Genomic DNA, 72089 nt, shown 5'->3' with positions numbered 1-72089 from the left:
AATTTCACAAATTATCATGGTTAAAAGTGAGATTTTTGTGGACCTGGTTTTCTTGCCATGTATTAAGGAAGTAGCATACAAACAGTTATTCTCTCTCACTTTGTGTGAAAGAAGGACAATCATTGTGCTGCTCTGTGGTTTAATGGGATTAAACATAACCTCAAGTCCTTAGAAAGATCACACTTTTGGTTTACAACTATGATTGTGTAGTTAGCAAAGCCATGATTATGGAAAGAATGAGAGTGATTTTATAAAGCTGATGTCTTACCATTTTGGATACATATAGCTTTGTATCCTCTTTTTCTCCTTATATTTTAAAATAATCTTCAAAAACATGAATCACTTGACTATAAAAAGAAAATATAAAGAGTCTTTAAGTTTGTTTTGTTGTTGTTGTTGTTTTGTGGTACGCGGGCCTCTCACTGTTGTGGCCTCTCCCGTTGCGGAGCACAGGCTCCGGACGCGCAGGCTCAGCAGCCATGGCTCACGGGTCCAGCCGCTCCGTGGCATGTGGGATCTTCCCAGACCGGGGCATGAACCCGTGTCCCCTGCATCGGCAGGTGGACTCTCAACCACTGCGCCACCAGGGAAGCCCAAGAGTCTTTAAGTTTTAAATTTCAAGATTTGCTATCTTATACTTAGCAACTATGGTTTATGACTTCCTTACAAAATCATGTAAAATTTGCAACACTAAGCAAACCTATCAAGAAACAATTATCTGTAGTTCCCCATTGGTTTTTCTTTGTCTGAGTTGCCTACCAATTTTTATTTTTGTATTTTTCACAAAGTGCTAATTCTAATATGAATACATTTTCATATTCTACTTTTTCAATTAGCTTTATTATGTGAAGAGTTTTTAGTCTATAATTTTTTTAATCTTATGGTTATATAGTATTCCAATAAATTGATATTCCATAATTTACTTGACTGTTACTCTAATCATAATACTATTTGTTTCATTATTTTTCAGCTTTAACATTTTGCTTCTATAGATATCTCTGAAAAAAGCAATGTTAAAAATGTACTTAAATTCCAAATAGTAGTATTACAAGTTTCCAATATTCTATTAATCTCACTAATTTCCTTCTAGATGACCACAATTTTTTCTCCTCAGAATATACTTTGAAAATTTTCCCATTTGTCTTTTTTCACCAATATTTGTGTATTTTTCTTACTAATTCTTTGCATTTCTCTCAGTCCCTTTAGGCTATAGGTGTTTCTAGAGACCTATCATCACTTCCTTCTGTCCACAACTGATTTCTGTCACTGATTTCTCTTTTACTTTGAGGTCATATGAAGTTCGATTTATCCTAATGCTCACAAGAATAAGGTTACAAAAATTGTAACAACTTACATAAATTTTTCAAAACATTGCTTGCAAACACCTATCAATCTTCAAATGAATTGCTCTAGAAGATTTTTATTTTGGTTCAAAAATCCCACCATTATGTGAAGCATTTTTCTTATTTTAGAATTTCCCTGAAAAGCACTTATTTTTCTTATAATCACAATGATTATTCTGAATTATTACCCTTTTTGTTTTCTAATAATTATCAGTGTAACCCTTTTTAATGGCTACCATCATATCATTAAATATGGCAGTTTAAAGATTGCCACAAATTCATTGATATTCCTTCCATCAGAAGTTAGGGTGTGTGCTCCTCTCCATAAATATGGGTGGACTCTCCAACCTGCTTTGACCAAGAGAGTATGGTGGAAGTGACAGACAGATAAGAAACTGGCAGCGTCCATTTCTTCTGTCTTGTAAAACTCATTGTTGAACTCCTCAGTTGCCATGTGAAATATCCAACTATACTGAGCTCACCATGCTGTGAAGAAATCCAAACTAGCCACATGTAGAAGCCATAGAGAGAAAGAGAAATGCCCAGTCAACCCCCAGCTGTACTACCCAACCTGTAACTTTTGAGTTACCCATCCGAGGCTTCAGACATTATGGAACAGAGATTGTCCATTCTTACTATGCTCCTCACACACAGAATCATGATATAATAAACTATTTTTTTTAATTTTCTTTTAAAGTTGATTGGAGTATAGTTGTTTTACAATGTTGTGTTAGTTTCTACTGTACAGCAAAGTGAATCAGCTATATGTATACATATATCCCCTCTTTCTTGGATTTCCTTCTCATTTAGGTCACCTCAGAACCTTGAGTAGAGTTCCCTGTGTAGGTTCTCATTACTTATCTATTTTATACATGGTATCAATAGTGTATATATGTCAAACCCCATCTCCCAATTCATCCCACCTCCCCTCCTTACCTTTGTTCTCTACGTCTGTGTCTCTATTTTACTTTGCAAATAAGATCATCTATAACATATTTTAGATTCCACATATATGCATTAATAGTGCTGCAGTGAACATTGGGGTGCATGTGTGCTTTGGAAATATGATTTTCTCTGAGTATATGCCCAGTAGTGGGATTGCTGGGTTATATGGTAGTTCTATTTTTACTTTTTTAAGGAAACTCCGTACTGTTCTCCATAGAGACTGTATCAATTTACATTCCCACCAACAGTGCAAAGCGTTCCCTTTTCTCCACACCCTCTCCAGCATTTATTATTTGTAGATTTTTTGATGATGGCCACTCTGACCTGTGTGAAGTGGTATCTCATTGTAGTTTTGATTTGTATTTCTCTAATAATTACTGATGTTGAGCAGCTTTTCATGTGCTTCATGGCCAACTGTATGTCTTCTTTGGAGAAATGTCTATTTAGGTCTCCTGCCCAATTTTTGATTGGGTTGTTTGTTTTTTTGATATTGAGCTACATGTGCTGTTTGTATATTTTGGAGATTAAGACTGTCATTTGCAAATATTTTCTTCCATTCTGAGGGTTGTCTTTTCGTCTTGTTTATGGTTTCTTTGCTGTGCAAAAGCTTTTAAGTTTCATTTTAAGAGTATTTTCATTACTCTAGGAGGTGGATCCAAAAAGATCTTGTGGCGATTTATGTCAAAGAGTGTTCCTCCTATATTTTCCTCTAAGAGTTTTATAGTGTCTGGCCTTACACTTAGGTCTTTAATCTATTTTGAATTCATTTTTGTGTATAGAGTTAGGGAGTGTTCTAATTTCATGCTTTTACATGTAGCTGTCCAGTTTCCCCAGCACTACTTATTGAATAAATTGTCTTTTCTCCATTGTATATTCTTGCCTTCTTTGTCATGTATTAGGTGACCATCAGTGCATGGGTTTATCTCTGGGCTTCCTATCCTGTTCCATTGATCTATATTTCTGGTTTTGTACCAATAACATATAGTCTTGATTACTGTAGCTTGGTAGTATAGTCTGAAGTCAGGGAGCCTGATTCCTCCAGCTCCATTTTTCTTTCTCAAGATTGCTTTGGCTATTTGGGCTCTTTTGTGTTTCCATACAAATTTTAAGATTTTTTGTTCTAGTTCTGTGAAAAATGCCAGTGGTAATTTGATAGGGATTTACATTGAATCTGTAGATTGCTTTGGGTAGTAGTCATTTTGACAATATTGATTCTTCCAATCCAAGAACATGGTATGTCTCTCTATCTGTTTGTGTTGTCTTTGATTTCTTTCATCAGTGTCTTACAGTTTTCTGTGTACAGGTCTTTTGCCTCCTGAGGTAAGTTTATTCCTAGGTATTTTATTCTTTTTGTTGCAATGGTGAATGGGATTGTTTCCTTAATTTCTCTTTCTGATCTTTTGTTGTTAGTGTATAGGAATGCAAGATATTTCTTTGTATTAAGTTTGTATCCTGCAACTTTACTAAATTCACTGGTTAGCTCTAGTAGTTTTCTGGTGGCATCTTTAGGATTTTCTCTGTATAGGGCCATGTCACATGGTGTGTTTTGGGGTGTCTGTGAGCTTAGTATGACTTTAGGCAGCCTGTCTGCTAATGGGTGGGTTTGTCTTCCTTCTTGCTAGTTTTTTGGCATGAGGCATCCAACACTGGAGCCTGCAGGGAGTTGGGTGGAGCAAGTTCTTGGATTTGAGATGGAGACCTCCAGGAGAGCTCTTGCAGATTAATATTTCCTGGGGCCAGGAATTCTCTGGCAGTCCTGGACTCAGTGATCCTACCCCAGAGGTTCAGGCCCATCCCCCAAGACCCTGCAAGCCACATGTCATGGATGGCATGCCATGCCATGTCAGGGAAAAGAAAGAAAAAAAGGAGAGGAAGAAAACAAATGAAAACAAACAGATAAAAAAAATCTCAAGACAAATAGCAAAGACAGAAACAAACAAACAGCAACAACAGCCAAAAAAAAAAAAAGACAAAGCCCCAGACAAATGGTGAAAGCAAGACCAAGCAAAAACAAAGAAACACACACAAAAAAAAGAAACAAAAAACAAGAGAACAACCAGGCAAACAAAAGAACCCAAAAATGAAATCAAAGAATTAAAAACAAAATTAACATAAACACAAAACAAAAAACAAAACCAAAGTGAATGCAAACTGAATAATAAAGCAAACAAACACCCACAAAAAAATTTTTAAGGTAAAAACAAAATGGAACAAAGAAAAGAAAAACACAGAACAATGAAAAAGCATAGTAAAAATTGAAATATAAAACATAAAAAATATATTAAAAATTTTAAAAGGAAAAACAAACCAAAAAAACAAAATAAAAATATTTTTTTAAAAAAACCAACAACAGAATGAATCAAAACATAATAAAAATAATAGTGATAATAATATTTACCTGGGTTCTCAGCTGTCAGTGTCCTTGCCCCACCTCCACCTCCCCAGGAGGCCCTCCAGTGCCTCTAGGTTGGTCTCTGGACCCAGTGTGGGCACTGGGTTGATAGCTCAGACTCTAATCTGGCCCAACTCCCTCATGTGTTTGCCCCCAAAGTCCACAGCTGCCAGAGCTAGGCTGGTTTCATTTGTGGGAACAGCTAGACCAGTTTCATTTGTGGGGACACTTCTTGTCCATTCAAACATTTCATAGACGCAGGGTCTACCAAGCCAACTGCAGGGATTTAATCTGTGTCTTGTGCAGTTGAGGAGTTTTTCCTCTTCTTTAGTCGCCCTGCCCGTGGGGCTCAGCTGTGGTTTTAGCCCCACTTCTGAGTGTGGGTCACCCACAGGATTCTGCTCCTGAGGCTGCCCTAGAGCACCCGGCCCTGTCCTGGTGAGGACAGAGTGCAGAGGTGGCACAGCTGCCTGGGTTTCAGGACCCCTAGTGGCTATAGGTGCATGGGGAAGCCACTGGCTACAGGAGTGAGAGATTCGGCCCTAGTGGGAGCATTTTCTAGTGCCCGGCAGCAAGCATGTGAGGGCTAGCCCTGGCAGGGCCCTTTCCTATTGCCTGGGGGGACAGGGACCAGCACATGGGGAGAGAGAGGCTGCAATGGCAGCTCCACCCCCTGTGAATCACTCAACAGTGGCACCTTCCTTCCATGGCAGTCTGGCTTTTCTCCACAGGCATTCCCGGTTGCAGATTTCCTGCCACCCGTCCCCTCAGGCTGTCTCCTTGCAGCCAACAGCAGTCCTCCCCACCCAGGTTTGCTCTCCAGTCCCCACATTCCAGCTCTCAGTCCCCGTGTGCACCAGTGGACACGCATCCCAGTCTGGGGCATGCAGGGCTGTGGCACGGACTGCCTGTGTAGTTCTCAGTTTGCCCTGTCTGCCACTGACCGGCCATTTCACCCTCCTCTGACAGCCTCAGATGCCTCCCTTCCATCCCAACTGATTTCCCATCAGTGAGATGTTTTCCCCAGATACAGGAATCTCTCCTGTGCTTCAGCTCCCCTCTAGGGATGCAGGTTCCTCTCTTCTTCTCTCTCCTTTCTTTCTTTTGTCCCACCTGGTTATACAGGGATCTTTATTGTCCTTTCTGGTGTCCAAGGTCTTCTACTAGTGTTCAGCCAGTGTTCTGTGAGAATTGTTCCATCTGTAGATGTATTCTTGATACATTTGTGGAGAGAGATGAACTCCATGTCCTCCTACTCCTCCACGGTCTTGAAAAACCCCTCCACAGTAGCTCTTGGGTTCTCCATTTTCAACAACGTCCCTGCATTTTTATTTTAAGCCACCAAGTTTGAGGGTAGATTGCTACATAGTAATAGATAGATGGAACCTGAAGTGGTCATTTATTTATACTATTTTTAGAAAATTAGGTTATTTCCAATATTACTATTGCTAATACTTTTGTATTAAATACATTTGTATATAAATCTATATGACTATCTGCTTATTTTCTCAGTATAAATTCCTATAAATAGATTTCGAGGACAAAGGGCATAAATGAATATTTTAAATGTTCCTGATACACACTGCTAAATTTCATTCTGGAAAGATTATGGTGAATTACACTCTTAGAAGCAATGTAAAAGGGTGTCTATATATTCACATTGTCTCCAACACAGGCAATTAATATTTTAAAAATTAGTTGTCAATATGGTGGTCAGAAATGGAAACATGTATTTCTTGTGCTATGAGTCAGAATTAAACTTTTACTTTCATATGATCCTTTCTTTTTCCTCTTGTGAGTTGCCCAATGACATCAGAAAAGACTACTTATAAATCAACTTAGAATTCTTATTTAATGCCTTATTCTTTAATTCCAGAAATTTAATCATCAAAATTAAAAGCAATCTCAAATGTAAAATCAGATTTAATGTTATTTTTAATAGGAATATAGGAATAGAAAGCTCAGCTTCAATATATTTCAAAATTAGACTGAGATTTCAATATGTAATATTTACATACATATGTATATAAATATAAATATCTAAATAAATAACATTATTTTACTTCAAAATATTAGGAAACTATTTCTTTACTGAGACAATTCTAATTTATATTGTCAAGCTGGGGAGTCAAGCTAATCTTGCAATTGACATTAAAACATTTTTTCACTTTTTAATTTTAATCATATTTATTTTTATTGAAAAATGTATCAAGCATCCAAAAGAATGAATATGTATATAACAGTCACACAATAATAATAAAATGTACACCTTCTATAGTGGGTTTAACAATGGGCCTCCAAAGAAGTATGTCTACCTGGAACCTGTGAATGTGACCTCATTTGGGAAAAGGGTCTTTGCAAATGTAAGTAAGTCAAAAATATTGAGATTAGATAATCCTGATTAGAGTGAGCCCTAAATTCAATGACACATGTCTTTATAAGAGACAGAAGAGGGGAACATAGGCAGACATGCAGAGGGGAAGACCATGTGAAGAAGAGAGAGAAACTAAATTCAGGTGTATACCAGCTAGGGATTCCAAACATTACCACAGGAACTAGGAGACAGGCATGAAATGGATTCTCCCTTAGATCCTCCAGAAGGAAACAATGATGCTGTCTTCTAGATTTCAGATTTCTGGCCTCCGAAACTATAATAGAATAAATTTCTATTGCCTAAAACCATCCAGTTTGTGGTAATTTGTTACAGCAATCCTAGAAAACTAATATGCCTACATGTTACCCTTTACCTTAAAAAAGAAATTAAACTGACAACACCAAATGCTAGTGAGGATGTAGAGCAAAAGGAACTCTCATTCATTGCTAGTGGGAATGCAAAATGGTACAACCACTTTCGAAAACAGTTTGGTAGTTTCTTATAAAACTAATCATACTTTACAATACAGCTATCATAGTCCCTGGCATTTACCCAAAGAAGTTAAAAATTTGTGTTCACAGAAAAACCTGCACACAGATGTTCATAGCAGCTTTAAACTTGAAAGCAACCAAGATGGCCTTCAATAGGTGAATGAATAAATTGTGGTACACCCAGACAATGGAATTTTATTCAGCACTAACAAGAAATGAGCTGTGAAACCATGGAAAAACATGGAGGAACCTTGAATGTATATTAATAACTGAAAGAAACCAATCTAAAAAGGCTGCATACTATATGATTTCAACTATACGACAACCTGGAAAAGGGAAAACTATGGAGACAGTAAAATAATCAGTGTTTGTGGGATATGGAGCAGAGAGGGATAAATAGGAAGAGCACAGAGGATTTTTAGGTCGTGAAAATACTCTGTATAATACTATAATAGTGGATACATGAAATTATACATTTGTCCAAACCCGTAGAATGTGCAGCACCAAGAGTGAACTGTAATGTAAGCTATGGACTTTGGGTGATTATGATTTGTCAATAGATTTATCAGTTGTAACAAATGTACCACGCTGGTAGGAGATGTTTATAATGGGGGAGGTTATGCATGTGTGGGAGCAGGGAGTATATGGGACATTTCTGTACCTTCCTTTCAATTTTTCTGTAAACCTATAACTGCTCTAAAAAAATGCTTTTTTAAAAAATGAAGAGGGCTTCTCTAGTGGCACAGTGGTTGAGAGTCCGCCTGCCGATGCAGGGAACATGGGTTTGTGCCCTGGTCTGGGAGGATCCCACATGCCGGGGAGCGGCTGGGCCCATGATCCATGGCCACTAGCCTGCATGTCCGGAGCCTGTGCTCCGCAATGGGAGGGGCCACAACAGTGAGAGGCCCACATACCGCAAAAAAATAAAAATAAAATGAAGATAAAATAGAGCTATTTCTAGGTTTTTTCAAAAAAGATTAAAACCACTTTTTTTTAAAGTTACTTTTGTGTCCCTCCTCAATAGCATCACCTTCATTACCTACCAAAAGTCACTACTATCCTAAATTTTATATTAATCATTTCCTTGTTTTCCTTTATGATTTTATCATAGACAAATAGATAAACAAATTATAGATGATTAGATAGGTGTATAGATAGATAGATAGATATTCTAAACTATGATTTTTTTTGTTCTGCCTGTTTTTGCTCTTTATATAAAATGGAACACTGCACAATTTGTATTTTTCTAACTTGCCTTTTTTTCTCAATATAACATTTATGAGATTCTTTAATTGTTGATTTAAACAAAAGTAGTCCACTTTTATTGTTTACCCATTCTATTGTTTATCAGTTCTGGGTGATTTCTAGTTTTCTTTCTGTTATAAACAATGCAGCTAAAAATCATGCTTGAGATTATGTCTTCAGCTGCATATAGCAAGGTTTTCTCTAGTTGAGGAAGTATAACTAGAATCAGAACTTCTGGATTATAGGGTATGTTCTTCCACATTCTTTAGGTAATGCCAAAATGTTCCCAAAGTGATTGAATCAATTTTCACTCTCATCAGCACTGAATGAGTGTTCCTGTTGCTCCATAGCCTGCCAATAGTTGTTATTGTCAAATTCAACATCCATATATGATAAACTATCCAAAAAGTGGACATAGAAGGAACCTACCTCAACATAATAAAGGTCATATATGACAAACCCTCAGCTAACATCATACTCGATGAAAATCTGAAAACATTTCCTCTAAGATCAGGAAGAAGATAACTCTGTCCACTCTCACCACTTTTATTCAACAAAGATTTGGAAGTCCTAGCCATAACAATCAAAGAAGAAAATAAATAAATAAATAAAAGGGATCCAAATTGGAAAAGAAGTAGTAAAACTGTCACTGTTTGCAGATGACGTGGTACTATACAAAGAAAATCCTAAAGATGCTACCAGAAAACTACTAGAACTCATCAATAAATTCAATAAAGTTGCAGGATACAAAATAAGTACATAGAAATCTGTTGCATTTCTATACACTAACAACAAAAGATCAGAAAGACAAATTAAAGAAACAATCCCATTTATCATCACTTCAAAAAGAATAAAATACCTAGGAATAAATCTAAGGAGGCAAAAGACCTGTACTCCAAAAACTGTAAGACGCTGGTGAAAAATCGAAAATGACACAAACAGATGGAGAGAGACATACCACGTTCTTGGATTGGAAGAATCAATATTGTCAAAATGACTATACTACCCAAGGCAATCTACAGATTCAATGCAATCCCTATCAAATTACCACTGGCATTTTTCACAGTACTAAAACAAAACATTTTTAAATTTCTGTGGAAACACAAAAGACTCTGAGTAGCCAAAGAAATCTTGAGAAAGAAAAATGGAGCCAGAGGAATTAGGGTCCCTGACTTCAGGCTATACTACAAAAAATCAAAACAGTATGGTACTAGCACAGAAACAGAAATATAGATCAGTAGAACAGGATAGAAAGCCCAGAAGTAAACCCACATACCTATGGTCAATTAATCTATGACAAAAGAAACAAGAATATACAATGGAGAAAAGACAGTCTCTTCAATAAGCGGTGCTGGGAAAACTGGACAGCTACATGTAAAAGAATGAAATTAGAACATTCTCTAACACAATGCACAAAAATAAACTCAAAATGGATTAAAGACCTAAGTGTAAGACCAGATAGTATAAAACTCCTACAGGAAAACATAAGCAGGACACTTTTGGACATAAATTGCAAGATCTTTTTTGACCCACTTCCTAGAGTAATGGAAATAAGAACAAAAATAAACAAATGGGACTAAATTAAACTTAAAATCTTTTGCACAGCAGAGGAAACCATAAACAAAATGAAAAGACAACCTACAGAATGAGAGAAAATATTAGCATACAAAGTGACTGACAAGGGCTTAATCTCCAAAATATGCAAACAGCTCATACAGCTTAATATTTAAAAAAATAAAAATAAAAAAATGGGCAGATATAAATAGACATTTCTTCAAAGAAGTCATACAGATGGACAAAAGGCACATGAAAAGATGCTCAACATCACTAATTATTAGAGAAATGCAAACCAAAACTACAAAGAGATATCACCTCACTCCAGTCAGAATGGCCATAATCAAAATGTCTAGGGACTTCCCTGGTGGTACAGTGGTTAAGAGAGGCAATGCAGGTGACAGGGGTTTGAGCCCTGGTCTGGGAAGACCCCATGTGCCATGGAGCAACTAAGCCCATGTGCCACAGCTACTGAAGCATGCATGCCTAGAGCCTGTGCTCCACAGCAAGAGAAGCCACAGCAAGTAGAAGCCCGCACACATAATGAAGAGTAGCCCCCACTCACCACAACCAGAGGAAGCCCGCATGCAGCAATGAAGACCCAATGCAGATAAAAAATAATTAATTATTATTATTTTTTTAAGTCTACAAATAATAAATGCTGGAAGGACTTCCCTGGTGGTCCAATGGCTAAGAGTCCGCACTCCCAATGCAGGGGCCTGGGTTCGATCCCTGGTCAGGGAACTAAATCCCACATGCCGCAACTAAGAGTTCACATGCCACAGCTAAAGATCCCACATTCTGCAACTAGAGATCCCGCATGCAGCAATGAAGATCCTCCATCCCACGTGCCACAACTAAGACCCGGCACAGCCAAATAAATAAATAAATATTTTTAAAAATTAAAGAAATAGAAAAAAATTAATAAAAAATTAGAAAACAATAAATGCTGGAGAGAGTGTGGAGAAAAAGGAAACCTCCTACACTGTTGGTGGGAATGTAAATTGGTACAGCCAATACAGACAACAGTATGGAGATTCCTTAAAAAACTGAAAATAGAGCTACCATATGATCCTGCAATCCTACTCTTGGGCATATATACAGAGAAAACCATAATTCAAAAAGATACATGCACCTCAATGCTCATTGCAGCACTATTTATAGTAACCAAGACAAGGAAGCAACCTAAAAGTCTATCAACAGGTGAATGGATAAACAAGATGTGGTATATATATACAATGGGGTATCAACCATAACAAAGAGTGAAATAATGCCATTTACAGCAACATGGATAATCATATTAAGTGAAGTAAGTCAGGCAGAGAGAGACAAACATCATATGATATCACTTATATGTGGAATCTTAAAAAAATGATACAAATGAACTTATTTACAAAACAGAAATAGACTCACAGACATAGAAAACAAACTTACGGTTACCAAAAGGGAAAGGGGGATGGGGGCAGGGATGAAGTAGGAGGTTGGGATTAACATATACACACTACTATATATAAAATAGGTAACCAATAAAAACCTACTGTATAGCAAAGGGAACTATACTCAATATTTTGTAATAATTTATATGGGGAAAGACTCTGAAAAGGAATATATACATATGTATATGTATAAATGAATCAGGGTCCTCTACACCGGAAACTAACACAATATTGTAAGTCAACTATACTTCAATTAATAAAATAAATATTTTTTAAATTGTCTGATTTATTTAGATAATTTTCAACTAGGAGAATTTCAACTGAACATCAGAGAATCATTTTTTTTTATTTTAAATGCATTACTATCTAGTGTAAGAAAACACACATTTTTGAGGACCTACTATGTTTTATACCTATGTCATTCTATCTAATGACAACACCATGAAGAAGATATTTTAATTTCAAATTTACATTTGAGAAAACTGAGCCTTAGAGGAATTACTAGCTAAGTAATTTACACAATATTTAATAAAAAGAACTTTAACCCAAAGATTTGGCTACTCTTTTTCTTTCTGTTATGCCCATCTAATTTTTTAAATAGAAAATTTGTAGTCATAGCCAATGTCACAAACCAAGTTCATGTACTAACTTACTCAAAAAAAAAATTCTAAGAATCAAATTAGAGTAGAAAACTGCCAATCATCTTAGATATATGTGATGTACTGTTGACAAAGAAGAAATCCATTTTTAATGCTTCAGCATATCATTAAGGAGACAAGCTGACTGAATGAACCAAGCCTGGCATTTATCTCTGAACCCAGATAAAGAATCACTGAGTCGTGCTATTCCACAACCTTCTTCCTGACAGCCACTGACAATGTTTGTAATTACTTCAGCAGTCTTTTCAGTGTCATTTAAGCCGGTCTGTCTTTGCCTGTTCTGCTTTAATCTGGGTGGGGGGGTGTGTGTGGGAGGGGGCACAGGGGGGAGTTGGATGCTCCAATAGAAACATCTTAGATGTAGGGTCCTTATTTCTTTAAATTCCATGATCTCTGGGTGTACCTGTACTTGATGGTCCATTTTTTAGCATCTGATCATGAAAAAAGGTAAGAATTAACAATCCATTTTTAATATATGATCAAAAAATAATAAGTGATACCTTCTTCACAGTTCTTGCCCCTTAAGATTTCAAGGCAGGTAATAAAAATAAGACAGCTTGTAGAAGATAATACCTATCTCCTAAACTGGATCTCTACCCCAGATCTCTACCCCTGGATCTCTACTAACTTAAAGACGTAATACTGAAGACAACTTAAAGCACTGACAATATGAGAGAGGATTTGCTCTCTGCTGCTTAGGAGATCCTAAAGTATCCACTGACAATTGACAGCTCCCTGTGAACAGATTTGATCTGGTCCCTGTACATTACTAGACATGTACAATGGCTGGGTTCAGAACCTGCATCCACTAATTCTGTTGTCCTCAAAAAACCATCACTAGGCAATATGACAAGAGAATTGCCTTTGCTGAGTAAATGTTGTTTCAAAGAAACATTTTATTGAGTAGATGCAACTTTGCTGTTAAGACAATCCTACCCACAGTATATGCCAACATAATTCTCTCTGAATATCCTGATATCATAGAGATGACTTTTGTCTTCAGTGAGAATAAAAAGAGCTGACCACAAAATTCTATACAGGAAAAAGGTCTTTGTTGTCCATCATCTCATCTTATTAAAATCTATTGATTAGCACTTCTATAAATTGACCACTGCTATTCTCACTAGTGGCCCTAAGGTTCTGTATTTCTGAAACATTTAAGATTCAGCAGTGTTGATGCTATGTGCATTATTTTGGTTGTTTGTTTTTTTATACTATTAAGCCTTAATGTAACTAACAGAAGAAACTTTGCTTTGGGGTAATGGTAACTGGGGCAGGAGGTGGTCGGTGGGTGGGTGCTAAAGGTCGTGGTGAAGAGTAGAAAATAGAATAGCTGTTTTTCATTGTAAGTTTTTCGATTCCGTTTGATTATTAATCATGCTGCATATATTACTTTTATTTTAATTTATAACAATTACAAATGTAATACTATGCCCCAAAACTTCACAGTGTAAAATATCTTATTTGATCTTCCCAATAGCCTTGTGGGCAGACACACATGTCCTTTCTTCCTTGTTCAATAACTAAGTATTTGATGTGGGAAAGTCGTTTAAATTCCAAGTATTAGCTCACCTAAGACAGGAGGCTAATTTTACTTCTCCTATTGATATATAAAGCACAAAATTTTATACATCAAACTAGGTAATGTGGAACAATTTGAACATATGCGATGGATCTTTTTATAGCTATAGTAATAAGCATTTATTTTAATACTTATTCATAATTTGTTATAAAAACAGTATTTAAGCATGGCTGTTCTGTCTTGTTATGTGGAAACCCATTGAAAATGATATAAGATTGTTTGTGGTTTTATTGACCTCATCTCAAACTTTGATCCTATACAAGAAACTGCTATTGTCATTGGTAGTCATGACATTTATTATACCCTGAATTTAGAAGGCAATCACTACATTCTACATATGCACAAAAATAATTACTTTATTATTATATATATATATATATATTTTGTGTGTGGTACGCGGGCCTTTCACTGTTGTGGCCTCTCCCGTTGCGGAGCACAGGCTCCGGACGCGCAGGCTCAGCGGCCATGGCTCACGGGCCTAGCTGCTCCGCGGCATGTGGGATTTTCCCAGACTGGGGCACGAACCTGTGTCCCCTGCATCGGCAGGTGGACTCTTAACCACTGCGCCACCAGGGAAGCCCTATTATATATTTTAATAATCATTTTTATATACACTTTCATGGCTTTTTTAATTATTTAACATTGTGATAATAAACTTATAATAATTTTGTTAGCAATTTGAAATTAGAAACAAGATAAAAATTGAAGGCCAAATTATATATAATGACACATGTCATTAAAAACATGCACATGTTTTTTAAAGTGTCTTTAAAAATACAAACTAAGCAGAAATAAGTAGAACAAGAATTTGAAGTAGCTCTTTATGTGCTTATCCCATCACCTTGCCAGAAGTTCTTGATGTTGCCAATTTATTCCAGACTTTTTCTATCCATGTACAAATGTAGGAATTGTATTATGTCTGACTGTTTATTAAAGGTATATCTCTCTGGAAAGGAAGATAATAAAAGAAAATGAATTAATGTTAAATGAACATCTACTCTGTGTTACTGCCAATATAGTTCATCATTCTATAATGTCATTTTTACTTGAATTTTTTTTGGAAAAACTGTATATTAAAACAAAAATTATGTGTTATGAAATAGAATACAAAATATACATGTTTTAAATAGAGGAAGTAATGAGAATTTAGAAAAATTTCTTGAGTATAGGATATTTTGGTGATAAGGTTTATTCAACTTATCACCCAGACCCCCTTATCACCTTCATTGTCTATCTGTAGGTTCTATTCATTAAGAAAAAAAGCCATGTTTATGCTAAATAAAATACATATTTTTATATCTAATCCACACAATAATAGCGAGGTAAATAGATATTATCATCCCTATAAAAATGGAGTTTTCATCAGAAGGAATGCACATCTACTGAAAAAGAAAGTAATGTTAGTATTAATATTATCTAACAGCAAATATTTATTATCTTAGTGCCAGTCACTGTTCTAGGTGAAGGAAATAGAGCAATGAACAAGACAAGAAAAGTTACTATTCTAATGGAACTTACATTCGAGTGAGGGGAGGTAAGTAGTAAAAATAAATGAAGGAAAGCAATATGTACAATGAAGAGAATTTCAGTAAGCTGATGTGACACAGTTTGAATTTTGAATTAGCCAGCCATGAAAGGTCTCTTAGATGAGGTGACAGGAAGTGGCATGGGGTTGAGCATTCTAGGGGGACAGCAGAGCTGTCACAATTGTCTTCAGATGGAGTGAGCTTGGAATGCCAGGGTGAGAAGTGTAGCATGAGGTACCAGGGACTGAAGAGGCTGGACACACAAGGATTTGTAAAAAAAAAAAAGTGAGAAGTATGGGATTTAAATGTGTTGGCAAGTCATGAAACGATTTTAAGCAGAGGTATAGTATGACGTGACTACTCCTGATTTAGATTACTCTCCTCTGTGGAAAATGAATCACGGGAGATCAAGATAGGTAAGGGGATGGGTTAGGAGTCTATTGTAGTAAACCTATCAAATATAATGGTGGCTGAATTTGGGTGCCCGGAACAGGGTCCAGTGATTCTCCAATCTCAAGATGAGGGTCAAGCATAGGAGAAAAAGGACCAAAACAGGAGATCTGCAAGTGAAAGAATTAAAATAGGACAGATTGGAAGTTGAGCTGATTATTATTATTATTACTGTTATAAATTCTTTGGAAACATTCATTGAGGGGAGCCAAGAAATGTTCTGAGTAGTGTCTCATACATTCTTTATACCATCCCCATGAGGAAGGCACTGTCATTACCCCCTTATACAGCAAGCATACAGAGGCTCAAAGTGGTTAAGTAAATTGTTCGACCTCCCACTAGTAGTACAGGGCAGAGACAGAATTCAAACCTGAGCAGTCTGACACCAGACCTACATTCTAAAACTCTCCCTTAACTACCTCCAAATGGTGATGGAGATAGACCATGGGGCAGATGGAGCTCTATGTTCCAGAAGGCATATAAAGATCAGAAGGAAGGGTGTTCCTAGGCACAGATATGGCAGAGCACATATGCCCTGAAAACTTTGGATATAGTGGCTATGCACATATGTAAAGAGATCTATTTGACCAAGAACACATGCTGCCGTGGCAAATGAATCTATGAGAATTGAAAGATACTGAGGAAGGAAGACTTCCTCTTCTATTCTGGACCCAGGAAAGCTCTGCCAGACAGTACCACTGAAAGACTCTTAGGTCAATCAAACTCTTTCCTTCATACTATGTCATCAGTTTTAAATAGTGATGAGTGCCTTGACCACTGCAGATCAGTGGACAGACCAGGAGATTAAGACTGAGGTGACCAGGCTCCTGCATTTTAACAGTGAAACTTCATGGTTGAAAGCACTGAGCATGATTCTTCAAATGAGAAGATTATCCAGTTTTCCTCTACTTGTAGGGAATAGCCATAGCTAAATATTTTCTCCACCAGTAAGTTTAAAACATAGTTTTTAGCTAAATTAGTCTAGTTAGATCCCTCACAACAGTATACTACCTCTTCAAAGGACATGGAATTGTGCCATGATTTGAAGTTATTAAGATAATTTACTATCTCTTAAGTCACATTACAAAGAGAAGTTCCCCAAAATATAGTGAACAAAGGCAGCAGTATTGGAACAAAAATTTGGTTTCCTGTTTTTTAATGAGACAATACAGATTTGAATTTATAATTGTCAGCATTCATCTTAATATCTGGCATTTTATTTTAATCATACCATAATTACCTAATCCCCAAAAGATCATCAGAAACAAACACAAATGGAAGTTTCATTTATTGACAGTAATCTACCACATTGCAGAATGAATTGTTTCCCCCCAAAAAAAACATATATCCTAACCCCTGGTACCTGTGAATGTGACCTTATTTGGAAATATGGTATTTGCAGATGTACTTAAGATGTATATTAAGATGAAATCATCCTGGAGTAGAATGGACCCTTAATCCAGTGTAACTGGTGTCCTTCTAAGAAGAGACAAGACACAGAGAGAAAAGAACATCTAGTGAAGACACAGGTACACAAAAGGAGGAAGGCCCATATCACGATGGAGGCAGAGATTGAAGGTACATTGCTGCAAGCCAAAGATTGCCAAGGATTACCAGCAATAACCAGAAGTTAGAAGACAGATAACATGTCATGCTGACTCCTCGATATCAGAATTTTGACCTCCTGTGAGAGAATACATTGCTATTGTTCTAAGCTACTCAAGTTTGTGGTAATTTGTTATGGCATTCTCAGAAGACTAATGCATACTGGTAAAGAAATCATGAGAGATTTCACAAAATTTCAAACCACATTATGACCCATGTCAGGATAGAAATCACTTCCATTTTCACTGATCTTTAAAGATAAAAATGAAATCAATTTTACTCCTTTTTTCAGGATATTAGAAATGAATCTTTTCTCATAGTTATTTCAACTCACACAAACCCCTAAGAAATATTACTTAATTTATAGTTTATTCAGTTTAATATCTTGTATCCTGCTTATACTTGCTCAGGAGCATGGTTTCCTCCCTAGATCCAGTGAGGTGTTAGCCTTAATGTTCTCAAGAAATAAATCATCTTCTAGGTCTTTCAAAGTGTTCAAATAAACAAAGTCAATAGGAAAGAATGAAAGCAATTTGGCATCTCACTTCTCCATATGTCCACACCTCTTTCCCATCCTCCTGCCTTGAACATTATAATCAGACAACAGTAACTTAGCACCTAGAGTCCTGTTTACAAAGTAGTGTTCAGAAAAATGAACAGTCCAGATACCTTCAAAAACGTGTATGATGAAAGAGTGGTTGTCTTCAGTGGGAAGTGGAGGGGGAGTTTCAGAAACCTACTCATTGAAAAGGGTTCTAAGGAAAACTTGTGAAGCTGGACACTGAATAGGGGAACGAGTATTGAAAATTCAGGCCACCAACAAAAGAAGTGAATTTTTTGCCATCTCAGAGACCCTTGGTCAACTTCCTGCTTTGCCCAAGCAGTTCAGGTTCTTTGAAGCATATCCACGGAGAGGAAGTGTTTAAGGAATAAGGAGAGGTGTTCTGTGAGAGGACCACCATACTTTTGCATTGCTCAAGCACACAGCGCTCAAAGGAAATCTAATCAAGGGCCAGCATCAGTGGCTTCATGGAGCTGGCACTGAATATTAATCTTACAGCTGTTGCACTGATTTCTGCAAGGGCTTTCCCAAACCAGACACAAACCCAATCGAACAGGAAAATGTCAGAAGGAGAAAAGACAGGAGGTTCCTCTTTCTCTAGTATCTGTGAAGGTCTTTATACACCATCTTCAGTATGTACCTAATAGTGTGAATTGTGTGACAAACTTTGTAGGTAGTAGCACTCAACATTTTTTTTCCTACTACAAAACACTCATACTACATTGTCATTGTCATCATTCCCAATTTAATAGCCATTATTCCACCCTTTTCTTCCTCACTTAAGATGGTATCTAAAGGTATCTTACCGAATGTGAGAGTAACACTATTATAAATCTACTCTGATTTAAAAATGTTACCTGAAAACTTTAGGGATTTTACTGTTATTTTATGCAAATTTCGAATGAGATAGCTCACTATTAACTTTGACACAACAGTCCGCTATGATGCCAAGCAGTTATTAACTAGTCTGAGAGTGCTGCTCAGCTGGTTAACTAACCTCTTTGTTAAAATCTTTAAACACATGAGAACATATTTTTTTAACCCAGAAATTCACATGAAGACATTCATTTATAATTAAAAGAGAAAAGTGTTCATTGATAATGACTAAAACTCTAATATGAAATGAATTATTTATAGTCAAATTAAGTGGTTAATATAAGCATAGGTATATGCAATAAATTACAAATAATTCTTAGAGAATATAAAATGTGAAGCAAGGCTTAGAAGATGAGCAGCTGCCCACTAGATGGACCAGTAGGGGAAAACATTGCTCATAAATGTATTAGTATCCACAGAGATGTGCTATCATTCAGAGGACTACATGTTCTCAATGACTGGAGCATGGGGGCTTTTTATTGTGGGTGGAGTCTTGAACTTAGAGAATTAGGAAGATAGTGGAGAGTCTTAGAGTCCACGCTAAGGAGCTGTACTTTCATCCTGTAGAGAATGGAGGTTGAGTGGGGAGAGTTAGATTAGGGAGACTAGTTAGGAAACCATTGAAATTATTTAGGTGGAAGATGTTCCAGCAAAGACTGCAGCACTGGGGCTGAGAAGATGAATGAATTGTAAAAGTGTTAAGTTGTAATAGACAGGAATGGGTCACCATTTGAAGACAGAAAAAGAAAGGGGGAAAGGGGAAATTGAGGATAAATCCAGGTTACTGGATTGGGTAACTGAAAAAATGGTGGTGCCTTTCAAAAATAATCATTTATTTAATCAATGGATATTTATTGAAAACTTAATATGTACCTGTACATATTAACATGTGCAGCCCAAACATTTGATAAAACATGAGAAGAGGGGTAATATTACATAACAAGTCAAAATATGGTCTCTAGATTCAGAAGGACTGAGTTCAAATCTAAGGTTTATGTGTGATATTTGACTAGCATTTTACTTTTCTAAGTCTCACTTTGCTTATCTGTAAAATGGAGTATGACAGTCATGGACCTGCCAGCTGCAAGGAATGTAGTTCTTTAACAGCCTTAGCTGTGGGCATATTAGGATCTGCTTCAACTTTTGAGTAAGTGCATGCGCTCCCTGGCCAGCTCCCTATAAGACTGTGATACTAGCATATACGTATAGACATATAGTTCAGGGGAATGGAACTGAGTCCAAAAATAAATCCTTACATTTATGGTCAATTGATTTTTTTTTTTTTTTTGCGGTACGCGGGCCTCTCACTGCTGTGGCCTCTCCCGTTGCGGAGCACAGGCTCCGGACGCACAGGCTCAGCGGCCATAGCTCATGGGCCCAGCCGCTCCGCGGCATGTGGGATCCTCCCGGACCGGTCAATTGATTTTTGACAAGGATGACAGAACAATTCAATGAAGGAAAGAATAATATCTTCAACTAAGACAACTGGATATCCACATGCAAAAGGATGAAATTGAACCCCTACATCCCACCATACATAAAAATTAACTCAAAATAGATCAGAGAACTGAATGTAATAACTAAAATTATACAACTCGTAAGAAAATAAGCATGCGGTATGTGACCTTGGGTTAGGGAATGGTTTCTTAGTTAAAACACCAAAGTGCAAGTAACAAAAGAAAAATATATATAAATTGTACTCATCAAATTTAAAAACTTGTGTTGTAAAGGATACCAAGCAAAAAGTGAAAAGACTTCCCACAGAATGAGAAAAAAATATTTGCAAATCATGCATCTGACAAGGGACTTCTATCCAGGATATGTAAAAACTCTTACAACTTGACAATAGAAAGACAACTCAGTTTCAAAATACAAATCATGCATCTGACAAGGGACGTCTATCCAGGATATGTAAAAAATCTTACAACTCAACAATAGAAAAACAACTCAGTTTCCATTTGGGCAAAGGACTTGAATAGACATTTCTCAAAAAAAGACAAGCAAATGGCCAGTAAGCACAAGATTTTCAACATTAGTCATTAGGGAAAGGTAAATCAAAACCACACCCACTAGGGTAGTTATAATTTTTTAGAAACCAGATGATAAGAAGTATTGGTGAAGATGTGGAGACATTGGACACCCCATACTTTACTGAAGGGAATGTAAAATTACACTTTGGAAAACAGTTTGCACTTCTTCAAGATGTTGAACAAAGAATTACCATATAATCCAGCAATTCCATTCCTAGGTATATACCCAAGAGAAAAGAAAAAATGTTCACGTAAAAACTTGTACAAATGTTCATACCAGCATTATTCACAATAGATCAAAGGTGGAAAGGCCTAAATGTCCATTAATTGATGAATGAATAAACAAAAGTGGTATGTCCATACAATAGAATATTATTTAGCAATAAAAAAATGAAGCACTGATACATGCTACAACATGGATAAATCTTGAAAACATTATAATAATTGGAAGAAGCCAGTCATGAAAGACCACATATTATATGATTCCACTGAAATAAAATTTCCAGAATAGTTAAATCCATAGGGACAGAAAGTAGATTTGGGTTTTCCAGGATCTGGAAAAGAGGGAACTCAGAAGCCAGTGGGATGCTGAAAATGTTCTAAAATTATATTGTGGTGATAGTTGCACAATTCTGTCAATATACTAAAATCTGCTTAACTATACACTTTTTTAAGGTGTACTGCATGATGTTTTAATATACACATACATTGTGAAATGATTACCACAATCAAGTTAATTAACATATCCATCACTTCACACAGCTAACCTGTTTTTTTGTTTGTTTGTTTTATTTTTTGTGAGAACAGTTAAGATCTACTCTCAGCAGGAACTTATGGTTACCATGGGGGGAAGGGTGGAGGGGAGGGATAGTTAGGGAGTTTGGGATTGACATGTACACACTGCTATATTTAAAATGGATAACCAACAAGGACGTACTGTATAGCACAGGAAACTCCGCTTAATATTATGTAGCAACCTAATTGGGAAAAGAATTTGAAAAAGAACAGATACCTGTATATGTATAACTGAATCACTTTGTTGTACAACTGAAACCAACACAACATTGCTAATCAAATATACTCCAATATAAAATTAAAAGTTAAAAAAAAAAGATCTACTCTCAGCAAATTTCAAGTATACAGTATAGTATCATTAAGTATAGTCATTATGCTGTACATTAGATCTCCAGAATTTATTCATCTTACATAACTGAAATTTTATATTCCTTGATCAACTTTTCTCCATTTCCCACCTTCTGACCCCTGGCAAACACCATTCTATTCTCTGCTTCTATGAATTCAACTGTTTTAGATTTCACATATAAGTGAAACCATGCAGTATTTCTCCTTCTTTGCCTGGATTATTTCACTTAGCATAATATTCTCTAGGGTCATCCATATTGTTGCAAATGGCAAGATTTCCTTCTTTTTTAAGGCTGCATGATATTCCATTGTGTGTACATACTTTATTTTCTTTATCTTTTGTATGTCGACAGACACTTAGGTTGACTCCACATCTTGTGTATTATGCATAACACTGCAGTGAACATGGGAGTGCAGGTTTCTCTTCCAGTTACTGATTTCATTAATCTTTGGGTATATACAGAGAAGTGGGGTTGTTGGATCATATGGTAATTCTATTCTTAATTTTTTTGAGAAACTTCCATGTGATTTTCCAAAATGACTGTACCAATTTATATTCCTACCAAAAATGTACAAGTGTTCTCCTCCACATTCTCACTAGCACCTGTTATATTTTATTCTTTTTTTTTTTTTGGCAATTTTGTTTTTTGGGTTTTTTATTTTTTTTGTCTTTTTTTAAAATTAATTAATTTATTTATTAGCTTGTTGGGTCTTTGTTGCTGAGCACAGGCTTTCTATATTTGCAGCGAGTGTTGGCTACTCTTCACTGCGGTGTGCAGGCTTCTTGTTGTGGTGGCTTCCCTTGCTGCGGAGCACAGGCTCTAGGCACGTGGGCTTCAGTAGTTGTGGCACACAGGCTCAGTATCATGGGCTCTAGAGCACAGGCTCAGTAGTTGTGGTGCACAGGCTTAGTTGCTCCACAGCATGTGGGAACTTCCCGGACCAGGGATTGAACCCCTGTCCCCTGCATTGGCAGGCAGATTCTTAACCACTGTGCCACCAGGGAAGTCCCTGTTTTATTCTTTTGATAAAAGCCATTTTAACAGGCATGAGCTGATACCTCATTGTGATTTTGATTTGCCTTTCCCTGATGATTAGTGATGTTGAGCACCTTCCTATACATCTGTTGACCTTTTATATATCTTCTTTTGAGAAATGCCTATTCAGTTCCTTTGCCCATTTTTTAATTGGATTATTTTTCTTCCTATTGAGTTGTTTTAGTTCCTTATATATTTTGGATATTAACTCCTTATCAGATATACAGTTTGAAAATATTTTCTCCCATTCCTTAGATTGTCTCTTCACTCTCTTGATTGTTTCTTTTTCTGTGAAAAAGCTTTTCAGTTTGATGCAATTCCATTTCTCTATTTTTACTTTTGTTGCCTGTGCTTTTTTGATCATATCCAAAAAATCGTCACTCAGACCGATGTCAAGAAATTTTTCCCTGTGTTTTCTTCTAGGAGTCTTACAATTTCCAGTCTAATGTTTACTAACTGTGCACTTTAAATGAGTAGATTATCAGGTATGTGAATTATATGCTAATAAGGATGGTTTTTTAAAATCCATTTTAAAAAAAGAATGAGTTGATGACTTATAAAAGATCATACTGTATTTTAATGTACAAAGTGAGAAAAAATAATTTAATCATTATGTATTCCTAAGGCTGCCATAACAAAATATCACAGACTCAGTGGCTTAAAACAACAGAAATTTATTGTCTCACAGTCTGGAGGCTAGAAATTTGAAATCAAAGTGTCAGCAGACTTGGTTCTTTCTGAAAGCTCTAAGAACCTTTTCCACGTCAATCTCATTGTTCCTGCCAGTTGCCGATAATCTTCAGCATTCTGTGGCTTGTAGATGCATCACTCCACCCTCTATCTTGATCTTCATATGGCCTTCTTCCTCTCTGTCTTCACATGGCCATCTCCCTCCTCATCTCTCTGTCTTCTATTCTTATAAAGACACCAATTATATTGGATTGGGGCCCATCCTAATGATCTCCTCTTAACCTAATTAGATCTGCAAAGGCCTTGTTTCTAAATAAGGTCACATTCATAGGTACTGAGGATTAGAATTTCAGTATATCTTTTGGGGGGACAAAATTCAACCTCATAACAGACTGTAAGTTATTTCAGTTGATTCTCTTATCTAGTCCCTTGTTTTGAATAGTTTAGTGTTAGGAACAAAGTAGGTACTAAATAAATATTCATTGACTGATTAAACCATTCAATCTATATAGCTGTCTACTTTAATTTGAAAGACCTTTAGGGATAGAGTCTATAATCTTACTTGAATTTATACCCTAATGTTTAATTAAAGGAGTACTTCCTTCTAATCAAAGGCTTTGCATTTTCATTCTTTGCCAAAATAACTGGCTAATGGATTGTTTGTTGAATTGATCCAATCAGTCATTTAAGTGGAACCCTCTTAACTGGTCAACTCAGTCAAAATGATCTTGAATTTAGTCATGTTGACTCAGCCTCTTTTAAAACAATTTAAGCTAATTTCCTCTTGCTTTGTCCTCAGGTAAAAATGAAGAATGTTCTCATAATAACCCTTTATCCTTCTAATATCCAGACCAAACAATCCCAAATTCTGTAATCCCTCATTCAAGTTCAGATATGGATTTTTAAGGCATTCCAAATACATAAGAAACGTGCATTTGATAATTTTTATTTTAAGAGCAACTAAAGCTCCTTATTATTGCACAGTCTTATGTACCTATGTCACTACCTTAAAAAGAAAAATACACAAAAATGTCGATTAGACTTCTTCAAATATCTGATGCTTGCTGAAAGGATTTTTACTATGGATCTTATGCTATTCTTTAATCTATATTACATACACAATTTTCTTGAAATTTCTTCTGTGGTTAAAAGGTATAATCATCTTCTATAGTTAAAAAGCATACCTTGGAACTACAAAAAGTGAAATATTTGCCTTCAGGTTTTTCCTGCTTATTATTATAAACATATACCTTCGTTGAAAATGCCAGAGGTAATTGAATAAAACATACTTTAAAATTCACTTTAATTATTAATTATTTTTCAAAAGGAAATTACATCTAACTTCTCTGTTCACATATACTGAATTTTGATGCAACACAAGAAAATACATCATGGATGATCCTTCTACTCTTTGTGTATTTATATTACTTCCTGGGTTTTCACTGCACCTTTACGTTTCATTTTGAGTAGATTAGACACAAAATAAATTTGAGTATTAGGCATGAGGTGTATGTTGTTTGAGGGAAACTGTTTTACTAAATACATTCAGAACCATAAAACTCTTTATTGATTCAGGTTCATTTACAGAACAGGAAGTGTAAATGGAGCCAATAATTTTAAGGGCTGTAAATGGCTTTGAAGAGTTTTATAAATGTATAGAAAAATATCTAAATGTATTTCATGTTGTTTCTGAGAAACATTTTATAATTTGGAGAAATTAACCATGAGAAAGAATTTTGTTTCCCTAAATAAAAAGATTTTATTTTTTTTGCAAGTGACATGAAGAAAAGATTTAGAACAATTTTTGTCTTTATTTTTACTTCCAGTCCTGTGGATTGGGAGTCTCTTCCAGGTCTGGATATCCTTTGATTCTGTCCCTATCTCTGCCTTCTGGATTCTGTTCCTAGCTCCGTATCTATCCTACCTTCTTCCATGGTTCTCAACTTAATTCTCTTACGGTAACAAGCCAATTATACGCTGATTTCACTAGTGCAACTTATTGTGCTGAATACTGGAGCCATTTGCCTAGATTAAAAGAGGGGGTGGGGAAGATTAATATAATCTATTAATCTAGTGATTGATGGTCTCATAAAGCACAATATACAACCTACTACATTTTACTAGGAAATAGACTTAAGATTTACATTTTTTCTCCTAATATAAGCAATAAGCTCATGTTGTATGTGCAGTTGTTACTAACAATGTCCATATGAATTATCCAGTTCTCTTAACAGTAATAATAATAGCCAACACGTATGAAGCATTTAGTAGAATTACTGTTGTGGCAATTCACATGAGAACCAATAAGGGCCTTATAAAATTTATGTTAGATACAATTATGTCCCATCTCCTGAAATGAGAGTATTTTGAAAGCAGAGATCATGACTCACTCATCCCAATATTTTCAGTGCCTAGAAAATGTCTTCCAAAGGTAAAATTCAATAAATGTGTATTGTTGTTTTGCTTCTGATTTTAATTGTATATATTACAAATAAAGTTGAAACCCTCCCAAGAGAGTACTCTCCCCTCCCAAGAGGTAGAGAGTACCCTCCCAAGAGGTAATCACTATTATAAATTTAGTGTTTAACTTTCCTGAAGATATTCTTATATTTTTCAATATAATAGATTTTATATCCATATACAACATGATATTGCTTTGGCAAGTAGTTAAACTTTATACAAATTATATCATATAATAGATGTTATTTTATAACATTTTTGTCCAACATTACATTTTCAAAATATATCTATGTTGGGTTGTTTTCAACTCTAGTTAATTGATTTTAACTGTGGCATAGCAACATTATTTGACTATACCTAAATGTTGAATTTTGTCAAATGCTTATGTATCTATTGATATAATTAAGCATTTTTTTCCTTAATCTATAAATTTGATGTGTTGTGTTATGATATATTTTTCTAGTGGTGAATCATCCTTTCATTCCAGGAATACATTCTAACTTCTATCTTGGGGACTTCCCTGGTGGTGCAGTGGTTAAGACTTCACCTGCCAATGCAGGGGACATGGGTTCGACCCCTGGTCCGGGAAGATCCCACATGTCTCAGAGCAACTAAGCCCGTATGCCACAACTACTGAGGCTGTGCTCTAGAACCTGTGAGCCACAGCTACTGAGCCTGTGTGCCACAACTACTGAAGCCCGTGCACCTAGAACCCGTGCTCTGCAACTAAGGAAGCCACCACAATGAGAAACCCGTGCATCACAACGAAGAGTAGCTCCTGCTCACCACAGCTAGAGAAAGCCTGCATGCAGCAACGAGGACCCAACACAGCCAAAAAAATTAATTAATTAAAATATAAAAGTTAAATAAATAAATAAATGAATTCTATTTTGTCTGATATTAACATAGCTAAAATAACTTTCTATTTATTATCTTCAGAGTACTTACTCAACTATTTATTTTTTCATTTCTTAATTATCAACTCTTCTGTATGTTCTGTTAATAGTAACACATTTTAGTCTAGTTTGATACTAGAGGTATTTTAATAGGAGAGTTTAATATGCTTACACTTGTTGTGATTGATATATTTGTCCGTATCTCTGTTTTCTATCTTTCACTTTCCAATTACCATGTTGTGTTTGCATTTTTAATATTCTTCATTTATAGATTTTTAATGCTTTCTAATGCTTTTTTAATTTCTATACAAATTCGGAAGCTATTGATTTCTTTTCATAGTAGTTACTTTAAATTATTGACATTAAAAACTTAGTTTAAAATTTTCTTAGGTGAAAAGGCAAGCCAAAACTTGGAGAAAATATTTGTAAAACACATATCCAAAGAAGAACTTGTATTCAAAACATGCAGAAAACTTTCTAAACTCAAAAATAAGGAAACAAACAACCGAACTTTTAGAATGTGGAAAAGATCTAAACAGAAACTTCACCCAAGAAGATATACAGATGGCAAATAAGCAAATGAAAAGATGCTCAACATCATAAGTCATTAGGGAATTGCAAACTAAAACAATACTACACACCCATTAGAATGGCTAAAACTTAAAAAAAAAAAAAAACAAAAGACTGATAATCCCAAATGCTGGTGAGGATGTGGAGCAACAAGAACTCTCATCCATTGCTGGTGGGACTGCAAAATGGGTACAATCATTTTGGAAGACAATTTCTTACTAAGCTGAGCATAATCTTACCTTACAATCCAGCAACTGTGCTCCTAGTTACCCAATTGAGTTAAAAATGTATGTCTGCACAAAAATCTGTGCATGAATGTTTATATCAGCTTTATTTATAACCACCAAAACCTGGAAGCAACCAATATGTCTTCAATAAGTGAATGGATAAACAAACTATGGTACATCTATACAATGTAATATTATTCAGTCATAAAAAGAAATGAGCATGCTCGCTTCAACAGCACATATACTAAAATTGGAACGATACAGAGAAGATTAGCATGGCCCCTGAGCAAGGATGACACGCAAATTCGTGGAGCATTCCATACTTTTTATTATCAAAAAATCTGGGAACAATAGATGTTGGAAAGGGTGTGGTAAAAAAGGAACCCTCCTGCATTGTTGGTGGGAATGTAAATTGATACAACCACTATGGAAAACAGAATGGAGATTCCTCAAAACATTCAAAATAGAACTACCATATGACCCACCAGTCCCACTACTGGGCACATACCCTAAGAAAACCATAATTCAAAAAGAGACATGTACCACAAAGTTCATTGCAGTACTATTTACAATAGCCAGGACATAGAACCAACCTAAATGTCCATTGACAGATGAATGGATAAAGAAGATGTGGCACAAATATACAATGGAAGATTACTCAGCCATAAAAAGAAACAAAATTGAGTTATTTGTAGTGAGGTGGATGGACCTAGAGTCTGTCATACAGAGTGAAGTAAGTCAGAAAATAAAAATGGTACTGATGAACCTAGTTGCAGGGCAGGAATAAAGATGTAGACATAGAGAATGGACTTGAGGACACGGGGTGGGAGGGGGAAGCTGGGGCAAAGTGAGAGTAGCATTGACATATATACACTACTGAATGTAAAATAGTTAGCTAGTGGAAAGCAGCAGCATAGTACAGAGAGATCATCTTGGTGCTTTGCAATGACTTATAGGGGTGGGATAGAGAGGATGGGAGGGAGGCTCAAGAGGGAGGAGATATGGAGACATATGTATGCCTATGACTGATTCACTTTGGTGTACACCAGAAACTAACAGTATGGTGAAGCAATTAAGCTCCAATAAAGATCTATTAAAAAAAGAAAGAAAGAAATGAGCTATCAAGCCATGAAAAGATATGGAGGAACCTTAAATACATATTGATAAATTAAAGAAGCCAGTCTGAAAAGGCTATATACTGTCTGATTTCAACTATATGACATTTTGGAACAGACAAAACTATAGAGACAATAAAGATATCATTGGCTGCCAAGGATTCCAAGGGAGGGAGGTAAAAAATGAATAGCTAGAACACAGATTTTTCAGGGTGGTGATGCTATTCTGTGTAAAACTAATGGTGGATACATGTTATCACGCATTTTTCAAAACCGCTAGAACTGTACAACACAAAGAATGAAACAATGTAGTTATTGACTATAGTTAATAATAATGCTTCAATATTGGCTCATTTACTGTAACAAATGTACTGCACTAATACAGGATATTAATAATAGACCAAACTCTGTGTGGGGATAAGGGTTAAGGGGTAAGAGTGGAGTAGGTATATGGAATTCTATGTGCTATCAGTTCAATTATTCTATAAATCTGAAACTATTAAAAAAACAAAGTTTATTAATTATTTCTTAATTATCTTTGGTCATCTACATATATATGGCCTACTTTTGACAAAGGTACCAAGTTAATTGAATGGAGAGATAATATTGTTTTCAACAAATGGTGCTAGAACATATATAAACAAAAAGGGGGGGGGGGGGAAGACCTCAACCCTTACCTAATAAGATATAAAATATTAACTTGAAAAGGGTCACAGACCTAAATGTATAACATAAAATTATAAAATTCTGGAAGGAAACATAGGAGAAAAATCTTCGTGATGTTAGGTTAGGCAATAATTTCTTAGTATGCAAAAAAAGTGAAAATCATAAAGCAAAAACTGCCAAATTGGACTTCATCAAAATACAAAATAGATTACCAGATGAACCACCTAAAGCTCTTTCCACTGGGAGGATTTTCCCTCACAACTCTCTTTTAGGGCCACTCCTGAGCAATCCGCTTTCAACTTTAACCCACATAGGAAGTCAACTCATCCATAAATTGTGTTAGACCTTTTTCCTTTCTCTTCTGATAACAAGAAACCTCCTATGTAGCCATAGGTGATGGATGACAGGGAAGCCTGGGCCACTTGCTTTTGAAGCTTTCCTGCAGCTTCTGGCCCCAATCTCACTTCCACGTTATTAATGAATTGCATTGGGCTTTCCCAACATTATAACATGATAGTTCTGACAGAACACATTCCATGGGAGTCTGTTCTGATCACATGGTTATTTGAGTTTCCATCCTCAGAGGCTTCCTCTCAACCAGGGCTCAGTAGCATGCCAGAGGTTGTTTTTAAAATGGAGCATAATTTTCTGCAGTGGATGACATGGACTTACTCCAAAATTCTGGGAGTCTAGGTTATGATTTTCCTACTGGGGCTTACCTTAAATTCCATAGCATTTTTCTACCACATATACCATTAATATCATTGGACATGCAAGGTTATGTGGTCCAAGTAGCAAAACTGCTTGCCCTGTATCTAGACCTGCTGCCGAACTCTGTTCTGCTCTGGGCTCAGCTTACTAAATGGATCAGAGTAATATTCTCAGGAGTGAAATATCCCTCCTCCAGAATGCAAAGAAGCCTACTAAGCATTGTGTTTCTTTCTCACTGATGGCAAAAGCCATCCAATTCCATGGTCCATATAGTTACTACTTCCTATAAATCTCTCAAAGCCTGAGATCTTTTCCTTGCTAGTGCATTCTGTTCCACTGGTGTCCAATCCCAAGTCATTATTGATAAAAATTTAACTCTTTCACTGCTACATCATTCTAGGGGTTATCAGTACTCCACCTACCAGCAGTGATGGAGTTCTGTCATCTGGGCAATGAGTGACCCAGCTCTAATATCCCATTTTAGAGTCTGCTTCCTGGGACTATTTCTGGTTCCAAATTTTTCTAGGTCAGTATCCCTGGAAACAGACTCTGAGACAGAGATTTGCATGCTAAAGATTTTTGAGAAATGTTGTAAGAAAAAAGGAAAGCAAGCACTGGGCTGAAGGAGAAGTTGAACTGAGAGACAGTTACAAGAGAGAACTCAACAGATCCCATGAGATGTTATGGAGTTGGGATGACCCTTCAGAGTTGTCCAACTCTGAGGCAAAAAAAGCCAGACTTTTGTATTCCTACATCAACCAGTTGTTGGATATGGGCTGCCCCCAGAAAGGGGCCTAACCTTGGGTGAAGGAACAATTCAAATGATAGAGACTCAGCTTTGAGCCATGAACACCCAATACTCTGAACAGCTGTGGAAATTTTTCTAAAAAGTCTAAAGTCACCCAATAGTTCTATTTTTCTCAGATCACAAAGCTCATAGCCTATGCTAGCTACACACTTACTGCCCCTACTTTTGTTCTGAACACACACACACAAAAATGTATTTTATTTTCCAGTTAGTATATTACTGAATTTACTAGTTTGCTCAAAGTTTTTGCATGTGTTCCATCCCTTCCTGTTTAATAGTTCTTTTAGTATCTGACTGTTGCAATCTCCCTTAGTCTCTGTATGCCTGAAATGTCTTCATTTTGACCTCTGCATTAAATGGTAATTCAATTAGGTATAAAATTTTAAACTGGCAGCTATTTTCCTTTAGCTGATTATATGGATACACATCTGACACATACTCTTACTGGGAAGAAGTTTGCTGTCAGTCTCATCATTCTTCCTTTGCATTTGCTGCAAGGTACTCTTTTCCTTTTGGTACTGTTACTAGATGTATACAGGAGCCTGTCGGTGTATTCTCCAGGTATCTAAAATGCTCCTTCATAATCATATTTTTCATCTCTAACTCTGCTGCTTTCTGAGTGAATTATTCATTACTGTCTTCCAATTTACTAATTCCTCTTTGCCTGTGTCTAATGTAGAGTGTATTTCATCAATAGAGTTTTTAATTTCACTGGCTATATTATTCATTTTCAGGATTTTTAATTACTCTTTTTCACATCCAGGCCTTTTTTGCTTCATTTCATCCTGGGTTTTATTTCATTATTTCTTTGTTCTTTATGGATGTTATTCATTCATCTCCCTGAACTTCCTAAATATATTTATTTTAAAATATATATCAGTTGTTCTACTACATTAACTTTTATGAAATAAATTAATATAGAAAATTTTTATTTTCTTGATTACTTTCTCAGTATTAGGGTTTTTCCTCCCCTGGCTTTAGGAATTATCAGTTATCTCCAGAATTTCTTTCTCAGTTTTTTCTTCCATGTCCAGTTTTGTAGTGCTTCTACCTGGTCCCCCAAGTGTCCCATAGCAAAGCCATATCCTATATTGAAGATTAAATGTTATGTAACAGAGACATCAAGAATTTTACAGTTTCTGTCACAAAGTCATCTTAAGGCTTGGTTCCATTTCTGGTCACAAGGCTGTGTTTGCTTCTTCTGTCCCCCATGGCTTCATATAAGCCATATTTCTATGCCTTTTACTACAGGGCGCCTCCTTCCCCAGCCCCTGGTTTCAATTAGTGAGCTTGGCTCTTCTCTCCCACCTCACAGGGAGGAATTCACCTCACAAGCATGAACTACCAGGTTTTATACACAGCAACTGGCAGCCCTAGTCCTTCATCCACACCTCCACTGACCACCAAACATTTCTATTTTGTATCTATTCCACAAAGATGTTTACTTTGCTTCATTTTATTGTTTTTAGCACAGCTAAATCTTTTTAAATGTTTGTGTTTAAAATTTTATCTATTGTCTTATATTTGGAACAGAAGGGTGCTTCAAAGTGTAAATTTACAAGGCAATCTTGTATAAAACTCGATAAACATTTATTTTCAAATATTTGTTGAATGAATAAATGAAATGCTCTTTGCATTCTCAAGAGTCCCTCTGAGCCTTTGTTTGTGCTGTTCTCTCAACCTAGAATGAACTTTGCCTCTTTTCAATCCTACTCATTGTTTAAATATTATCTCCCTTACAAAGATTTCCCCAATGACAACATGCCCTACACAAAATTAATTATGCTCACTCTGTTTTCTCATTGCATTTATTCCAAACCTCTTTCATAGCCTATTTCAGATCATAAAACAGTTATTTTTACTTCTGCCACCTCAACTGATTGCAAAACTGCATCTTATTTAACTCTGAATTTTTGGACCTTACACAGTAGACTGCATTTTTATGTTTTCAAATATTTGTAAAATGAATTACTGTGAATTACAGACCAAGAGAATATACTATTTTAATCACTAAACTTTCTTTATTTCAAAATGTGAAAATATTTTACATTAATCAAAACAGTGTTAGGACTATTTTATGTGTTACACCAGTATGTTGGGGAAAATTTGTGCTTTAAATTTTACAACAACTGATATAATCTTTAAAAGAAAAAAAAAAGTGTAGCATAAAAAAATTTTCCTGTGCAACTTTAGCAACCTTGGCCTAGACTCGTGAGGGAGAAGGACTATGTCTTAAATGTCCTTTTATCTCTAATCCTTGGCATGGCAACTGACACAAAGTAAACCCTCAAAGAATGTTGTTGAACTAAAATGCAAAACTTTTCCCTATTGTGAGTAAATTGTCTTATTGTTATTTGTACAATGTTATAGAGCAATATAGCAACAGCTACTATTAATGGAGATCTTACTATGGGCCAAATACTATGTTAGCTATTTAAATTCAGTATGATGTTTAACCTTTTTAAACAATTGAAAAAGGTATTTAATAATGAATAATATTAAATAATCACATTTCACAGATAAAAACTATTTAGTTCAGAGAAGTTAAATAACTTGTCTGAAGTTACATAGTAAGTTTCAGCAATACTAAGATCTGAACACTGGTGGGTCTAACTTCCGGTCTTTCCTCTCAATATTATATCTCTAAAATATGTATGCTATCTTAAATTCTTACTTATTTGCCTATCTTTCCTTATTTCTTCTCAGTAACATCCTTGTGAGATTTTATGTTTACTCTTTGGGCATAAAACTTAACTGTAAATACAGGTGAAGAAAGGAGAAGGAAAGCAAAACTGCTCTTCAGTTTAGGAGGCTGGCGGTTCTGTGGTTTAAATTTTTTCCTATATGTATGAATAATTATTTAAAATTGCCATCTAAGTAGGAGTAGACAGGTACTCACACATGTGTCCCTGGAAGATAGACAAAGTACCCTGAACAGAAAATTTGATGGGGAGGAAATGGAAACTAGATGTAGAATCTGCATCAGAAATGGCTCCACCCCTTCACAGCTGCAAAATCAAGTCTGTGGAGAGGTTTCTTGGAGACACAAGTCATTTAGGGTGGAGACGCAAAATCATTCATCTGAGACAGAGAATGAGAGAGGGAGGGAGAGAGAGAGCTCACCATTGGCAGAGAACAGCAAATAAGCTAGAATAGACCCTTGCTAGGAATTATGACAATAAGGAGTGTCATATGCTAAGCACAATAAACTTCTTTATATTATTCCACTAAAGGACATAAGAGGATTAAGTATTCACTAGTTAACTTGCTATCTCAGTTATGGACTCTCCAACTGAGGGATTTTAATTTTTACGAATAAAGGGATGGTTTCGCAGAACAGTCCACCAGGGTGAGAAATGAGGCCACCCTTCTACACAGCCCTATTTTCCATGCTTCTGTGGAATTCAGCAAAAGCCTCAGTCTCTAGTGAAAGGTTAGCCCTTATTCTGATAAGCTCTAGACTGTCTGAGCAGTGAACATTTTAAATCAGCATAATTATACTTCACATGGCAATAAACACTTTCAGTTTAAGTGTGCATAATTTGTCTCTTTGTCTGATTCTCTTTGTTGCATTAGTTTTTTTCTCCATGGTAAGCATAAAATAACAGGATTTGTGATGATTCCCTAGAGATTACTCTTCTCTCTCTCTCTCTCTCTCTCTCTCTCTCTCTCTCTCTCTCTCTCTTTTAAAAATGCTTAAGTTGCTTTGTTTATTTTTTAAAAAAAGAAAGAAAAGAAAAAGAAAGTTGAAGAATTTTAGAGAAAAATCTCATCTCCAGCCATTTGGTTTAGAAAAAATTTAGGCGGATTACAAATGTTAAAAGTTGTTCTTAGTGCAGGAAACCAGGTCTTCCAGTGTTTTTGCATATCTTCTAATTCCCTGTTCTATGGCCAGGCCTGAAGTTGGTCTGACTCAAGTTTGGTTGTCTGGCTTTGATTGGTATTCAGGCGGAGTGGTGAGTATGTAAGGCTCTAATCCCTGCAACACATGGTAATTTTTTCATTCTCACTCAGCCTCCACCTGTTCCATGGTCCAGTAGAGGACTGCAAATCCTATCAAGGGAGGGCAACGCGACTAAGCCTGCCTCCCTGGCTTCAGTCCATCACATGTGCACTCGGGCTGCAGAGCACCCAGCCAGCTGCAGCCCAACGATCATGTTATCAGATGACGGATGGCTTCATATCAGGTGTTTAAACTGACGAGCTGCCCCGTCTGGGAAATGATTCAGGAAGTCTGGCCTTGCTTGATGAATGGGGAAAGTGACAATGCCAATCACAGTGACCCCTGCAGCCTCCTGCTGCTGCCCCAACAGCCACAGTCGCATCTATCCCATTGGTTACTTTTTCAATTCTATTGTCATTCAGCTGAGGTTAGACCTACTGTCACTAAATTATACCATTAATCCAAATATTTTCCTTGCAATAACCTTTATAAAATGAATCCAGGCCTCCAACAGATAAAATGAATCCAGGCCTCCTCCAGGCCTCTCATGATCAGAATTAGAGGACAAGACATAGGATTTAGTCCAATAATTTTAGAGGTTGTTTCACACCACTTTGCATAGCCTGTCTTGAAGTAAAGATGGTTATTTTGGAGGGAACTGCATATTTTACCCAAAATCAAATCAGGATCCACTACAATGAGAAATGCAAGAGAGTTCAATGTGTTGTGTATAGATCTGCACATAAATCCCTCTGTAATATTAGTTCTCAATTACTGATTGGTGTCCCTTTGTGAACATTTGAAGGGTATTCTCAAAATGGCTTTTCCAAACTATCTTTATGAGATAATTTGTGATTTGGTAATCTGGTTTTAAAAATTAAAATTTTTTAGAATTTACCACTTTTACTCAGTATGTAGGGAATATGTATGCGTAAGGCTAGATTTACAGACCATAAGACAAAATGGAAATTTCAACCAGTGGAATCGATTTCCCATCACGCCCTTGATGTTGTATTGTGGATACAGTCTATTTATAGATAGTATATCATACCAATTACTCATCATAGCAAATATTGAGTAATGGAGATATTCGAGCAGAATGCATGAACACTTCAGAAATCATTTTCTATGCAATATTTATTTTCATCAACAATTCCAAATGACAGTGAAAAACTCATGAGCCAAGCACCAATTGTTTTATTTTTAATTTAAAAACATATTGCTGTCCAGGTCTTTGATGAAAGTACTGCTTTGTCCACCCCTGTCTTAAGGCACTTTTTTTTTTTTTTCTTTTTTGCAACCAGGGACGGTGAATAAACAAAACAAAGGGAGAGTTTAATGGGAATGACAGCACAGCAGGTACATTTATGATTTGGTATCATTTCAGTTTTCATCCAGGAAAATTGTCAACCATTCCAAGAATAAAAAATAAAATGCTATGTACTATATAGTATAACCTCTTTAAATTGGCAATTTGTTCCTGTTTGATAATTCATCCTTAAGCAAACCTCAACCACTTGCTACCTGCTGTATTCATTAGCCTGTCCATCTTCCTATTCCCTGTAGAGTATGCGGAGCTATGATTGTTAGAAAACTGTTGTGCTACTGTGTATATTTGCTACTTAATACATGAATATATGTTTGCACGGATTTTTATGCAATTGTTTTAGAAAGATGAGCAAACATTTTTTTTGGACTGGAAGAGTGTTATTAATGTTTCTGGATGTTTTGCAACAAATCCATTTTAGATAAATAATGTATTACATACTGTGTCATATGCAGTAGAAATTTTTTTTTATTCATCTATTGAGCATAACATGCAAAGCTCGATATAGAAACTACCAAATTTTAAGAGCAACAGCTCTCTGTATGTGGCACATTTGCAAATATGGGTATTTCAGGGTGCAAATTAAAATAGTTTGATGCACCATATCACACTTTCTCAATGAAAGGGAAACTTTCCTTGTGCTTACTATAAACACTTCATTTACACGTTTATTTGAGACTTTGTTAAATTAGATTGTGTAAACACAGGCTGTATAGCAAGTCAGATTTAATACACATGAGTTTTAAAACTGACTTGCATGCTGAACATAAAAAGTATAAAGGACTTCACCAAGATTTATTGATTCATGTCAAGGCATCATTACTTTTCAAAGTGTGAAAAATGATCATATATTTATGACCTGCCGACTGAAGCTGTTTTGTGAATTAGCAAAAGCTCTGGAGAGGGGCAGCCTAATTGCATTATCATAGAATCAGAGATGGTTGTCAATTTCCCCCATTTAGCTTTTCTCCTTTAGTTTGTTAAAATGAAGGTGCCATACGTTGGTTGAATTCACTAATACCCTGATGAATGAGGTATTTTCCCAGTAGGCTCTCTACCAGTATAAACAGTGAATTAGGAATGATAGACCATCAATCATATCGCCTTCAAACAGATCACTGCCCTGAGGTTATTCATTACATATTAGGGCCACTTAAAAAGTTTTCACACAGGATTCGCTGATGAAAAGACTTAAATCGTCCATAATCTTCGAAGTCTCCTTTGGAAGCAAGAGTATGTGAAATAGGTTATTTTTTTCATTAACTCAGTTTTCATTGTCTCTTTCATTTGAATTGTATTACTTCTTTTAAAAATATATATGACACTATTCACCTTATATTGGTTACTGTTCTTTAACAGATATCCTAATTATAAGATTGGATTCTACAGTTTGGTAGTCATTTCTTCTTTATATGATCACAAATTAAAGGTAGTTCTCAGAGAAATCCACATCAACTGAATATAAATTTCAGGCTTAAATAAATGCTCACTTACCTCTTATATTTTGGCATCTACAAGTTTAAGATGACCTGGTGATTTGTGCAGTGTTTTTTATGCAAAGTGTCAGAGCGTGCCCTCAGGCACCCATGTACGTTTCCCCTGGGGTTTTGTCCCTTTAATGGAAATTACGCGTATGCATCCAAGGAAAAGATTCCTCCCGAAGGGATTTATCCTGCCTCAATGTGCAAACATAATTCTCATTAAAATTAATAGGAGTTGCACACATGCATCTAGAGAAGAAATTGACTCCTAGGTTCAGATCACCTCATTCTGTTTCATGCCAAAGATGACAGGGTCTGCCCTGAAGGTGGGCATGCTGCCAAACGTTGGAGAGTTCAGATAAGCAATCAGAACTTCGAACACTCACCTACACATGTATGAGGCTCTGCGATTTTTTTTTCTTTGTAAGAGATTGTACAGGGAACCTAGCTAGATTCTTATTTGCTAACCTTTTTTCCAGCATTAAAATTATTTCCATTATTTCTTTTCTAGGGAGTTCAGGAAAACTGGACATTGCTTATACTTGGTTCCTGGATTGAAGGTTTTGGATCATTTGTATTTATCAGAATCACTGAACCATAATATTTGTCTATTCTGTCCTTTTGTAATGCTTCAAAAACACCTCTTATTTAACTGGATAAATGGTATTTAAGTCCTGGTGTGTTTTAGGGCCTGAGAAATCAGCTTTTTATTCTAGGGAAATGCAGCTTTAATGCACACATTGCTAAACTAGTGTAAATTCAACCAAACAACATTTTTAGACCAATTGAATCTACATAATGGAAAAAAAAGAAGAGCAAATTAATAACGTTCAATTAATTTGATCATTTCTGTTGAAAACACGTAAGTCAGCCCATAAAAAAGTATAACCCCACCCTTCGGAGATAATGTCTTATTGGATTAATTTGAAAAGTTGAATAATTTCAAAAAACACAAGTATCACCACTTTGAAACATATCTGAACAAGAATTTCCAATTCTTCTCACTTATAAAGCCAGTATATTATAGGAAAAATATAAGTGCTTTAACTGATTTAGTTACATCAAGTAAACAATGTATTGAAATCTAAGGATTTTTTTTTTATCACCTTAGGAAGCAGATTATACAAACCAATTTTGACATCAACAAAATAAACCACAAATTTGCATTAATGAGAGATATGTGTATATAATGAGAAGACTTGGCTAGAAGATATAATAGGTGCCTGTTATCACATCTCCTTAAAAGAAAAAAATTGCATAAATTTAGCCACTCAAGTGACTGCATAAACAGGTAAATTAAACCTCTCCAATTTTCAGTTGCAATTAAACTGGCCAAATACGTAGTTCACTGAATCATAAAATATTTCCAAGCAAAACCAATAAACCAAATGCTGAGACTTACTTGTGTGTTTGGCACAGTTGCATCTGGAACCATTTTATATCTAAGTAGTGACTCTGAGGATAAGGAAAGAACCTAGAAGGCAAATACAGGGAAGATGAGGTTAACTTTTCAATAATTCAACTTCATATTCCAAAGTAGATTTCAGGTTGTCAGTGACACTCTTATTTCCAGATGCTGTCCCTTTTACTGGATACACTTCCTTCTACCATCCTGTAACCTTTCATCGCCCCCAAAATTTCATTATCAGCCTTTTCTGTTCATTATATGCTCTCTTCTTTGGCTATATTGCACTTATGGCCAGGCTTCAGCTACCATTTTGGTACCAGAGACTCCCAATTTGATATGTAATAGCCATTTTTCTAAATTCTAAATCCTACTAACTTGACTACTTCAAACTCAGTGTGGACAAAGAAGATCTTTGCTTTTCCTTGAGTGTTATTTATACCTACTTGAACAATTCAGGTAAATAATGATGACAAAAGGAAACAGAAAAGCCTTGAAAATGCTATTTTCTCTCGTACCATGTTCTGCAGAACATACACTGTAAAACTAACTCTATATACTGTGATAGAGCACATCATTCTGAAAGAACTAAATAAATTATAAATGTTGTGTAAACACAGTTATAATTACTTATTTTGAATGAATATGCATCTGCTTAAAATGATTTATTTCAAATTATTTGTGCAAGCTCTTTCTTCCTCCTCAAAGTAAACTATCACCCGAAAAAATGTATTTTTTGCCGCCATATATGCCCTCACTAAGGAAATGGAGAATTTCTTTGATATATACAAATATCTTTCGGCCATTCAGATAATGATTTCTGGATGTGTCTGAAATTGTTTCCTTTCATAGAACATATGAAAGCAAACTACATGTTTAACACTATATCTTTCAGTGTGTGTATAAACACTGTTTTAGTCTCTTGCTGATAAATAAATCAGCAAGTGTGAATGGAAAAGTATCTAAATACATAATTATCAAATTCATAAGTTAAATTCAGACTTATGCCAATAAAATTATAATATCAAATGAACAAGAAGTACCTATGGGTTTAATTTTTCTCTTTTTTTCTTTTTTACCTTATATTCTAAATTCATAAAAGTAGCATATGAATATATATCAGTCAAAAAGAAATTCATACAATATAGTAACATATAAAAACAAACTCTCTTTACTACCAAATTCAACACCATAAAGGTAAACAAAATAGTATTTATCTTCCTGGTTTGTCATAGCCATAAATCTAGCACCTGAGAACAATCAATAGCACACATCTAAGTGTTCACTAAATATTTGCCAAATTAATTGATATCATTCCAGTTATTATTTTGTATACATTTTCATATACATTCAATATTAATGTGAACATAATGTGACTAATATCCTTTGTTTTGTTGTTGTTACAAATCCATTTATCTCTTCATAAGCTCCCTCCATTTATCTCGTTATATATATATTTTTAACATCTTATTGGAGTATAATTGCTTTAAAATGGTGTGTTAGTTTCTGCTTTATAACAAAGTGAATCAGTTATACATATACATATGTTCCCATACCTCTTCCCTCTTGCGTCTCCCTCCCTCCCACCCTCCCTTTCCCACCCCTCTAGGTGGTCATAAAGCACCGAGTTGATCTCCCTGTGCCATGCAGCTGCTTCCCACTAACTATCTATTTTACGTTTGGTAGTGTATATATGTCCATGCCACTCTCTCACTTGGTCGCAGGTTACCCTTCCCGCTCTCCATGTCCTCAAGCCCATTCTCTATGTCTGCATCTTTATTCTTGTCCTGCCCTTAGGTTCTTCAGAACATTTTTTTTTTTTTACATTCCATATATATGTGTTAGTATACGGTATTTGTTTTTCTCTTTCTGACTTACTTCACTATGTATGACAGACTCTAGGTCCATCCACCTCACTACAAATAGCTCAATTTTGTTTCTTCTTATGGCTGAGTAATATTCCATTGTATATATGTGCCACATCTTCTTTCCTCATTCATCTGTTGATGGACACCTAGGTTGCTTCCATGTCCTGGCTATTGTAAATAGAGCTGCAATGAACATTGTGATAGATGACTGTTTTTGAATTATGCTTTTTTCAGGATATATGCCCAGTTGTGGGATTGCTGGGTCGAATGGTAGTTCTATTTTTAGTTTTTTAAGGAACCTCCACACTGTTCTCCATAGTGGCTGTATCAATTTATATTACCACCAAGAGTGCAAGAGGGTTCCTTTATCTCCACACCCTCTCCAGCAGTTATTGTTTGTAGATTTTTTGATGATGGCCACTCTGACTGGTGTGAGGTGAGAGCTCATTGGAGTTTTGATCAGCATTTCTGTAATGATTAGTGATGTTGAGCATCCTTTCATGTGTTTGTTGGCAATCTGTATATCTTCTTTGGAGAAATATCTATTTAGGTCTTCTTCCCATTTCTGGCTTAGGTTGTTTGTTTTTTTTGATATTAAGCTGCATGAGCTGCTTGTAAATTTGGGAGATTAATCCTTTCTCAGTTGCTTCATTTGCAAATATTTTCTCCCATTCTGAGGGCTGTGTTTCCGTCTTGTTTATGGTTTCTTTGCTGTGCAAAAGCTTTCAAGTTACAAAGCTTTCAAGTTACATTAGGTTCCATTTGTTTACTTTTGTTTTTATTTCCATTTCTCTAGGAGGTGGGTCAAAGGATCTTGCTGTGGTTTATATCATACAGTGTTCTGCCTATGTATTCCTCTAAAAGTTTTACAGTGTCTAGCCTTACATTTAGGTCTTTAATCCATTTTGAGTTTATTTTTCTGTATGGTGTTAGGGAGGGTTCTCATTTCATTCTTTTACATGTAGCTGTCCAGTTTTCCAGCACGACTTATAAAAGAGTCTGTCTCTTCTCCATTGTATATTCTTGCCTCTGTTATCAAAAATAAGGTGACCATATGTGCATTGGGTTATCTCTGGGCTTTATATCCTGTTCCATTGATCTATATTTCTGTTTGGGGGTCAGTACCATACAGTCTTGATTACTGTAGCTTTGTAGTATAGTCTGAAGTCAGGGAGCATGATTCCTCCAACTCTGTTTTTCTTTCTCAAGATTGCTTTGGCTATTCGGGGTCTTTTGTGTTTCCATACAAATTGTGAAATTTTTTGTTCTAGTTCTGTGAAAAATGCCAGTGTTAGTTTGATAGGGATTGCATTGAATCTGTAGATTGCTTTGGATAGTATAGTCATTTTCACAATGCTGATTATTCCAATCCAAGAACATGGTATATCTCTCCATCTGTTTGTATCATCTTTAATTTCTTTCATCAGTGTCTTATACTTTTCTGCATACAGGTCTTTTCTCTCCTTAGGTAGATTTATTCCTAGGTATTTTATTCCTTTTGTTGTAATGGTAAATGGGAGTGTTTCCTTAATTTCTCTTTCAGATTTTTCATCATTAGTGTATAGGAATGCCAGAGATTTCTGTGCATTAATTTTGTATCCTGCTACTTTATCAAATTCATTGATTAGCTCTAGTAGTTTTCTGGTAGCATCTTTAGGATTCTCTATGCACAGTATCATGTCATCTGCAAACAGTGACAGTTTTACTTCTTCTTTTCCAATTTGGATTCCTTTTATTTCTTTTTCTTCTTTGATTGCTGTGGCTCACACTTCCAAAACAAAGTTGAATAATAGAAGTGAGAGTGGACAACTTTGTCTTGTTCCTGATCTTAATGGAAACAGTTTCAGTTTTTCAGCATTGGGAACGATGTTGGCTGCGGGTTTGTCATATATGGCCTTTATTATGTTGTGGTAAGTTCCCTCTATGACTACTTTCTGAGGGTTTTTATCATAAATCAGTGTTGAATTTTGTCAAAAGATTTTTCTGCATCTATTGAGATGATCATATGTTTTTTTCTCCTTCAATTTGTTAATATGGTGTATCACATGGATTGATTTGCTTATACTGAAGAATCCTTGAAGTCCTGGGATAAACCCCACTTGATCATGGTGTATGAGCCTTTTAATGTGCTGTTGGATTCTGTTTGTTAGTATTTTATTTAGGATTTTTGCATTTATGTTCATCAGTGATATTGGCCTGTAGTATTCTTTCTTTGTCTGGTTTTGGTATCAGGGTGATGATACCTCGTAGAATGATTTGGGGAGTATTTCTCCCTCTGCTATATTTTGGAAGACTTTTAGAAGAATAGCTGTTAACTCTTCTCTAAATATCTGATAGAATTCACCTGTGTAGCCATCTGGTCCTGGGTTTTTGTTTCTTGGAAGATTTTTAATCACAGTCTCAATTTCAGTGCTTGTAATTGGTCTATTTATATTTTCTATTCCTTCCTGGTTCATTCTTGGAAGGTTGTGCTTTTCTAAGAATTTGTCCATTTCTTCCAGGTTGTCCATTTTATTGACATATAGTTGCTTGTAGTAACCTCTCATGATCCTTTGTATTTCTGCAGTGTCAGTTGTTACTTCTCCTTTTTCATTTCTAATTCTATTGATTTGAGTCTTCTCCCTTTTTTTCTTGATGAGTCTGGCTAATGGATTATCAATTTTGTTTATTTTCTCAAAGAACCAACTTTTAGTTTTATTGATCTTTGCTATGGTTTCCTTCATTTCTTTTTTTTTTTTTTTCCTTATGAAGCATACTTTTAATATTTCAGTAGAGAAGAGTGTGGGAGTTGCCTAATTTTAGTTCTATTTTAAAACAATGAGAAATTTAACTGGCTGCTTAATTTTATTTATTTATTTATTTTAATTTTCTTTTGTTCCCATATCTCTTCCCTCTTGCATCTCCCTCCCTCCCACCCTCCCTATCCCACCCCTCCAGGTGGTCACACAGCACCAAGTTGATCTCCCTGTGCTATGCGGTTGCTTCCCACTAGCTAGCTATTTTACGTTTGGTAGTGTATATATGTCCATGCCTCTCTCTCGCCCTGTCACAGCTCACCCTTCCCCCTCCCCATATCCTCAAGTCCATTCTCCAGTAGGTCTGTGTCTTTATTCCTGTCTTAACCCTAGGTTCTTCATGACATTTTTTTTTCTTAAATTCCATATATATGTGTTAGCATATGGTATTTGTCTCTCTCTTTCTGACTTACTTCACTCTGTATGACAAACTCTAGGTCTAGCCACCTCATTACAAATAGCTCAATTTCGTTTCTTTTTATGGCCGAGTAACATTCCAATGTACATAGGTGCCACATCTTCTATATCCATTCATCCGATGATGGACACTTATGTTGTTTCCATCTCCGGGCTATTGTAAATAGAGCTGCAATGAACATTTTGGTACATGACTCTTTTTGAATTATGGTTTTCTCAGGGTATATGCCCAGTAGTGGGATTGCTGGGTCATATGGTAGTTCTATTTGTAGTTTTTTAAGGAACCTCCATACTGTTCTCCACAGTGGCTGTATCAATTTACATTCCCACAAACAGTGCAAGAGGGTTCCCTTTTCTCCACACCCTCTCCAGCATTTATTGTTTCTAGATTTTTTGATGATGGCCATGCTGACTGGTGTGAGATGATATCTCATTGTAGTTTTGATTTGCATTTCTCTAATGATTAGTGATGTTGAGCATTCTTTCATGTGTTTGTTGGCAATCTGTATATCTTCTTTGGAGAAATGTCTATTTAGGTCTTCTGCCCATTTTTGGATTGGGTTTTTTGTTGTTGTTGTTGTTGTTTAATATATCACTTAAATCTTGTTTAATATATCCACATCTTGTTTAATATATCACTTAAATCTAGTGTTTCCTTATTTATTTGCATTTTGGATGATCTGTCCATTGGTGTAAGTGGTGTGTTAGAGTCCCCAACTATGATTGTGTTACTGTAGATTTCCCCTTTATGGCTGTTAGCAGTTGCCTTATGTATTGAAGTGCTCCTATGTTGGGTGGATAAATATTTACAATGGTTATATCTTCTTCTTGGATTGATCCCTTGATCATTATGTAGTGTCCTTCCTTGTCTCTTATAATGGTTTTTATTTTAAAGTCTATTTTTTTCTGATATGAGAATTGCTAATCCAGCTTTCTTTTGATTTCCATTTGCATGGAATATCTTTTTCCAACCTCTCACTTTCAGTCTTTATGTGTCCCTAGGTCTGAAGTGGGTCTCTTGTAGACAGCATATATTTGGGTCTAGTTTTTTTATCCATTAATCCAGTCTATGCTGGATTAATGCTCTTAATTAATCCAGTCTATGCTGGATTAATGCTCTTGGTGGGAGCATTTAATCCATTTACATTTAAGGTAATTATCAATATGTATGTTCCTATTACCATTTTCTTTATTGTTTTGGATTTGTTATTATAGGTCTTTTCCTTCTCTTGTGTTTCCTGCCTAGAGAATTTCCTTTAGCATTTGTTGTAAAGCTGATTTGGTGGTGCTGAATTCTCTTAGCTTTTGCTTGTCTGTAAAGCCTTTAATTTCTCTGTCGAATCTTAATGTGATCCTTGCTGGGTAGAGTAATCTTTGTTGTAGATTTTTCCCTTTCATCACTTTAAATATGTCTTGCCACTCCCTTCTGGCTTGCAGAGTTTCTCCTGAAAGATCAGCTGTTAACCTTATGAGGATTCCTTTATGTGTTATTTGTTGCCCTTCCCTTGCTGCTTTTAACATTTTTCTTTGTATTTAATTTTGATAGTTTGGTTAATATGTGTCTTGAAATATTTCTCCTTGGATTTATCCTGTATTGGATTCTCTGCACTTCCTGCACTTGATTTACTATTTCCTTTCTTATATTAATGAAGTTTTCCACTATAATCTCTTCAGATATTTTCTCAGTCCCTTTCTTTTTCTCTTCTTCTTTGGGACCCCTATAATTCGAATGTTGGTGTGTTTAATGATGTTCCAGAGGTGTATGAGACTGTCCTCAATTCTTTCATTCTTTTTTCTTTATTCTGGTCTGCAGTAGTTATTTCCACTATTTTATCTTCCAGGTCACTTATCCATTCTTCTCCCTCAGTTATTCTGCCATTGATTCCTTCTAGAGAATTTTTAATTTAATTTATTGTGTTGTTCATCGTTGTTGGTTTGCTCTTTAGTTCTTCTAGGTCCTTGTTAAACGTTTCTTTTATTCTCTCCATTCTATTTCCAAGATTTTGGATATCTTTACTCTTATTACTCTGAATTCTTTTTCAGGCAGACTGCCTATTTCCTCTTCATTTGTTTGGTCAGGTGGGTTTTTACCTTGCTCCTTCATCTGCTGTGTGTTTCTCTGTCTTCTCATTTTGCTTAACTTACTGTGTTTGGGGTCTCTTTTCACAGTCTGCAGGTTTGTCATTCCTGTTTTTTTTGGTGTCTGCCTCCGGTGGCTAAGGTTGGTTCAGTGGGCTGTGTAGGCTTCCTGGTGGATGGGACTGGTGCCTGTGTTCTGGTGGATGAGGCTGTATCTTGTGTTTCTGGTGGCAAGACCATGTCCAGTGTTGTTTTTTGGGGTATCTGTGACCTTATTATGATTTTAGGCAGCCTGTCTGCTAATGGGTGGGGTTGTGTTCCTGTCTTTCTAGTTGTTTGGCATAGGAGGTCCAGCACTGTAGCTTGCTGGTCGTTGAGTAGAGCTGGGTCTTAGCATTGAGATGGAGATCTCTGGGAGAGCTTTTGCCATTTGATATTACATGGAGCTGGAGGACTCTGGTGGACCAATGCCCTGAACTCGGCTCTCTCTGCTCAGAGGCACAGGCCTGACACCCAGTCGGAGCACAAAGACCCTGTCCACCACACAGCTGATAGCACAGGCACTCTCTTCAATAGTCTGTAATAACCTACCTGGGTGTATGACTGTTGTTTCCTTTTCTTCACATCCCAGGGCTCTTTGCTCAAAAACCAGGTGACCAGGTTCAATTTAAAGACAGCAACATCTGGCACGTGGCCCAGAGGGCAGATAGGGTTTCGGCTGGCAGGGTCTGTCTCGAGCACAGTGGCAGTGAGGCTTTGGTGTCGGGGATCATGCCGCCCTCTTCTCAGATTTTGGGACAATCTGTGACCTTGGAGGCAAGAGAAGCAGAGGGAGGAGCTCAGGGTCCATGCAGACCCACACCTATCCCATTATTCTTAACAATTACATCATTTTCCATTTTCTTCCTTCAATGAAAGTGTCATAATTATTTAACTGTTCTCCTTTATATTGTGCCCAGTTTTTTAGTACTTTAACCAATGCTAATACACATGGTATTATTTTTGCAGAATAGATTTCTTGGGATGGAATTGCTGGACCAAGAATGTGTAAGCATTTAAAGTTGTTCCAATCTGTACCCTTACAAATAGCACATAAAATTATCAGTTATACTAAAGCTTTGACAACATTTAAATCTATCAATACGATGGATGAAAAAGTATGCTTACAAAATTGTTGCTTTAATTTACATTTCCTTGGTTTCCACTGAGCTTGACTTCTTTTATGATTATGATACATGTGTATTATCTGTTTCTAAATAAATTCTCAGTTAACCAATTTTGGTTACCTTTTTCTTATTGATTCATTAGTGTTCTTTATATATTATGGATATTAACCTTTGCCTGTTATATATGTTAGAAAAATATTTTCTCCTGATTTGTTATTCACCTTTTATAAGAGATTTTAAATTGTGTTTACTTACATGTGAGAATATTTTCCTTTTTGTCTCCAGGGTTTTGTGTCTTACAGAGTTGAACCTTTTACTGAACAGTTCTTAAAAATGTTACTTTTAGATGGTTATATTGTTTTTTAACCTTTGCTTTTTCTTTTCTTTACCCAATATGTTGGCATTCTTTATTCTATTATTATGGGTACTATATTACGCATGTTTAACAAATTGTGTTCTAGAAATACATTCTACCTGATCATAGTGTGTTACTCTTTTAATATACTGCCAAATTTTATTTTATTTTATATTTTTGAATCTATAATGATAAGTGTTATTGATTTTTAGTTGTGCTAACTTTATCAAGACTATATCAGGATCATGTACTATACATAGACTGTGTTAGCCAATTTTCCATAATTTTCTATGCTCTTTTAAGTGCTTAGAATTTAAATAATAACATACTTCCTTGAAGTGATGTTTAGGTAGAATTTACAAAGACCTATTATTCATTTAAGTATTAGATATTTGATTAACTATTTAATTTATTCTATAGTTGTTCACCCAGTCATATTATCTAATAACTCTTATTGGTCATGGTCATATATATTTTTCCTAGGAAAATATTCATTTCATTTTCTTTTCCAAATTTATTAATGCAAATGTAAACATTCTATTATCTAGTAATATTTTTAAATATGTCTTTAGTCATGTTCCTTTCTTCATTCTAATGTCTTGTGTTTTCTCTCTCTCACACTCTCATCTTATAAGTGCCTTACAAAAAGTTTATTTATTGTATTGATCTTAAAAAGAAATCTTGGATTTTATTGCTCAAATCTAATATTTATTTTGTTTTCTATTTCATTAATTTCTGCTTTTGACCTCATTACTGTCTTTTACTTACTTAAATATATGTTGTTGCATTTTATCTAGTTTCTTGAATGAAATGCTTAACATTTATTTTAAACCTATTTTTTAAATAAACATATTTAATGCATTTTCCCCAAATAATCCTTATGGTATAGTTTATAGTTTTTGATACGAAACTATCATTATCATTCATTTATAAATAGTCCAAAATTTCCATTTTTTCTCTTTAACTTAGAAATCAGGTGTATACATATATATACTAATCCTACATCATCCTTGTAAGGTAGATACTGGTATTATATTCATTTAGCTAAAGAAGAAACAGAGACAGATGGAGGTTAAATGATTTGCTCAAGGTTACACAGCCAATGCATGTTAAAACCTGGACTTGAACCCAGAGAGAAGGTACAAAACCTGTGCTTTAACCACTGTAAATCACAGGGTCTTGTAAACTGTCAGTCTTTGTTAAAATAAAAGATTGATGTCCTTAAAAAAAAAAGAAGAAATAAAGAAATCAGGTGTATAAAATAATAAGCAAAAATAAAGGAAAAATGGAAAATTGGGGGAAGAAGCAGAGAATTGGGAGAAGGAAAAGTCAGAGAAAGTACCTAGGGTGATGTTAGTATTTCTACCATGAGGTAGGACTGTTTTTAGGTGACAGCTCCAACTAAATTTTGACTCAATATAAGAAAGATCTTTGTAAAATTCAGGGTTGTCCAAAAAATGAAATGAACTGCCTTTTAAGAAAGTGAGTCTCTATTACAGGAGGTGTTCAAGCACAAGAATGGGTGATCATGCAACAAGTATATTGCAAAAGGGATTCAAACGTGGAGTAGAGGAAATTCCCTAGCAGTCCAGTAGTTTTAGGAGTCCACGCTTTCACTGATGAGGACCCGGGTTGAATCTCTGGTCAGGAAACTAAGATTCCCACAAGCTGCACAGAGTGGCCAAAAAACAAACAAAACAAAACAAACAAAAACATGGAGTAGATAATTACTTTTAAGATCTTTCTCACTCTGTTTGCATTCTATCATATAATTTACTCTATTATAAAGTGTGACAAATGTTGCCACAAAACTATTTTTAATTCAAGTAAACCTCCCACTGTAATAAACTCCATAGGAAATTGAGAATGCTTTATTGAAATGTAATTGTGTTAAAATTAATAGTTTGCTTAAAACCACATTCCTAATCTGCAGGAGTTGTAGAATAAACAGAGATGAGACCAATTTTCTCTATAGTTTATTAATAAGTCAAAAGAAATTCTTTAAGAGAGAAGCATCATAAACCTTTTCCTTCTTCTAGTTCCTGGGTCTTTAGCACAGAGTTTCCCCTTACAAGATAGTTTCTGATTTGGGGTTAATGGCTGGGATGTTTGTGATGCTGATGGAATCTAAAAATGTAGGTGCTGCTTCAAAACACAATAAATAAATTATAATCTACTCAGCTATAGCTCAGGTATAGTCTTACTCTCTGACTTACCACAACTTCTTATGCTAGCGTACCTCCAGAATCTTTACCTCAAGCTCTGAACCTAGGAAGCCTGTACAGACTCAACTCTTAATTCCCAGGCTCTTCTTGACTCTCCATGTCCTGTCTGTTTGTCCCTTCTCTATTGACCAGCACACTTATAATTTCTACTTAATACAATAAACATTATTTATTGTGCTAGATGGTGTATGGACTGATGTTAGTGTTCCCTCAAAATTAATATGTTGAGTCCCTAACCCCCAAGGTGATGGTATTTGAAGATGGGGCCTTGGGGGGTAAAAGGTTAGATTAGGTCATGAGATTGGAAACTTCTTGATGGGACTAATGGCCTTGTATGAAAAAGGAACTCTCTTTCTCCCTCTCCCTCTCCCTCTCCTCCTCCCTATCTCCTCATTTGCAGTCATCAAGTCAAGGGCCGTGTGATGATATAGTGAGGAAATGGCCATCTACTAGCCAAGAAGAGTCCTCACCAGGAAAACAAATTGGCAACTTGATCTTCTCAGACCCCAGAACGATGAGAAATAAATTTCTGTTTCTTAAGCCCTCAGACTATGATATTTTGTTTTAACAGCCCAAGACAATTAAGACATCAGATGTGCCAATTATATAAACTATTCTTGTGTAGATCTTATGTTGCAGTATCTTGTTTGGCCATTAGTTTGTCTCTATTTTAGATGAAGATTTTGATGCCTAGGAACTTTATGATAGTAAAGGTAATTGATTAGTCAATGATGTAATGAACATATTTCTAAAGAAAATGATTAGAACACTACCTCTACCCTGAATGCAATCACAGAATCTAGAACCTCAAGTGGCATTTGAGGGCAAAATGAAATGGTTCATTTCATCCTGGTTCATATTGGGTTGACCAACCTATTAGGAAGATCTATAATTCCAGAATTAAGGGACAAAATTGAAAGTCCAGTGTAAGAAATTCCAATGGAAACACCATGTTCCTGGTTTGTAAGTGACTGATATGTAAGTTTCCAGGTTTATCACTTTGGAATAAAGGAGATCTCGGAATACAGGTATCTTTTTTCACACATTGTTGTAGCCCCAGCACTCAGCACAGTTTCTGATACATAAGTTTGTTTCAAAATAGGTTTGTTTAAGTAAGGTGCTTATATTTTCTCTGGTACTTTGAATATAACTATATTATACTACCATCATTTCTAGCATTCTGTAAATTTCTTCACCTATTTATTCAATAAATACTTATTTAGCACCTATTCTGTTGCCAGACCTTGCCCTGTGCAGTGAGAATGCAGTAAACAAAATAAAATCTTTGCTGTCATAGAGCTCACATTTAATTGGGAAAATAATCAACTATCAAACAAACATTAGAAAGTATAATATGGTGTCAAGCATTAATAAATACTATGAAGATAACTAAAGCTGAGGGTATAGAAAATGACAAATAGTTGCTATTTTAGATAGGAAAGTGATATTTGAGCAAGGATCTAAAGAAACAAGAAAGTGGGTCCTCTGAATAGTTGAGTAAAGAGCATTCCACCAGAAAGAATGATGAATGCAAGATCTTAAAGACATGAGTATTATGTGTTTGAAGAGTAGCAGTTGAAACAAAATGAGCAATAAGAATGGGACAAATCAGGTCAGAATTGTGGATAGATGTCAGATCACATGGACCTTCTAGGTTATTGTTAAGACTTGATTTTTTTTTTAAAATTGAAGTACAGTTGACTTACAATAATATATTATTTTCAGGTGTTCAACACAGTGATTTCATATTTTGTACATCATGTGAAGTTATTATAACATATTGGCTAAATTCCCTGTGCTGTACATTACTTCCTTGTAACTTAGTTATTTATACCCAATAGTTTGTTTCTCTTAATCCCCGTCACTTATTTTGCACCTCCTCCCACTCCCTCCCTTCAGGTAACCACTAGTTTATTCTCTGTATCCGTGACTTCACTTCTGTTTTGTTATATTCATTTGTTTATTTTTTAGATTCCACATCTAAATAAAACCATACAGTATTTATCTTTGTCTGACTTATTTTACTAAGCATAATACCGTCCAGGTCCATCCATATTATTGCAAATGGCAAAATGTTGTACAAGGGTTCCTTTTTCTCCACATCATCACCAACACTTACCATTCTTTTTTTATGACTGAGTAATATTCCACTGTGTGTGTGTATATGTATATGTATATATATATATACCCCATCTTCTTTACCCATTCATCTGTTAATGAACACTTAGGTTGCTACCATATCTTGACTATTATAAATAAAGCAGCAATAAACATTAGGGCGCATATATCTTCAAATTAGCATTTTCATTTTCTTTGGATAAATACATAGAAGTGGAATTGCTGGATCATATTGTAGTTCTATTTTTAATATTTTAGAAATCAACATATGGTTTTTCATAGTGGCTGTACCAATTTACATTCCCACCAAAGTGCACAATTCCCTTTTCTCCACAGCCTCATCAACACTTGTTATTTCTTGTCTTTTTGACCATAGCCATTTGGACAGGCCTGAGGTGATATCTCATGGTGGCTTTGATTTGCATTTCCTTGATGATCAGTGATGAGTGCATTTTCATGTGCCTGTTGGCCATTTGTATGTCTTCTATGAAAAAATGCCTATTCAGTTCCTCTGCTCATTTTTTAATCAGTTTGCCCCTTTTGAGTTATATGAGTTCTTTACATATTTTGGATATAAAGCACTTATCAGACATATCACTTGCAAATACCTTCTCCCATTCAGTAGGTTGCCTTTTTGTTTTGTTGACATTTCCTTTGCTGTGCAAATTTTAAGTTAGATTATGTCCCATTTGTTTATTTTTACTTTTGTTTCCTTTGCCTGAGGTAACAGATTTATAAAAATATTTCCTAAGATCGATGTCAAAGACCATACTGCCTATGTAATCTAGGAATTTTATGTTATCTTCATAGTATTTATTAATGCTTGACACTATATTATACTTTAATTTTTCTTCTTTTTCTAATTCTTATTGATGGAAAGTTAGGTTGTTTGAGATTTTTCTTGTTTCTTGAGGTAGGTCTGTGTTGCTATAAACTTTCCTCTTAGAACTGCTTTGCTGCATCCCATAGATTTTGGAAAGTTGTGTTTCTATTTTTATTTGTCTCAAGGTATTTTCTGATTTCCTCTTTGATTTCTTCATTGACTCATTTGTTTTTTAGTAGCATGTTGTTTAGCCTCCATGTCTTTGTCTTCTTTCCATTTTTCTTCCTGTAATTGAGTTCTTGTTTCATATCTGTGTGGTCAGAAAAAATGCTTGATATAATTTCAATCTTCTTAAATTTATTGATACATTATGTGGCCTAGCAACTGATCTATCCTGGAGAGATTGCCAAGTGGACTTGAAAAGAATGTGTATGCTACTGTTTTGGGACAGAATGTCCTATAGATATCTATTTAGTCCATCTGGCCTAATGTGGCATTTAAGGCTGTAGTGTCCTTATTGATTTTCTGTCTGTATGTTCTATCCATTGATGTAAGTGGGGTGTTAAAACCCCCTACTATATTATTACATTATTCTCAATTTCTCCCTTTATCTGTGCTAATATTTATTTTATATATTTAGGTGCTCCTATATTAGGTGCATATATGTTTACAAATATTATATCCTCTTCTTGTCTTGACCCCTTTATCACTATACAATGCTTTTCTTTGTCTTTTATTATAGACTTTGTTTTAAAGTCTATTTTGTCTGATATGAGTATTGCTACCCCAGCTGTCTTTTTGTTTCCATTTATATAGAATTTTTTTTCATCCTTACGCTTTCAGTCTGTGTGTGTCTTTAGCTCGAAGTGAGTCTCTTGTAGGCAGCATATAGATGGATCTTATTTTTTTATCCAATCAACCACCCTATGTCTTTTGATTGAAGCATTTAGTTCATTTATATTTAAGTGATTATTGATAGGTATGAACCCATTGCCATTTAGTTACTTATTTTCTGGTTGTTTTTGTAGTTCTTCTCTGTTTCTTCTTTTAGCCTCTTTTCTTGTGGTTTGATGATTTTCTTTAGTGTCAAATTTAGATTCCTTTCTCTTTGTTTTTTGTGTATCTATAGTAGGTTTTTGATTTGTGGTTACCATGAAATTCATATATATCAACCTATAATTATGTCTACTTGTCTTAAACTGATGGTCCTCTAAGATCAAACACATTCTAGCAGCTCTGCATTTTTTACTCTACCCCCAACATTTTATGTTTTTGATGTTATATTTCACATCTTTATATCTGTCCCTTAACTAGTTATTGTAGTTATAGTTGATTTTACATTTTTTTTGTCTTTTAACCTTCCTGCTAGCTTTTCAAGTCATTGATCCACTGTCGTTTCTATACATTTGCATTTACCAATGAAACTTTTCCCTTGATATATTAATATTTTCTTATTAGTTATTATATCTTTTCTTTTTCATGTAAAGAAGACCCTTTAATATTTATGTAAAGCCAGTTTAGTGGTGATGAACTCTTTTAGTTTTTGCTTGTCTGGGAAACATTTTATCTCTCCTTCAATTCTGAATAACTTTTCTGGATAAAATATTCTAAGTTGTAGGGGTTTTTTCTTTCAGCACATTAAATATTTCGTGGCATTTCCTTCTGGCCTGCAAAGATTCTGCTGAAAAACCAGCTGATAGCCTTATGGGAGTTTCTTTGAATGTGACCCCTTGTTTTTCACTTTAAAGTCTCTCTTTACCTTTCACTTTTGCCATTTTAATTATGATATGTCTTGATGTAAGTCTCCTTGAGTTCATTTGTTTGGGATTCTCTGTGCTTCCTGGACCTGATATCTGTTTCCTTCTTCAGTTAGGGAAGTTTTCAGCCTTAATTTCATTAAATACTTTTTCTGCCACTTTCTCTCTCTCTCTTCTCCTTCTGGGATCCCTATACTATTAATGTTAGTAAGTTTGATATTTTCCCAATGTCCCTTAATCTATCTTCATTTAAAAATACATATTTTTTTAGTGTTCTGATTGGGTGATTTCCACTACTCTATCTTCCAGATTATATGTTCTTATGTGCCCATCTGTATCAGCTAATCTGCTGTTAATTTCTTCTAGTGTCTTTTTTATTTCAGTTACTGTATTCTTCAGCTCTGACTGGTTCCTTTCTATATTTTCTAGTTCTTTGTTGAAGTTTTCACTATGTTCCTCTATTTTATCCCCAAGTTCAGTGAGCATTTTTATTACTATTTCTTTGAACTTTTATTGGCTAAATTATCACCATGTCATTAGGGTATTTTTTCTGTGGTTTTATCTTATTCTTTCACTTGGCACCTATTCATCTGTCTTCTCATTTTCTTTGACCTTCTGTTTGTTTATATGAAATTAGGTGAAAGTTACATTTTCTGGTCTTGAATGCTTGTCCTTGTGTGGGAATGATCTTATGCAGTCTGTTTGTGCACAGTGGCTTTGGTGGGAGAACTGGATCTGAAGTGATCACAAGTGGCATCTTCTTCCAAGGTGCACTGGTGGCTGCTGTTTTTGTGGGAAGTAGGGCCAGAGTCAGAGGGGCTACAGCCAAAGCCAAGCACAAGCCAGGGCTTCTCCTGGGCTCACTGTTGGTTGCTGCCCTGTCAGGGGGTAGGATCAAGGTCCAAGGGCCTAGAGCTATACTTCTGAGCTGTTTTCACTTCTCCCTGATGTGCACGAGCACATGTGTGGCAAGAATTGTGGGCCCTGCCTTGTTTATGGGCATGGGCAGGCACAAGGGGCTCGAGCTTCAACTTTAAGCCTGCTCCAGTTACCCAGGCACACATAATCGTGGTCTCTACCTTAGCAGGGTGCAGTGCCAGAGCAGGAGGGCTAGAGCAGAAGCCCAGTGCAGACTAGGGGATCTCACTGGGGCAATCCTGGCAGCCAGTCAAAGCACCACTCAGTTTTCAATCTGTTGCCTCTGCACTGGAACTGGGAGCAAGCAAGTCTGTGAGCATGCTCTTCAAGAGGGTTTTCAAGCCAGTCTAGTGTGTTCATCTTCCCAATGCTAGACCCCAGGGCTGGGGTGCCTAATATGGGGTTTGAACCTTTATTCATTAGGGAGGATCCCCAAGCCTGTCATATTCCTCTCCCAGGTCACCCACCAGGGGTGTGGATCCAACTAGATCTTTTCTCCTTCCCTCCTATCAGACTCCATGTTGTTCGTTCTTTATATCCTTGGTTGAAGAAAAGCAGTTCTGCTAGTCTTCAGGTTGTTCACAGTGATAGCTGCTCTATATGTAATTGTAGTTCATAGGGGAGGTGATCTCAGGGTCTCCTTACTTCACCAACTTAATCCCACTCTCAAAACTTGGATGTTACTCAAAACTGTGGAAAGATTTTTGAATCAGGGAGTGAAGTATGATTTACAATTTTAACAGATCACTCTACTTGCTATGAGAATAGACTGGGTGGGGGGAGGTGAGTAGTGGGTGGATAGAAGGGGAATAAGACCAGTTGGGAAGCTATTGCTGTAATCTATAAGAGACATTGATGGCTTGGAGCAAGAAATTTGGTGGAGGTGGTGATCAAAGATTAAATTCAAAAATATTTTGCAGACAGGCCCAAAAATGTTGCTGGAATAAGAATATATGAAAAAACGAGAGGAACAAAGGATGACTCTAAGGTTTCTGACTAACTATAGTGAGGAACATGGCAAATGAGCAGACTTCAAGGGAAATACCATGAGTTCTGTTTTAGATATACCATCTAAGTGGAAAAGTCAGGCATTTGGATAAATGGATCTGGTATACAAGAGTGGTCTAAAAGGGGTTATTTGTTATGGCATATTAGTGGTGACCTAAAAGCTAGGTCCAGAAAATATTTCAAGAATTATTTGTTCCAAAGTCCAAGAAGTTCAGGTAAAATGCAGACTGAGAATTGACCACTAAATTTGGCAAAATGCAGAAATCACTAGTGATCTTGGAAAGAGCTGTTTAATTAGAGTGATATGGACAAAAGCCTGATGAAAGCAAGTTCAAGAAAGAATGAGCGAGAAGAAAGTGGCAAGAACAAGTACAGACAGCTCTTTCACTTTTCCTTTGCTAAATACGGAGCAAAGAAATTTATCCATATTTTAACTGTTTTTTTCTAATTATTTCTTTACTGGTATACTACAACTCTGGATTCTATCTCTTTATTCACCTTCATGCAGCCAGATTCTAATACTCAGTGAAAAAATAACCAAGTCACATGGCCCACCAAGTTACAATGCACTTAACTTATAGGGAAAATAGTGAAGAAAAAACCTCTAAGGTAATAAACTTATAGAATGAAGTATAGAATGCTGAAAGCAAAGATAGAGTTATTACCATGGCTGACCCTTGGTAAATCCAATACAGTGATGAGCAAATTGCTCTAGGTAACATGCTTTCATGAAAGGTATGTGTCAGTGAAGAGGCAGTGTCTAGAAATTGAAGCTTTTCATGGTTTATTTTCTTCCTTCTGCTTTTTTGAAGAGTATTAAGAGTACTCTATGAGAGAGTCTGGACATTAGGGGAGAAAGGAGAATGAGACAAGAAAAAGTGTACATTAAATTAACATAATGTCTCAAATACACAACTAATTTTTCAGAGCATTCTGAATGCCAGGCACTGGATAAAGCACTGACCAAGTTAACATGGTGCATGGTTATAGAGCAAGCTTACTTGTCCATAGGGTAAATCATTAAGTGAGAAAATGGATGTGATTTTAAGTTCTGTGAAAGGGGAGGAACAGGATGCTCTTAGAGAATAATTTTTGAGGCACCTAATAATCAAGGAGGCTAGACAAAGCTCCCAGCAAAAATGGTAGTTAATATGAATCTGAAAAGATAAGTAGGAGTTGGGAAGATATTAATTATGCCTTCAATATGATTCAGTTGCCCATCAGTGTCTATCACCTTCAAAACCACTAGATTGTTTCTTTTATACTTTTCTCTAGTGAAGGATGTTTATAAAATGTATTGAGAAGAAAACAAAACAAAGAGTTGATGATAACTATATGCTCCTTAAAGAGATGTACTGATGCTTAAGAAAATAGAAAATGCATCATTTTAATGTTACTGTGAAAACAAAAACTAAAGTGTGCTATTTCTAATTTAACTGTGAGTAACTTTTTTATCAGTTTATACTTCTGGTGCTTTTTTGTCTTCACTGAATACTTTTCTGTTTGTCACTCAGGTAATGTAATCACCTCCTTTTGTGTGATAATCATAGGTAATTAATTTTGTAACTGTTCCTGTCCTGTTACACTCTTAGTTGGATGTCTGTGAATCATATATCTATCTCTCAACTCCTGAAAAAAGTGAATATATGCTAGTTTTAAAACGGCATGGATGCTTTCCTGATTTTGATTGCTGATTATTATTTTAAAGTACTTTTTAAAAAATATACTAGTGCTTGAGTGCAGAAAAACATCTTTTATTCTTTTGAGATGAATTTCAAAGTCATAATGAAAAATGTGCTGTCATTTCTGTCACAGTGAATTTTTTTTTTTTTTTTTTTTTTTTTGCGATACGCGGGCCTCTCACTGCTGTGGCCTCCCCCGTAGTGGAGTACAGGCTCCGGACGCACAGGCCTAGTGGCCATGGCTCACGAGCGCAGCCGCACCGCGGCGTGTGGGATCCTCCCAGACCGGGGCACAAACCTGTGTCCCCTGCATCAGCAGGCGGACTCTCAACCACTGCACCACCAGGGAAGACCCACAGTGAATTTTTGATTATTTATTCCTATTTCTTTAGCATGAGGTCACGTGGATTGAAGACAAGTTCACAAAGTAAGTGATATAGTTGAGATTTGAACCCAATTCTAAACCTTCTGAATCTAAATCAAGTTCTCATTCTAAACCAACAAAGATGGATTCCAGTGGACAGTAATGTCTAGCAGTTATGAATCCTATTTCTAGAGTCAGACTGCTTTGTTTCAATTTCTGGCAGGACCATTTAATACTGTGTAACTTTAGACACTTTACCTAACTTCCCTATGATTCTGATATTAAAATGGGGAAAAACAGTAGTATTAATTTATTATTATTATGAGAACTAAATAAAAAATAAGTTAATATATGTAAAGCACTTAGAATAGTGCTATCAGATACGAATAGCCCAATAAATTTTGGTTTTATTATCATTCTAATTGGTATATATATATATATATAAATAATATGTAATTGCTTTAAATCTTATCTAGTAGTTTCCCATATTGGCCATATGCAATTATTTTTATGCAACACACACTTACACTGACTTTACATTGAAATAATTATGTAAAATATTAAGAGAGCAAATATTTTCACTGTTATCGTGAATTTCAGTCTTAGTTTCTTCATCATTCCTGTCAGACAGATTGTCATAGATTCACAAATTTCTAATCTTCAAAATATTAGATTCAAGTTTTATATTATAAAGTACTGAGTTTCAAAATATTGTTAGATACAAATTTTATATTTTTCACCACAATAAAACACAGTAAAAATATTTGACAAAAAATGGCAGTGATTCTCATGTATATAATTGCATATATTTTTCAATTTATTTTATACAATTTATTTTTAACTTCAGATATTGATATATGTAAATATATAGATATATTAAATGGACCTAAATGAAAATTATCAAACTTTAAATAAAATTGAACAATGTGCCTAGGTGACTATATAACATCAAATTCCAAATGAATGCTAAAAATCTCAATCAAATATATGTATAGTTTTTAATAAGATGTTACGTGTGTGAGTATTTGGAAATATCTCTATGATAGTTTGCTTCACAATTTGTGTCCAAACACATGATATTCATAGGCAACAAATATACATTATAAATTTTACCTATTTATTCTTGTTTGTAATTGTTCAGCTGGACTTTGCTCTGTGGGAGCCACAAAGATGAATATGAGAGTCCCTGTCTTCACAGAGCTTCCAGCATCGCAGAAGAGCAAAGAGACACACAAATGCCTGTAACAAGTGCACAGGTAGAATAAAGCATATAAGGTATCAAAAATGTTTTTCTTGGGACTTCCCTGGTGGCACAGTGGTTAAAAATCTCCTGCCGGGATGTGGGTTCAAGATGGTGGAGTAGAAGGACGTGCTCTCACTCCCTCCTGCGAGAACACCGGAATCACAACTAACTGCTGAACAGTCATCGACAGGAAGACACTGGAACTTCCCAAAAAAGATACCCCACATCCAAAGACAAAGGAAAAGCCATATTGAGACAGTAGGAGGGGCACAATCACAATACAATCAAATCCCATAACTGCTAGGTGGGTGACTCACAAACTGGAGAACACTTGTACCACACAAGTCCACCCACTGGAGTGAAGGTTCTGAGCCCCATGTCAGGCTTCCCAACCTGGAGATCCAGCAACGGGAGGAGGAATTCCAAGAGAATCAGACTTTGAAGGCTAGCGGGATTTGATTGCAGGACATCGACAGGACTAGGGGAAACAGAGACTCCACTGTTGGAGGCACACACCAAATAGTGTGCACACTGGGACCCAGGGGAAGGAGCAGTGAACCCACAGAAGACTGAACCAGATCTACCTACTAGTGTTGGAGGGTCTCCTGCAGAGGCAGTGGGTGGCTCTGTCTCACCAGGAGGACAAGGACACTGGCAGCAGAATTTATGGGAAGTACTCCTTGGTGTGAGCCTTACCAGAGTCAGCCATTAGCCCCACCAAAGAGCCCGGGGAAGCTCCAGTGTTGGGTCGCCTCAGGTCAAACAACCAACCCAGCCCCACCCATCAGCAGACAAGTAGGTTAAAGTTTTACTGAGCTCTGCCCACCAGAGCAACAGCCAGTTCTACCCACCACCAGTCCCTCCCATCAGGAAACTTGCACAAGCCTCTTGGAGGCCTCATCCACCAGAGGGCAGACAGCAGAAGCAAGAAGAATTATAACCCTGCAGCCTGTGGAACAAAAACCACATTCACAGAAAGATAGACAAGATGAAAGGGCAGAGGGCTATGTACCAGATGAAGGAACAAGATAAAACTGCAGAAAAACAACTAAATGAAGTGGAGATAGGCAACCTTTCAGAAAAAGAATTCAGAAGAATGATACTGAAGACGATACAGGACCTCAAAAAAAAAAGAAGGAGGCAACGATCAAGAAGATGCAAGAAATGTTTAACAAAGACCTAGAAGAATTAAAGAACAAACAAACAGAGGTGAACAATACAATGACTGAAATGAAAAATACACTAGAAGGCACCAATAGCAGAATAAGTGAGGCAGAAGAAGGGATAAGTGACCTGGCAGACAGAATGGTGGAATTAACTGCTGCAGAACAGAATACAGAAAAAAGAAGGAAAACAAATGAAAGAATAAGAGACCTCTGGGACAACATTAAACACAACAACATTTGCATTATAGGGGTCCCAGAAGGAGAAGACAGAGAGAAAGGGTGCGAGAAAATATTTGAACAGATTATAGTCGAAAACTTCCCTAACATGGGAAAGGAAATAGACATGCAAGTTCAGGAAGCGCAGAGAGTCCCATACAGGATAAACCCAAGGAAAAACATGCTGAGACACAGAGTAATCAAATTGACAAAAAATTAAAGACAAAGAAATATTATTGAAAGCAGCAAGGGATGGATAAAAAAGATGTGGCACATATATACAATGGAATATTACTCAGCCATAAAAAGAAACAAAACTGAGCTATTTGTAATGAGGTGGACAGACCTAGAGTCTGTCACACAGAGTGAAGTAAGTCAGAAAGAAAAAGACAAATACCATATGATAACACATATATATGGAATTTAAGAAAAAAAAAATGTCATGAAGAACCTAGGGGTAAGACAGGAATAAAGACACAGACCTACTGGAGAATGGACTTGAGGATATGGGGAGGGGGAAGGGTGAGCTGTGACAGGGCGAGAGAGAGGCATGGACATATATGCACTAACAAACATAGGGTAGATAGCTAGTGGGAAGCAGCCGCATGGCACAGGGGTATCGGCTTGGTGCTTTGTGACCACCTGGAGGAGTGGGATAGGAAGGGTGGGAGGGAGACACAAGAGGGAAGAGATATGGGAACATATGTATATGTATAACTGATTCACTTTGTTATAAAGCAGAAACTAACACACCATTGTAAAGCAATTATACCCCAATAAAGATGTTAAAAAAAAAAAAAAGAAAGAAAGCAGCAAGGGCAAAATGACAAATAACATACAAGGAAACTCACATAAGGTTAACAGCTGATTTCTCAGCAGATACTGTACAAGCCAAAGGGAGTGCCATGATATATTTAAAGTAAGGAAACAGAAGAATCTACAACCAAGATTACTCTACCCGGCAAGGATCTCATTCAGATTCGATGGAGAAATCAAAAGCTTTCCAGACAAGCAAAAGCTAATACAATTCAGCACCAGCACCACCAAACCAGCTCTACAACAAATGCTAAAGGAACTTCTCTAAGTGGGAAACACAAGAGAAGAAAAGGATCTACAAAAACAAACCCATAACAATTAAGAAAATGGTAATACGAACATACATATTGATAATTACCTTAAATGTGAATGGATTAAATGCTTCAACCAAAAGACACAGGCTAGCAGAATGGATACAAAAACAACACCCATATATATACTGTCTAAAAGAGACCCTCTTCAGACCTAGGGACATATACAGACTGAAAGTGAGACGATGGGAAAGATATTCCATGCAAATGGAAATCAAAAGAAAGCTGGAGTAGCTATACTCATATCAGATAAAATAGACTTTAGAATAAAGAATGTTACAAGAGACAAGGAAGGACACTACATAATGATCAAGGGATCAATCCTAGAAGATATAACAATTATAAATATATATGCCCCCAACTTAGGAGCATCTCAGTACATAAGGCAACTGCTAACAGCTATAAAAGTGGAAATTGACAGTAACATAATAATAGTGAGGGACATTAACACCTAACTTACACCAATCGACAGATCATTCAAACAGAAAATTGATAAGGAAACACAAGCTTTAAATGACACAAAAGACCAGATAGATTTAATTGATATTTATAGGACATTCCATCCAAAAACAGCAGATTACATGTTTTTCTCAAGTGTGCAGAGAATATTCTCCAGGATAGATCACATCTTGGTTCACAAATCAAGCCTCAGTAAATTTAAGAAAATTGAAATCATATCAAGCATCTTTTCTGACCACAACGCTATGAGATTAGAAATCAGTTACAGGGGAAAAAAAGTAAAAAACACAAACACATGGAGGCTAAACAATACATTACTAAATAACCAAGAGATCACTGAAGATATCAAAGAGGAAATCGAAAAAACCTAGCAACAAATGGCAATGGAAACACAACAATTGAAAACCTGTGGGATGCAGCAAAAGCAGTTCTAAGAGGAAAGTTTATAGCTATACAAGCCTACCTCAAAACAAGAAAAAACTCAAATAAACAATGTAACCTCATACCTAAAGGAACCAGAGAGAGAAGAACAAACAAAACCCAAAGTTAGCAGAAGGAAAGAAATCATAAATATCAGAGCAGAAATAAATGAAAGACAAACAAAGAAAACAATAGCAAAGATCAATAAAACTAAAAACTGGTTCTTTGAGAAGGTAAACAAAATTGATAAACCATTAGCCAGACTCATTGACAAAAAGAGGGAGAGGCCTCAAATGAATAAAATTAGAATTGAAAATGGAGAAGTTACAACAGACACATCAGAAATACAAAGAATCCTAAGAGACTATTACAAGCAACTCTATGCCAATAAACTGGACAACCTGGAAGAAATGGACAAATTCTTAGAAAGTTATAGCCTTCCAAGACTGAAACATGAAGAAATAGAAAATATGAACAGACCAATCACAAGTAATGAAATTAAAACTAGTGTGTTTAAAAATCTTCCAACAAACAAAAGTCCAGGACAAGATGGCTTCACAAGTGAATTCTATCAAATATTTAGAGAAGAGCTAACACCCATCCTTCTCAAACTCTTCCAAAATATTGCACAGGAAGGGACACTCCCAAACTCATTATCTGAGGCCACCATCACTCTGATACCAAAACCAGACAAAGATACTGCAAATAAAGAAAATTACAAACCAATATCACTGATGGATATAGATACAAAAATCCTAAACAAAATACTAGCAAACAGAATCCAACAGCACATTAAAAGGACCATACACCATGACCAAGTGGGATTTATTCCAGGGATGCAAGGATTCTTCAATATATGCAAATCAATCAGTGAGATACACCATATTAACAAATTGAAGAATAAAAACCGTATGACCATCTCAATAGATGCAGAAAAAGCTTTTGACAAAATTCAATACCCAATTATGATAAAACTCTCCAGAAAGTGGGAATAGAGGGAACCTACCTCAACATCGTAAAGGCCGTATATGACAAACCCACAGCAAACATCATTCTCAATGGTGAAAAACTGAAAACATTTCCTCTAAGATCAGGAACAAGACAGGATATCCACTCTCACCATTATTATTCAACACAGTTTTGGAAGTCCTAGCCACGGCAATAGAGAAGAAAAAGAAATAAAAGGAATCCAAATTGGAAAAGAAGAAGTAAAGCTGTCACTGTTTGCAGATGACATGAGAGAATCCTAAAAATGCCACCAGAAAACTACTCGAGCTAATTAATGAATTTGGTAAAGTTGCAGGATATAAATTAATGCACAAAAATCTCTTGCTTTCTTATATACTAATGATGAAATATCTGAAAGAGAAATTAAGGAAACACTCCCATTTACCACTGCAACAAAAAGAATAAAATACCTAGGAATAAACCTGTATGCAGAAAAGTATAAGACACTGATGAAGGAAATTAAAGATGATACCAACAGATGGAGAGATATACCAAGTTCTTGGATTGGAAGAATCAATATTGTGAAAATGACTATACTACCCAAAGCAATCTACAGATGCAATGCAATCCTTATCAAATTACCAATGTTTTTTTTTTAGAGAACTAGCACAAAAAGTCTTAAAATTTCTATGGAGACACAAAAGACCCCGAATGGGCAAAGCAGTCTTGAGGGAAAAAAGCGGAACTGGAGGAGTCAGACTCCCTGACTTCAGACTATACCACAAAGCTACAGTCATCAAGAAAATATGGTACTGGCACAAAAACAGAAATATAGATCAATGCAACAAGATAGAAAGCCCAGAGATAAACCCATACACCTATGGTCAACTAGTCTATGCCAAAAGAGGCAAGGATATACAATGGAGAAAAGACAATCTCTTCAGTAAGTAGTGTTGAGAAAACTGGAGAGCTACATGTAAAAGAATGAAATTAGAACACTCCCTAACACTATACACAAAAATAAACTTCCAATGGATTAACAACATAAATGTAAGGCCAGACACTATAAAATTCTTGGAGGAAAACATAGGCAGAACACTCTTTGACATAAATCACAGCAAGATCTTTTTTGATCCACCTCCTAGAGTAATGGAAATAAAAACAAAAATAAACAAATGGGACCTAATGAAACTTAAAAGCTTTTGCAAAGCAAAGGAAACCATAAATAAAATGAAAAGACAACCCTCAGAACGGGAGAAAACATTTGCAAATGAATCAATGGACAAAAGATTGATCTCCAAAATATATAAACAGCTCATGGAGCTCAATATTAAAAAAGCAAACAACCCAATCCAAAAATGGGCAGAAGACCTAAATAGACATTTCTCCAAAGAAGCCATACCGATGGCCAAGAAGCACATGAAAAGCTGCTCAACATCACTAATTATTAGAGAAACGCAAATCAAAACTACAACGACGTATCACCTCACATCAGTCAGAATGGGCGTCATCAGAAAATCTACAAACAACAAATGCTGGAGAGGGTGTGGAGAAAAGGGAGCCCTCTTGCACTGTTGGTGGGAATGTGAATTGATACAGCCTCTATGGAGAACAGTATGGAGATTCCTTAAAAAAGTAAAACTAGAACTACCATATGACCCAGCAATCCCATTACTGGGCATATACCCAGAAAAACCATAATTCAAAAAGATACATGCACCCCAATGTTCATTGCAGCACTATTTACAATAGCCAGGTCATGGAAGCAACCTAAATTGCCCAACAACAAATGAATGGATAAAGCATATATACAATGGAATATCACTCAGCCATAAAAAGGAACGATATTGGGTCATTTGTAGAGATGTGAATAGATCTAGAGACTGTCATACAGAGTGAAGTAAGTCAGATAGAGAAAAACAAATATTGTATATTAACGCATATATGTGGAACGTAGAAAAATGGTACAGATGAACCAGTTTTCAGTGCATAAATTGAGACACAGATGTAGAGAACAAACGTATGGACACTAAGGAGGGAAAGCGGCAGGGGGTGGGGGTGGTGGTGTGATGAATTAGGAGATTGGGATTGACATGTATACAGTGATGTGTATAAGAATAGATGACTAATAAGAACCTGCTGTATAAAAAAAATAAATAAAAGAAAATTCAAAACTTCAAAAAAAAAAAAAAGAAGCTTAATTTGAAAAACCAAAAATTTCCAATCGCTTCATAGACCCAGAAAGCGGGACTCAATTCAAGCCTTGGCCTGAGCTCCCCATTCAAGTACAGGTATATGGGATCTCCCAGGTGTCTTGTCTTGTCCATGTAGCTTCTCATATACTTTCCAGCCTTAGGGACCCCACAATTTTATGGTGAAAATGCAGCCTAATATATAATAAAATATTAAACTGGTTGAGAACATTGTAAAAACCAAAAAAAAGAATCCGCCTGCCAATACAGGGGACATGGGTTTGATCCCTGGTCTGGGAAGATCCCACATGCCGCAGAGTAACTAAGTCCTGCACCACAGCTACTGAGCCTGTGCTCTAGAGCCCATGAGCCACAACTATTGAAGCCTGCATGCCTAGAGCCCATGCTCCACAACAAGAGAAGCCACAACAATGAGAAGCCTGCAAAGAAGTGTAGACCCCACTTGCTGCAACTAAAGAAAGCCCACGTGCAGCAACAAAGACCCTACACAGCCAAAAATAAATAAATAAATTTATAAATAAATAAAAATAAACTATAAGAATAAAATGAAAAAGAAAATGTGGAATAGTACATGTAGTATAATATTTGTGTAGATTTTTAAAATCCTACAAAATCTCTATTGGCCTATATACGAAAACTCTATATATCAGACATGGTTATAAATATGTGTGCAAAAACATACAAAGTTAACAAGAAAGAAAAGTATCCAATCATACAAATTGTTGCTTCTGTTGAAGATAAAGAGGGGGCGAGTAGTGTGGGCAATGGTTAAAGAGGACTTGGCTTTATATATAAATTCTCATTTCTTAAAAAAATAAAGACTGGAAACCGATATGGTTAATAGCTGTTGATTCTGGGTAGTGGGCATGAGTGTTTTGTTGTTCTGTGGACTTCTATTTATTTTTCTATTTCTCAAAGTAAAAATTATAATGTTTTTAAAATGAGAGAGCTATATAACTAGAACTGATGACTGGTATATTGCTGAATGAGAAGCAAACAAATGAAAGGTCTCTGGTATATGCAGACTTGGGCAAAAGTTGTGCATCAGTAGAGGAGACATGAGCAAGCCAGGCTGGGTTCTCCTGTTGTGTCTACTCAACATTCAGATGTGTTATAAAGCTCTTTTCTGCCTCAGGATCTTTGCACATGTCAAAATTCATGCCCTCCACTGCATGTCCCACCCCTGAAGACACAAACACACACCCCCATCCAGCTAACTCTCACTCATCTTCCAGGTCCTGACTTAAATGCCACTTCCTGCCTAAATGCAAACTGTTTCAAACTCTATTCAGAATCTAAGCTTACTACATTATTTGTGTATGACATTAAATCTCCATTCTCAGAATAAATACCATACCGCCTAGGGAAAAAAAGAAAAATACCACTTCCTGGAAAAGTGTCCCTGACCCCAACACCATCCACAAAGTTAGTAACTGCAATTCACTTATGTTTATTTGTTCATGTCCTTTCTCCCTCACTAGAGTCTACACTCCATGAGGGAGATTTTCCAGTTTCTCAAATCAAAACCCTTGCAGTCACACTTGGCTTCTTTCTTTCCATCACCTCCCATATTCAATTGTCAGAAATTCTGTTGACTCTACCTCAAAAGATATCCAGAATCTTCCCCCCTTTTCACCATTTTTATCACTACTAAGGTATTCCAAGCCACCGGCTCTGTCCCCTGATGGCTACCTCCCTACTTCCACTCCTGACTCTACAGACCTTCCTCCACCAAGAAGCCAGAGGAATCCTTTGGAAACAAAAGTCAGAAATGTCACTTCTCCACTTCCCAACACTCACAGAATGAGAAAAGGGTGCTTACATTGGTCCACTCTTCCAGTGGGAATTGGCCTGCTAACTCTCAGTTCTTATCCCTCACCCTGCCCTTACTCTCCTTTCTCACCAACCTCCAGCGTCCACCATGCCAGCCCTGTCTTCGCATTTAACCACGTCATTTGAACTCCCTACTACCTGCAGCCACTCTCCTTACAGATATTCATAGTGCTCATCCTCATTTCATTCAGCTTTCTACCTGAGTTCTGTTTTCAGACACCATCCCCACAGTCCCTTCATCCTGCTTTGTCTTCAAAGTTCTTATCACTACATGACATATTTTATAATTGGTTGTTAATCGGTCAGTTATTGGTCTTTGATAATGAGTGCATCAACTCTATGGGGTCAAAAAATTTTTGCTCCCTGCTATATTCCCAGTGCCTAGAATACAACCTGGCATATAGTAGAAACTTAGAAAAGAGTTGTTAAAATACCTTTTTAAGTGAATAAGGAAAAATACCTTGTCTATTTTACTAGAACTTACACTCATGAGAAGAATGCTTGGAACAAAACAGACTCTCAATAAATATGTTTTTGAATGAATGATGCCAATGTCAATGTAGAATAAGAGTGAGAAAGAGAGCTTTTCCCTTCATTGGGATTAGCTGCCAATGATGGTGAGTTATTTTGATAGTGAAAAATATAAGAAGACTATGAGAAAGGGACAAAAGGTATTTGGGGGCATTAGAGAACAAATATGAAATAATGAAATTATCTAGGGAGAGGAGAAGTGTGCAGAAAATTTAGGAAAGGAACTAACATTTATTGTTACAGTACTCAGAGTATTCCAGACACAGCAGTAGACTCATAAAAATGTATATTATTCTTAATTCTCATAGCTCTTTGTGAGATAGATGTGACAGGACCTATTTACAGAGAAAGAAACAGACTCAGAATAGTTATTTAAAATAAGTTTACAGATCTAATAGCTGGAGTCTATCTGACCAGTGAGCTGTTCAAAACCAGCTTTGGAAACTGTTCTCTGTGTACAAGCTTCATTTGTTTTAAAAGCATTTTTATTCCCCACAATATTTTGCACTAGATAAGCATGCACTAAATATTTGTTGAATGAATGAAAGATCCTGTCACTGAAAATATTCTAAAGGTAGATAGAGACCCAAAAGGAAAAAAGTGTAGATTTATAGTGAATTCTTTTAAAGAATTCTATTCTTTCAAAACCAAAATATACTTGGGAGGAAAATAAGAAAATAGCACTTGCCAAAAGATTAATTGAGAATGTGGTCTAATCATCTTCCAGAGCATTAAGCCAACCTAAACAGAAAGGTATTTTCAGCTTTGAAGAGTTGTTCTTATGCATGCAAAATTATAAATGGCCTAATTTTCCCTATATCTGCATAATTAACAGAATAATTATTGATCAGCACAAAGCACACAGTCTCTTGAGACATGATTTGTGTGAGCACTTAGCTTTTTGAAAGCTTAAATCACTGTAGTCAGTATTAAAAAATGAATTGATAGTAAATGTAGTATAATTAATCCACCTATTCTATTTGCACATGAACATCTTTTCATGCTAAATGACTCATTCATTTAGGAGAGAATACAAATGTATTACAATGACAGAATAAAAAATAAGTTAGAACTTTTATTTTCCCTGCAATATTCCTTGTTTTTAATTTAATCCGATTTATTATATATTGTGCAAATTTAAAATATTTCTCAACATTTATCTGCAAATTACAGGTGTAAAGAACAGTCTATGCAGAGGATTCAGGTAATAGTCTGAATTCCCTAGAAAGCACATGTACTAATGCTGTACTGTTTGTCTTCTTGGTTCTCCAGCAAGCTCTGCTCTGTATCACTTGACTGTCACCTGTAGGCTGCACATCCAGGCCCCTTGTCAGCAGGTTTCTTACTGGGTTTGGAAAATAGGGAGTGTTGGTGGGAGGGTGGAAGGAAGAAGGAAGCCAGGATATATCTCCCTGGCCCTCTCTGCCCAGGAGGTCTCAGGACTGTAGCAGCACTTGCCACTCCTTTGTGCCTTAAGCACACTACAGACAATCCTGCCTGGTGATTTTGGTCCCTGAGCTCTAATAACACTATCTCTTTTTGTGCTCCAGCCAAGGCATACTAGTGACTTCTTGCTGTTGCTGATCTCTTGGTTGCCTCACTATCACCTGTTATCTTCACAGCTCTTCATTTCCTGTGTAATCAAATCCAATTAAAAATCCTCTGTTCTGAATATTTAAAGCAGTTAGTGTTTCTCTGATTATCCCTAATTGATACAATATCCTTGAGATGAGGGACCTAGTTTGCTTTTTTACTTCGATATCCTAGTACCTAGGAAAGTAACAGGTACATATTAAGTAATCAATGAAAATATGCTAAATGAATGAATGGAAAATACATCCTTAACTCAGTAGTTTTCAAACATTATCAAGCATCAAACTACCTAGAAGGCTTTTTAGAACATAGATTGCTACTCCTTTACATCCCCCTTCCCCAAGCTTCTGATTCAGTAGGTTTAGGATGAGGCCTCAAAATTTTCATTTCTAATAAGTTCCTAGGTGATGTTGATGTTGCAAGTCCAGGGACCACACTTTGAGAACCACCGTTTTAGTTCATGAAGTACCCTGCACATAATCTAACCTGAATATACAGGCTGGAGGCAACATCCATATCAAAGAGCACTAACATTTCATATCAGTGATCTGGCATTCATTTTCAATTACTTTAACCATACTAACTTTTTAATACAGAAGCAAGGAGTTCTAATGTCTTTCTACGCTTTTATCAGGAGTGAGATTTACTAGTCAATTAAGCCCTTTTAAAATACCTTGTTTTAAAAAATTTCACAATTTGAATAGAAACACAAAAGACCCAGAATAGCCAAAGCAATCTTGAGAAAGAAAAACGGAGATGGAGGAATCAGGCTCCCTGACTTCAGACTATACTACAAAGCTACAATAATCAAGACAGTACTCTACTGGCACAAAAATAGAAATATAGATCAATGGAACAGGAAAGAAAGCCCAGAGATAAACCCACACACATATGGTCACCTTATCTTTGATAAAGGAAGTAAGAATATGCAATGGAGAAGACAGCCTCTTCAATAAGAGGTGCTGGGAAAACTGGACAGCTACATAAAAGAATGAAATTAGAACAGTCCCTAACACCATACAAAAAAATAAACACAAATTGGATTAAAGGCCTAAATGTAAGGCCAGACACTATAAAATTCTTAGAGGAAAACATAGGCAGAACACTCTATATAACAAAAATCACAGCTAGATCCTTTTTGACCCACCTCCTAGAGAAATAGAAATAAAAACAAAAATAAACAAATGGGACCTAATGAAACTTAAAAGCTTTTGCA

At 36.0% G+C, this 72089-nt stretch overlaps 1 non-coding gene across 1 annotated transcript; it reads left to right on the top strand.

The window, feature by feature from the left end:
- Nucleotides 1-28313: 28313 nt before the first annotated feature.
- LOC117308762 (U6 spliceosomal RNA) lies at nt 28314-28420 on the top strand. Its single transcript, XR_004522943.1, has one exon. It is a non-coding gene; the product is annotated as a U6 spliceosomal RNA (small nuclear RNA).
- Nucleotides 28421-72089: the final 43669 nt, after the last annotated feature.

This window comes from Tursiops truncatus, chromosome 17, assembly GCF_011762595.2.
Source record: "Tursiops truncatus isolate mTurTru1 chromosome 17, mTurTru1.mat.Y, whole genome shotgun sequence".
NCBI lineage: Eukaryota > Metazoa > Chordata > Mammalia > Artiodactyla > Delphinidae > Tursiops > Tursiops truncatus.
Note: the sequence above shows the minus strand (reverse complement) of the source record. Positions and strands in the feature narration are given on the sequence as shown.